Raw genomic sequence first — 70,925 nt, 5'->3', positions numbered from 1 at the left:
GGTCTTAGGCGACCCCTGTGAAAGGGTCGTTCGACCGCCAAAGGGGTCGCGACACACAGTTTGAGAACCGCTGGCTTAGAGTCTTCCAGAGGCTCTGTGTCAGTAGTTTGCTTTTCTTTTTTCTTTCTTTCTTTTTTTTTTTTTTTTTTTTTTTTTTTTATGGCACTTAGGACATTCAAGATTTGGTCTTTCCCTGTCTTTCCTCTCTTGCTTTAACTCCTGCCCTCCTGCTGGTCTTGCACATGCTTCCTAGGTCCAGCCACATTGAACCAGACAGTACCATGTTCTTTGGCACCTGAATGCCTTTGCACATATTGTCCCTTCTTCCTTCCTTGTCTGCCTATTTTTTTAAATTACAGGGGTCAGTTCCCCTTCCATGACCCACCCTGGAAGACAGTTGCCCTCCTCTGCCCTCACAGTTGCTTACGTATGTACCTCTCCATGTCGCCTTCTTTTGTGTCGCATTATAAGTGTACATACGTGCATGCTTGTGGGACATAGTTGTAAAAACTAAAGTGCATTGGGTTCTATGAATATTCAGTGAATTTGTTTAATGAATGATGGGAACCAGAATGTATTCACATGTGTAGTCCTAGACCCCTGGCCCTGTGAGAGGGGTTTAAAAGGTGCTCATTAAGTATTTGGCAGAGTAGAGCAGAAGAACAGGGGAGGGGGAGGAAAGGATAAAGAGCATCAGGTGTGGAAGTATTCCTGCCTCATATGTGGGCAGGAGGATCACTAGTACCCAAGCTTGGTCTATACCCAGGCTGCTTTGCCTTTCTCTGTTGGGATTTAGTCACATCACTGTTGTGATGGCTCAGGGAAAAACAGGATTTTAGATAGTTGTGTGTGTTCCTGACATGGTACCATAGGACCTAAGCCACCATGACATCTTCAGGCACTCACCTCCTGTCCCAAGTCACCAAAGATCCGAGCTCTCTCTAATGTGGGAGTTTCTTAACCTCAGAGGGTGTCTCTGAAGCCCCCAAAGTATGCAGCATACTTTGCTTATGCTCATGTACATGTACATTTTCTGTAGAGAGGATCCATAGCATTCGTTAACATTTTGGGGTACTGGGTATTGTTAGCAGGCCTAGCATCTCCCAAGAGGATTGTATAGAATTGGGCCATTCGTTCGGACTTGAAAACCAAGGCAAAACTACCTCTCTCTCTCTCTCTCTCTCTCTCTCTCTCTCTCTCACACACACACACACACACACAACCAAACAGAACAAGCTATGGAAACCTCTGACACACTGGTTTCCATTTCATCTTAGGCAGTTAATCTTACTGTTTTGTAGTCAGACCTTAATATTTATCCTTTGAAAGGTTAATAGGTTTCTGTTCCATCAAAAAGCAGAGGTTGGCTTCATGATTCCATGTAGGCAGCATCCTAAGATGGGCCCTTGGTTAGGTAATCTAAGAGCAAAATGAGACGTGCTGATTTGAGAAAAGCTTTTCAGAATCAATACAACCATATCAGGCAAGTGTGAGCCCTTTAGTGTTAATAACCACTGAGTTAGGTGTGGTAGGAGAGAGGGAAGGCAACCAGCTGCCTGCTCAGATGCTTAGATGTACACGCACAGCTGGTCAGTAGCCTTTGAGAGGTGGTAAGCTTCACTCATTTATCAGTCTTCTTGTACATGAGGAGATCAGGAAATGGAGCATTGTTAACAGACACCTTTTGAAAAGTGTCTGTAGTGGGGTGTGCCACAAATCACCATGACCAGTACTCTCATTTTTCCTTGATATCCTCACCAGAAAACTGAGAGAAGACCAGGCCAGGAGCAAAGTGCCCAAATATGAGAGATTGTGTGTGTGTGTGTGTGTGTGTGTGTGTGTGTGTGTAGAGGTATGTAGGTGGAGAAAGAGCTTTGAGGGCAAAGAGAGGAAAAATTTGCTATTTGAAGTAGTTTTATGGATTAACAGAGTTTATATTGGTGTTTTAAAAATTTTAATTAAAAGCATTTTAAAGGTATTTCACATGGTCCCATTTGTAATAATAGTCATTAAAGAAAATGTGGAAAATGTTGACTTCTCATGGTAGATTAAAGATGGCCAAGGTTCTTTGACATAAGAGGATCCTCTCCCTTGAATCTGAGCAGGCTCTGTGATGGCATGCCCAGTGCTGTGCTCGTTACCAGGCCAAGCATTACGAAACTTGCAGGTTCTACTTCCTTTCTCTCGGAACACTGGTCTGGTAGGAAGCCCAAATAGCCCCATGGACAGGTCTACCTGAAGGAGAACTGAGGCCCCTGGCCAGCAACCCCAACTGAACTCCCAGGTAACAGCCGGCACCGGCATGTTATTGAGCTACCGGGGAAAGCAGATTCTTCGGGGCCAGTTGAGTCACATCAGCTGCTGTGGCATGAAGCAGAGATGAGCCAACCCCTACTGAGCCCTGCCCAAATTGCAGATTAGTGAGAAAAAGAAATGATCATTGCCATTGTAAGAAGTTGCGTTGTTTGTTATGTGAAATATATCATTGGAACAACCTGAAAGACAAAAAGAAATCATTCATTCATCCATATGCAGACAGTGCTAATACTTTACTTCCCAATTTTTTTTAAATGTGTGATTTTGAGATTTGTTTACTGTTCTTTTTAAAACAATTATATCTATTAAAATTGTATGTTTTTCACTTGTTACATAAACACGTAAATTTTCTACATTATCAGAAGCTTCATATAGTTTTAGAGACTACTCAGTATAGAAGTAGCCCCCATAGTAACCGTTCTCTTAGACTTGGTTACCAAGATGGAATTATGGAGGAGCAAAAAGAATGATTCGTATTTGCTTTGATAATAGACTCGTTATAATCTTCTAGTTACCTTATCAGTGGATGTGCAACTGGAGAGGACAGAGATGATTTCGGGAAATATTCCTGGTATGCTGGGTTGAGTAGTAGCCCCTCAAAATTCCTGCCCACTCAGAACCTCAGAATGTGATCTTATTTGAGCTTTTGTACATGTAATTAGTTAAGTTATGATGAAGTCATAGTGGAGTAGGGTGGGCTCTAAGGCCAATGGCTGGCATCCTCATAAGAAGGTCATGTGAAGACCTAGAGAGACACACACACCGAGGGAGAAAGACCAGGTGACGATGGAGGCAGATACTGGAGTGATGAAGCTTCTAAGTCAAGGACCTCCAAGGATTGTTGACAACTACCAGAGGCTAGGAAGGATTCTTCCCAAGAGCCTGCAGGGGGAGCATGGCCTTGTTCCCCCTGGTTGCAGACTTCTAGCCTCCAGAATATGGAGAGACTAAATTTCTGTTGTTTAAGCTCCCCAGTGTGCGGTGAATTGTGAGGGAGTACTGGGAACTCTTGGATACAGATGCGGGCTTCACATGGCTGCATATCACAGTTCATTAAGGGCTCAGGATAAGAATAAATCCACAAGAAGACTTTCAAGATCCAGCATCGAAATTTAGAATCCTGTTCTCTTCTCCCACCCCACCCCAGGCCTCAACAGTCAGTATGGACTTGACTTACTATGGTTGTTATTTTAAGCCACTAAGTTTTGGGGTAATCTGTTACACGGCAATAGACAGATAATACAGCTTATACTTTGAGTATCTAGGGTGGACTCATTAAGATTTTGTCTTAAGACAGTGAGGTCACTTGGCTTTTCTTGATGGCATGAGGGGATAGATTTTATTCTACAGGATGGACAGACTGTCAGGAACCACTTGGGACAAGCTCAGAGATCATAGCTAAAGGACATAATTGCAATAGTCTTCCTTTCAATTGAGTCAGCACAGTTGCTGTCCCTTTTTCATTTTCCCCTCAGTTGACTTGGTTGTACGTGATTCCCTGAGCTGCTTGGTCTTAGCCCCCATCCTCGGGACAGATGGATGTCCAGCATTGCAGCCTCCTAGTCTAATGTATCCATGAGGTTGGAATCCCACAGGTAAGTTTTCCTCACCACTTGTTTTATTCTGAGACACCTCTGGCTGACTTGTGAAGGTTTTGCTATTACAGGTCACTTTCAAGTGTGGTGGCTGACAACTGGACTCTCCCCTCAGGTCTGCCTGGCAGAGCTGGCATGACCAGATGTCTGGTGCTACTCCTCAGATCTCTGAATTTGATCAACCATGGCAAAAGATAAACATATGATAGAAGGGTGCTTACTGCATTAATCAAGGAGCTTAATCATTGCTATGGCTGGTATCTTGGAAGCAGCATGAAATATGAAGTCAGACGTTTTGGGTTTATGTTTATCCTTTGCTATTTACTAATTGTGTGAGTTTAGAGAAGTCATATGAACTGTGAGCCTCAGTTTCTTCATCAGTAGAATGGGGACAATATTAATCACCCAACCTACATCCAGATGGATGTGATGAGAGAGAGACAGAAAGAGAGAGAGATTGAGAATAAGAGAGAGAGAGAGAGAGGAGAGAGAGAGAGAGGAAAAACTTTAAAAGCTATGAAATGTTAATATAGTTGTTGGCTTTTGTAGTTATTTATTACTGGTATCTCAGGGAATGTTCACGAAAAACATATTCTTAGAAAACAAGCCCAAATTCATATCAGCCCCATAAATAAGAACCATAGGACACTGCCCACAGGGAGAATTTGATTCTGTGAGTTGAGAGGTTCTGCCTACTGGGGAAGTTACTCGGGCTTTGGTTAAGGTTTTCTTAGGTGGACTCTGGCCTGGTTGATTCAGCTTCTCACGGACCCAGCTGGGACCCTGGTCTACCTCCTGCTGGCCTCGCTGTTGGCCATGTGGACCCAGTGACCCTCCTGGTGCCGGTGGTGACAGCATCGAAACCTATCCAAATTTAGAAAAATGGGAAAGTTATCCTCTGCATTTCTCATAGGCTATTTTGATACTGCTTTTTTCTTCTTTGCCCTCTTTCTCCCCAGCATTTAAAAGTATCGTGTTCACTTCATTGGGTGCCATGTGGTCTTTCCTTTGACTCTGCTGCCTCTTGTTTATGAAACACAGTGAGTCAACCGTGACAAATGGCCAGCAGCCATCTGCCTCCAAAGAACAGAGATTTTTTTCTTCCCTTTATTTTGTTTTAAAAATAATAAGGTATTTTTCCTTGCGGGGGAAATTTTCTATTATTCAGAGATACATAGCATTGAGAAAAGCTCTGAAGCCAGGAGACCTGGGTTCCAGCCCCAGATCGGGCAATTCCATGAGCTCTCCGGAGCCTCGGCGACTTGGGGGACGTCATGAGTGCAAAAGCCCTTTGCAAACAACGGAATGCGACGCCGATGTTCTTATCACGGCTTCTCCTTCCCAGGCACCCTCGCAGGGTAGCAGGCTTTTCAGAGACTCCTGGAAATGCTGTGTCAGGGAGTGTGTGTATTTGATCTGCAACAAGAAGGTCCTGAAGACCACGTGGCGCATTGATTTCTCACCTCAAAGATGTGCAACCCTGTTTGTGAGATCCAGCCCCTGCCTGCTCAATGCCCTCCAGCTGTTGTGGCCCCACCTGCAAGTTTAAGACTAGACTGGACTGTGGCCCCGAGTCTCCTGTGGATCCACCCCAGTGGCCACGGGCGTTATTCCATCCAGCTCCGAGGCTTGCTGGACCCCACAGGGGGACTCTCTCTTCTGCCAGACAGTGTGGGCTCTGGGCCAGCTGTGTGCTTGCATTCACTTGCATCTTCCAGGACCTTTGTCATATGAACAGTCCGAAGCAATGAGTGTTATTCTCTTAATTTGTGTGTAGTTGGCTTTCCACGTTTCCCCTTCTCTGAGGGTCACAGGAGTGTAAACAATAGGAAGACAGAACAGCACATGGAGATGTCACTGCTTTTATCTCTGAAGGTGTGGGCAAGCTGTCCCACACCTTTGCCTCCGTGTGCCTGGACGCTGTGGCCTGTGGCAAAGCAGACACTTATCAAGCGGACTGTATTTGACCCATAAGAACAGTGAAGTAATTGGGAGGCCAAGGAGGTCAGTTATCGTTAAGACCAATCGTGTGTCATAAAACCCAGAGAAGGTGCAGAAGGCGGCCAGAATAATGGGAAGAGCGAAGCTGTAATTAGAGATTGGTGGGCTCGGAAGGGACATTAGAGACCCTCCCCTCTGGACCCTATGTTTGAGCAAATGGAGCCCTGAGGGGCAGCCACCTGTGACAGGGCACACTGTTAGTTAATGGCAGGGCTGGGACTGTAATAAGGATCTTGGATAACAGCCTGCGTTTCCTCAGCTCCACTCTCCTTGGGGGTCATTGATTGGAAGGAGTCCCAGCGGTGCCATGTACTGTGTGACCTTGGGCAAGGTTATTTCACTTCTTTAATTCTCAGTGTCCCCATTTACAAAACTGAGAAATTAATATTTCACTCATGGGTTGTTGTCAAGAGTAAATGAGATCATTAATATAAGAAAAAGACTTAACTAGTGGCCAAGACAACACTAAATGCTCAGTAAGTGACAGTTATGGTTATACGAAGGGCCAGTATACCATAAAGAATACATCAGTCGCTCTATTGCGACATAGATTTGGCCTAAGTAAAATGGGTTTCCCCACAATTCTAGACTAACCTTCCCTCGGCCTGGTTTGCCTCTGGTCGGCCTTGGAGTGGCTTTCAGAGGTGGGCCTGGATTCTGTCTTTCTATGGACCGAAATCACTCTCTCCATGTTATCTTGCCAACTTCCTCAGCCGTAATTAGTCATATGGGAGTCTTTTCGTTAATGTGAGGCTTGTGCTTACAATTCAGATGGTTCTTAAAAAAAAAAAAAAAAAAAAAAAAGCCAATGGAACCCGGCTGCAGTGGCTCAATTGGTTGAACATTGTCCTGTGCACTGGAGGTTGCAGGTTTGGTTTCTGGTTAGGGCGCATTCCTGGGTTGCAGGTTTGATCCCCAGTCTAAATAAGTAAAAACAAAGACATTGGGAATCCATAAATGAAAGACTAGATTTTTTTTGTACTATTCTTTTAAAAAATATATTTTTATTGATTTTAGAGAGGAAGGAAGAGGGAGAGAGAGATAGAAACATCAATGATGAGAGAATCATTGAATGGCTGCCTCCTGCACTCCCCTCACTGGGGACCAAGCCCGCAACCCAGGCATGCACTCTTGACCGGAATCGAACCTAGCACCCTTCAGTCTGCAGGCTGATGCTCTTATCCACCGAGCCAAACTGGCTAGGGCTGAAAGACTAGATTTTGAGTGTTGGTCACTCTTGATCTTTGGTCTCCCTGATATCTTTCCCTTTTTCTCTCAATCTCTGCTTTTTAAAAAAAAAATTTTTTTAAGCCACCAACAATTTCAGGGCTGCTCTGAAAGGAGGAAGGGAAGAGGGCACACAGCTCCTGGCCTTGAAGGCGGCATACAAAGGCTCCGGGGCTCAGCCATGTGGGCCGTGGCCCACGGGCGCAGGCACTGAGTGGGAGGAACAGGCTGATGGGCCTGAATGTGAGGAAGGAGCGGAGTGACACCGGAAGGCCTTGCGTAGGATTAGAAGGGGCAGCTGGCTTCCCGTTGGTTCTGCCCCTCGGCTCTGCTGCTTGGCAAGGCCCAGTGTGTGAGCTGCGGCAGGTGGAATCCATTTTGATTTTCCAACGAGGCTGCAAATCCCAGAGCATGTTCGCACGGGGGTGTGTGAGGGTGGACCGAGGTTTCTGCAAAGCCCGAGTTTTCCTCCTGGCCATGCCCCTTAGAGGCTGGGCAGAGAAAGAGTTTCTGTTTTGTTTCTAAAGAAACCGAGGGACGGGGACTTAACCCGACTTAAACCAGCAGGTGTGGCTAAACCCTGGCATGGAGAGTCTGTGTCCCCCCACGGTAGCGTGTTATGGGCAGTGTTCATAAACATCCTGTTAACCCCCAGAGAGAGGAAAAATGATCTGGTCTTAGGAAATGTCAGACCAGAGAGCCCGCAGAAGTCAGAGCCGTGCCTGGGGTGTAAGTCATGCCCATGGGCAGCGTCTGTCCGGGGAGGATGTGAGTGTGGCCGCAGCTGCATTGCTAACCTCTGGCTCAGCCACTTGCTGAAGCCATCATTCTTTGGAAAGGGGGAGCTGGACCCTGCTCCCTCCTGAAATCCAAATGCCATCAATGCCGTCCTTCTCCGGGCCGCCCCGCTGACAGCTTGCGGTGTCTTACCAATCGCTGAAGGAATGTCGCCTGGAGGGAGGCTCTCTGGGTAGAGACCGCTGTGGATTCAGGCTTCCCCTGTACAGTCTCGACATAAAAGGGCGATCCAGTGTCAGGAGAAACCGATTCTAGAACATTAGACTGCGTCAGCGTCCCTGGGATAATGATTAGAAACGCCAGGCCCCAGGCCCACCCCGTCGTGTCTGTCCTTGGGGCAGAGCCCAGGCACTGCATTAGTCCCAGGGGCCCCGGGGGTCCCGAGAGACTCTGACAAGGAGGTCATGGATGTGCTCCAAGACAGTGTGCAGGTTCAGTTCTGTCTGATGGGAACCAGAGAAAATCCAGGACACGCAGCACCTTCATTTACCTTGTGGCAAGGCCGCTGGGCTGCTGGCTGGGCCCCCAGTGGGGGCAGCAGGAGGCAACGGATCAATGTTTCTCTCTCATCAGTGTCTGTCTGTCTGTCTGTCTCTCTCTCTCTCCCTCCCTCCCTCCCCCTTCCCCTCTCTCTGAAAATCAATGAAAACATATTTTTAAAAAATTTGTTTAATGTCAAATCAAATTAGAAATAAGTTAGAAGTAAAGTGCGTTCTTTTCAGAACTGCTTCCATTTCTGCAGTGTGGTGCTGAATGTGCTTTTTATAACTGAGGGAGACAGGAAAGGGTTTTTTATCTTTGCAGTCCCCACAAGTTAAGATAATGGGATTTTTTTTAACTATTGAGTTTTATTCCAGAGACATGTTTAAATCCTTTGTAGTCCGTGTCAGGTAGCAGTACAGCTAAAACAATCCTAACACTAGTAATGCATCATAGTGTGACATCTGTCTGTGCTTTCTGCCACCAGCCTGTCTGCCTCTCCTTCACAAACCGCCCGTCTGGGTGAGACCTGGCGGCTGACCTGAGAGGGACCTGTGGCGTCCCCTCCAGGAGGTGGCTGTGCCTCCAGGGAGACACCTGTTGATTTTGTTGGGAACAGGCAGGGCGGCCGCCACGGCTCCTCCGTGCCGCGCTGTAAGCCAGAGGGTGAGGGCAGGCGGGGAATCGGAGCTTGTCTCCAGGTGAGCTAGTGGTTACACAGGGATGGGAGTGGAGTGCCAGTCCTCCCATCTGGGGAACACTTCTGGTGGCAGGAGCTAAGGATAGGGTGAAGGAAAGTGATACACCCCGGAGAGCGAGCGGGGTGAGGCGAGGAGAAGAGGCTGGGCCCGGCTGGCCGGGGCAGCCGCCAGGGCCCGCATCACCTCTGCCCTGCTCCGTCCAAAAGGGAGCTCAGTGGGACTGCATCGGTGTGGGGCTCAGTGGGTGCCCTGCCCATTGGTCCATGGCTCTTCCTCCTCACGATCACCCAGATGCACCCCTTTCTCCCCGCACATGTTGGCTCCTCCCGCTGGGTTTCCTGAGAGGGTGGAAGGAAGAAGGCAGGCTCTTTGCAAACTCCCCTCCCTTCCCTGCACAGGTGGGATTCACAGCCTCCCCCCTCATCCAAGGGGACATGTCCCAAGACCCAGGGTGGACGCCTGAAACCACAGACAGTGCCGAACCCTATACAGCCGATGCTTTTCCCTACACACACACCTTCTCCCCTGCAGGAGGCCTTACGGCCTCTGGGGCCTCCCCGAATTGCCAGCATCACTGCTCCGGTGCCCTGGAGCCATTAGTAAGGAAAAGAAGGGTGACTTGGACACGAGACTGCGACCCCAGACGGCTACTCAGTGACTAATGGGCAGGAGCATATGCGTCGTGGGGACGCTGGACAAAGGCGTGAGTTATGTCCCAGGTGGGATGGGGGGCAGAGCAGGACGGCACCAGGTTTCATCCCGCTCCTCAGAACAGCGTGAAATTTAAAACACGAATTGTTTTCCTCTGGAATTTTCCATTTAATAATTTTGGACCCAGGTTGACTGCAAGTCATTGAGAGTGGAAGGCAAACCACGGCTAAGGGGGCACTGCTGTCCTGCTTCCATCGCATCCTAACGGCCTCTCTCCCCAGGAGAACGGGAACCACGGGGTGCCCTTGACCAGACCCTCTACTCCCGTGTACAGCCAGGACCCAGCCCCGTGTCTGACACAAACCCAGTCAGTTCGGTGAGTGCCGCTGCAGGAGGCAGCATCCCGGCTGGGCTGGAAGCGGCGGTGCCAGTGCCGCGGGCCTTCCCACCACCGCGCTGCCTTTCGGACCCAGAGCCCAGCAAGGCCGCGAGGTCCCCGGGGAAGGTGCGCAGGAATGAGGGGTCCGGGGAGCAGAGGGAGGAAACACGACCGTAAAACTGTTGTCACTGAGGGGCTTCCGAGCCTGGAGAGTGTGGTCCTCAGATAGGTGTGTGACTCTCCACGCCAGCCTCAGACGTGCCGGGCACATCAGAGCGTACCATTCATGTCAGCGATGGTCAGCGATACCCCATTTTGGATTTTGCACGTACCCTGTTGCCACTGTCGGAATTCCTTGCGATGGTGGTGAGTTCTCACCATGACCTAGCTCCGTGCGAGGGGCTCCAGGCCCCCGCATCGCCCCGGCGTCGCCGCCGGGAGGGCAGACGACTCTGTGCCCCCAGAGGTTCGGTTTCCACACTCGGCCCCTTACAGTTAGGGGGCGTTGGGGACATTCTTTAACCACAGTCGTGAAGACCAGAATACCAGGCAAGAAAGCAGCATTCTCCTGGCCAGCCCACGCGGGGCGGCAGGTAGGAGGGCGGGTGTGAGCGCCTCCCCACGTGTGGGGCGCACCTGTTCCGTGAACTGCGTGACCTCTCTGTCCCCGCTCTTTGGGGCGTGAGGGGAGAAGCCTCCAGGGTCAGGCATGCTTTTCACTGCTGGTTCCGGAGTTTCACACGCTGGACAGGCCTCGCTTGGGGACACGGAAGATTTATGACCTCATTAAGCTCCTTCCACATTATCTTCCAGATATCGGCTCAGATTCAAAGGCCCGAGGCCTGGGCCGGTCCGCGCTGGCTTCCGCACAGTTGCTATTGTGCCGCTTCCTCGTGACTATAATTAGGTGCTGGTGTAAGGCGTCCGCGGCGCACGCTGGAAGAGCGACTGTATTTGGCCATGATGTCACTCGCACCAGCCCCTTCTCATCAGGTGGCCTTCGCCGGTGCGGTTGGGATTCCGCGGGGATGAAATCAGACTGTCACCGAGCTCTCCCTGGAGTGAGATAGCACTTGGGATGAGCTCTCGGGACAAGTGCCTTTACGTGCCTGAGATAATTGTGACATAAGAGCTGAGAGTTCTGGGAAGTCCCGCTCTAGCTCTCCAATCTCGACAAGTCCCCGAGCCTCTTGGAGACTTCGTTCGTCTGGAAATTGGGGCTCATTGTACCAGCAACCCCAGGAGATAAAATGTCTGGTGTATACCCTGGCTCCCTCTCTGTCCCCTTTCACACCCAGTCAGTGACCACATTCTAAACGGTCCACGTCTTAACTATCTCTCAACTCTTCCCACGTTTCCCTCTCTCCACGGCCACCGTCCGGCCCCAGCCACTGTCCTCTCTCGCCTTGGACCATGACCCTTGTCTGTTGACCGGTGTCACTGCACTCACGCCTCTACCCCTCTGTGCCATAGGCGTGTGGCTTCCACAGTGGTCTTTCTGGACAGTCACTTGGAACATATCCTCTAGCTTAAAACTTTCCAGGGCATCTCTGCGCTCTTAGGGTGAAACCCAGATTTCTCACCTTGACCTACAAGACCCCGCAGGATCTGGGCCTGTCTGTATCTCCAACCTCAGGTCATGTCACTCTCTCCCCAGCAACCGGCATTCCAGCCCAATCAGCACCTCAGATACATCCAGATGCTCCTCCCTAAAGACTGTGGATGCTCCTTTCGCTTAAGCAGCAGTTCTCAACCTGTGGGTCGCGAACAATGAAAATACATCCTGCATATCAGATATTTACATGACGATTCATAACAGTAGCAAAATTACAGGTATGAAGTAGCCACGAAAATAATTTTATGGTTGGGGGTCACCACAACATGAGGAACTGTATAAAGGGTCGTGGCATTAGGAAGGTTGAGAACCACTGGCTTAGAGCTTCCTGTCCTGGATCTGGCTTTTCCAGAAGCCAGCCTACCCCAGGATTTGAGACAATCAATTCTCTTCCATTGTGTACAGCCGGTGAAGTTCAGTTTCTGTTACTTGGAACCCAAAGTCCTGGCAGATACAGCTGCTTTTTGAGCATCTGCTACAGGTGAAGGCACTTCTTGGGGCTCTCCAGGATTCAGAGGAGCCAGACATGGCCTGCACTCAAGAGCCCCTGCACCCCTCAGAACACACAGACCAGTGTGTGATCACCACAGGCAAAGCGCCAGATCCCCAGCCGAGGAGCACGGCTGGCTGCAGGACCACAGTGAAGAGGGATGGGTACCCACTGGGGAGGACGCGGAGCGCTCCTGAGAGGAGGGGCCTCATTCCCCACAGAGAGACAAGCTTGGGCCAGGGTCAGCCATGGGAGGTACAAAAACCGCACTGTGCTCTTTGAGGTTCTGTAGGTCATCCCTAGCGACTGAGGGCAGAGGTTGGGTTAACAGGAAAGATTTGGGGGACAAAAAGAGAACGAGAGAAAAGATTTGTTTGAAACAAACTGCGGAGGCTCTGATGGGCAGCGTGAGGGATCTGCCTGGGGTCGGGATGGTAGAGGGGATCTGAGGGGGTGGGGAGGATGAGGAAGATTGCTGTGGCAGCAGTGAGCAGAGCTGGGGATGGAGGTGTGGGAGGGGGACAGTGGGGGCAGGGGAGTGCTGCTTGACCTCGGCGCAGGGCTGGGAAGGGCCAGACGGAAAAAGAGGGCTGGAGGCGGTGGAATCCCAGCCTCGCCAGCATTCTGCAGAGAGGCTTTGGCCATATTTGCGCAAGAATCTTCCTCGTGGTCTCATCTGAAAGCCATACTTTTTATTTCATGCTAAACATTGTCAGAGGGAGCACTGGCAGAACGTCCTGAGCGGGAGCCAGCCGGCCTGGCATGCACACTTTTAATGGCATTCTAGCCGTGGGGCCTGGCACACTCCCTCGATCCCTGTCTGCACGGGCTCCTGTCTGATCCAGAGCTGGGGTGTCAGGAGGGAGCGGCTCTCCCCCTCGGTGAGCTTCCCCGCAGAAAAGCCCCAGGACAAGACTCCAGTCCTCCCCCACACGAGACACATACAGTTTGGTCTTTGAGGGATGCCACGGCTGTAGCTTCAGACTCGGTGCTATTCTGGTCACCCTCGGTCCTCTCACACTCTCTCCCTCATCACGTCCAGTCCTGGAGCACGACCTGCCCCTGCTAACTCTGGTCCAGGTGACCATCACCACTCACGTGGACCTCGGCCATGGCCTCGCTGGTCTCCCTGCTTCTCTGTCTGCCCCTCTGTCGTCTGGACTCAACAAGACATCTAGAACAGTCCTTTAAAATCACAAGCCAGATCCTGTCACTGCTCTTCTTAAAACCTCCTGATGGCTTTCTGCCTGATTCCGAATAAAGCCTGAAATCCCTAATGTGGCCCCGAAGACTCGATCGGACTTGCCATGGTCTGACCAGTAGCTGCCTCTGCTGCCACTGCCCCATCCCGTGAGCCTTTATGCCACTACTCTCCTGGCCACCGCGGGCTGGTCTCATTCTCCTCGTGGCCCATGACATGCTTCATCCTAATAAAAGCTTGTATCTGTCAGGATAGGCTCAGCTCTGCTGCAGTAACACACTGCTCCAGGTCTCAGTGGCTCCGGTCACAAAGGGCGATTTCTCACTCAATGTGCCATGTTGTCGGTGGGGAGAGGGGCTCTGTCCATCACAGTCATAGCCACCCTCTGGAATATCGCAGGTTTCGGTCCCACAGGAAAAGAAAGAGATTCTCAGAGGCTTGTCATGGCCATGGAATGTTAGGCTCAGAAGAAACACCTGTCATTTCTGCACATTCTTTGTCCAGCCACTGGCGCTCTCAACCACAAGGAACTCCAACGTGTAATCTTACCACGAGGCTGGGAATGGAAGGGGTCGGCCACTATGATAAACAGCACTGATGATGACCATGATGTCTGATGTTTCTGTGAGTGTGGCATCGATAAAATGCCTTGGAGTGTCTTCCAACCCGCGGATTGCCAACTGTGGCAGGTCAGCCCGGTGGGGTTAGGGTACAGAAGGTGGGTGGAGAATGAGGACTGTGGGGGAGGGTTGGTTACCGCAGCTCAAGCTCGGGGAGAAAGAGGAACAAGGCTGAGTTTGGCTGCTCACTGGACCAGTCCAGTTGTTGCATGGAAGCAAACGCGGTGGCCATTGATCAGGTCCTTCAGGCCAAGGGCGCCTGGTACTTAGCTTCTGATGTCTGCGATTCTTCCATGAGAGATTCATTCCTTTGCTGCTAAATGCCATTTTCCGAGTTGTGTCTCACAGAACTCTTCTATTAGAGGCTAACAGGTGCTCCTTGGTCAAGCAGAATATGAGAGGCGAGGCTGAACAAAATCCAACTGGCGCTTCCTCCGCAGGCCTTCCCAGGGCCTTGTCGAATATGCTGCTGTGTGTTCTCTCCCAGCGAAGGGACCCGTGTGTGCATTTCCTCAGTTCCTCCCTGTGGTCAGCTAGGTGGCTTGGAAAATGCTGGTCTGGAGGCCTGTTCAGTCCTAGTGAGTCCCCTGTGGAAAGTAGGTGTCCCGGGAGCGGGGGCGGCTTTTCACAGGAGAAGGAAAGCGGTGCGGGCAGGGCCTTGATGGAGTGGGACTAGAGGCGGTGGTCCGGGAGGCGCAGGTCCAAAAGGGAGAGGAGGCCTGATACTTTCCCTGCCCCGACACCATGCCCTGCCCCCAGACTCAGCTGGACTTCTTGTCTGGACTCAAACCTCCCATAACAGACTGAATCTTACTACTGCCCTCATCACAGGTATTTTAACGACTATGTCTGTCCCTCTAATCTGGGAGCCCCTCAGATTAGGGCTTTATCTCTTCCCGTGGCAGGAGATAGATGCCCAATAATTAGTTGAATGAATGGGGCGCAGGCATGGAGCAGGAGGTGGGTTAAAATCCCCCACATACACCATGTTAAAGGATTTCCCAAATTGAAATAATCTACTCCGCCCATTGAAACACCTCATCTTTGTTAGTCACCTGCTGGTTCTCTGGTTTCTGGAGCCTGCGGCCTCTTCTGACCTGTCCCTCCCTCCTTGACATCTCCTGCCAGGCTGCTGGGCCCCCCGGGCCACCGGTCCTCTGGGACAGTGAATGGGTTTGGATTGTGAATGGCCTGCCTGAGGCTGTTTCCTTAAGTAGGAAGTGCATGCATGTGTCTCCAGATGACAATCTGGAAGGGTGGGGAGGTGTTTGCTGTTGTTTTTAAGAGGAGGTTGGCTTTGGCGTGAGAAAGGGAAAACTAGAAGGAAACCGTGAGCAGTGACACACAAAGTTTACCAGCAGCGCTAAGATGTCTGTGTGTCCTTTCTTTTCTTTTTAAAATATTTTTATTGCTTTCAGAGAAGAAGGGAGAGGGAGAGAGATAGAAACATCAACAATGAGAGAGAACCATTGATCGGCTGCCTCCTGCACGCCCCACACTGGGCCCTCTGGTCTTTTTGGGTCGCACTGTTCTTTCCACCTGGAACGCGTCCCTCATCCCAGCTGCACCCTTTGCCCCGTCCACCTGACAGATGCCTGCTCGGACTCAAGGTCCAGCTCGAATGTCACTGTCTCTTGCCAGATTTAGCAAATTAAAACACAGGATGCCCAGCTGAATTTCAGATAAACAGTGAGTAATCATTTTAGCCTAAGTCTGTCCCAAATATCTCATATCCCAGAGCTTGCACGAGACAGAGTTAGAGGAAGACATGGTGCGCGTTTATCTGCGATTCCAATGATCTGGCTCCCTGGCTCGCTGCCCTGACTCCTTTTCCGCTCAGGTTTTCTTCCCACCTGCTGCTCCCAGAGGCGTTCCAGCACTTCCCATGCACCTGTCACCACACTCCCTGCGCCCGTCTGTGTCCTCGTCCCCTCACCTGCCACGGGCGGGATGTGGCAATGCCGTAGCTGTCACACATGAGTAAATGGTGCTTTCCCTTGATTTCCTCCGATCCAGTTACTCTCAGGGATGACGTGGCGGCATCATCGCAGCGGGTTTATTTTCATTCAGGATGTTTGTGATGAGACGGGGGAGTTAACTCTTGCGTGGAATCACAGCAACACTTCTGGTAACAGACACGTGTCCCAAGCAGCCACTCTGGGCTCAGACATTTCATTACCTGGTAGACAAAGGCCTGCGCCCGAGCCCAGCCCGTGGCCGACACCTCCACCCTCCCTGCCGCTGTCCTGAGAAGTGGACAGTGTGGGCTCTCGGGCTCCGTCCCCCTGCCAGTCTGGGGTCAAACAGCAAATCAACAGTGGCCCAAGCAGGAGCCTGCGGTGATGGGGAGGGCTTTCTGTTTTGGGGACGTAGGCTAAGCAGCTTCTGATTGCCCACCTTTCCCTTAGGAGTGGATTGATTCTTTGAGAAGTTCTTTTAAACCTTTGCTTGGCTCAGCGCCGGCTGCACTGGAGAAGGCCGGCTTGAGATGAGCTCATGGGCGCGAGCCACCTGAGACTGACAGCCCCAGTGTCCGGGCTCCAGGGTCAGTGCTCCGAAGCGATTCCCAGTAGCAGGGGGTTGGGAGCTAAGGCCCAGGGAAGGCACTCCTTCTGGGGACCCTGCGAGGGGCCCATTCCTCGGGCTGCAGACCAGCCAAAGCGCCTGCGGTTCAAAACCTGGAGCCTGGCCAGGGTCTCCAGGACGCGGGGCCCAAGTCCCCTTATGCTTGCTAGAAATGTCCCTCTTGCACCACATCCTCCCCTCCCAGAGCAATTCATCCTCCAGTCTCCCTGTGGAATTGAAATTTCCCAAGTTGACTGCTGGTTAATCATGCTGAGCAAGAAACCACGGTGCCCCAGTGTCCTGTGTGTGTGTGTGTGTGTGTGTGTGCGCGCGCGCTCATGCATTTGGGGGTGGTGGCTTTTCCGTTGGAGCTGCCCAGTAGTGTCACCTCTTTTTAAAAATATATATATTTTTATTAATTTCAGAGAGGAAGGGAGAGGGAGAGAGATAGAAACCTCAATGATGAGAGAGAATCATTGTTCGGCTGCCTCCTGCACACCCTGACTGGGGATTGGGCCCACAACCCTGGCATATCTGGATGATGCTCTAACCAACTGAGCTACCTGGCCAGGGCCTACACTCCTCTTTTTAATTAAAAAACAAAGCAAGCAACAACAACTGTTTGATCTTATTGAACTCAATGTTTTCTAAACTTATTTGATTGAGAACCACCCTCCCATCCTCCTTTTTCTGAGGGGCATCCTGCTCAGTCTGTCATCCTGGGAGCACACTTGGGGGAAGTGGAAGTAAGCAAGTGCTTTACAATCCCCGCATTCCCTCTGCAAGTCACTAACTTCATTCCAGAATTTGGCGAGAGAGCCTGGCAGGCCTTTATGGTCGGGAGTCGGGAAGCGTGGGGAGGGAAGGTGGCTCAGGCAAGCCCTGCTATGTGCTGGGAGCCTGGGCTGCTGGCCACTCTGGCCACTCGGAGAGAGTTAAGGGCACCCGGTTTTGTTTGGGATTGAAAACACCACCCAAGGCCATCTTTTGACAGTCACAAGGCCGCCTGGGCCATCGGGGAGTGCCATCTGAGGAGCAGGTGTGCTCTCCTCCCCAACCCTGGGCCTCAGCATTTCCTCTTTCCAGCATGTTTTTCTTGCCCCCAGAACACACTAAGCTCAGGGCCCCCATTTGCATGATTCCGGGGGTGCTGCTGCCTTGCACAGAGAACTGGTGTGAGCGGCGTCACTCAAGTTTGTGCAAGGCGGTGGCTTTGTCCCAGGGTTTGCCCTGTAGGGTTGGCCAGGATGCTCATTGTTGGCATGATCTACTCCTCAAGTACTGCCTCAGTGTCACCTCTAAAGCAGGTGCCGTGTTATCTATAATAATAATAAAAGGGTAATATGCTAATTAGATCAGACGTCTTCTGGACGTCATTCCAGACATTCTCCTGACGAAGCCAGGGCCGGAGGGAAGCCAGCCCAGGTCCCGGGTGCCTGTGGGTGGCTGGAGGAGGGAAGCCCGGATCCCAGGTACCAGAGGGAAGCTGGTGCCAGCAGCTGGGGGAAGGAAGGCCTACTCTTGCACGAATTTTCGTGCATCGGGCCTCTAGTCTTCTACTATAATATCCTAACTGGATTCCTCATAGCATTTATCACCACCTGGATCACTACATATTCTTACTTTTTTGCATATTGTTCTTCTCCACTCAAATAAAACATCAACTCCACAAGGCAGCGGCTTATGCGTTGGCCACTTTGGGAGGGCTGGTGCCTTGAACAGTGCCTGACACAGTGTAGACACCCGCCAACTACCAGTTGAGTGAACAAAGGATGTTTTTCCTACTTGGGTGGTGATTGGCTGTGGAGTTGATAGGCAAGGCCATGGACCAACCAACAGGCTCTGTGGTGGTGATGGGGACAGAGTGCTTGTGGCCGGCTGCCTGGCCCAGCCGTGGTCCCAGGCACGTGAGGAAGTACAGAAGTACAGAGAGCAATAGAAATGAGTTTTTATTTGTAAAAAGTTACAAAATGATATTGTACAAAAATAAAGTTTGTAGAGAACTTTGGTTGAATAACACAAACGACCGAGACAGATCAGAGAAGTCAGAACTTCCAAAGAAGGGCCCTCCTTACTGGACCAGGTGGTGATCGCAACGACAGAGAAAAATCACAGACTTTACCCTTTTGTGTATTTAGGGGAGGATTCGCTTCCGTGAAAACCGGCTATGGTGTGTAGGTAAGGACACCCACGGAGTCCTACAGCCCCTCTGGGCAGGGACTCCCCACGGGGAGGGGGGGCCGACTGCGTGGACCCCTGGGACACCAGCCACCAAGCCTGCCAGGACTCTGAATGGGACAGATGCCCCTGGGTGGGGCGACATCTAACTGCTTCCTGAATGACCAAGGGCTGGCTGGGTCAGCAGCTCCCCTCTCTCCACTTCTCGCAGCCCCCCCGCCCCCCCCCCCCGCTCTGGCCCCAGGGGGGATTTAGGGAGAGGAAGTGCTTTCCCTCCATTTCCAAGTCCTACAAGGGAAGCAGAGGGATGGAGAGGGGCAGAAGGATGGCGAGCTTGGGTGTTTGGGGTTAGGGGGAGGGATGTCTGGTAACTGCTGCCTCCTGGTTACTTTGTGAAATTAATATGATTTGAGGGAGGCCAGTGGGGTCTTTTAATTGCTAAACCTGTCAGACTTGGGGGCTAATGGCCAAGGTAGTGACAGGTGACCTCCTTGGTAAAAATCCCTTCCATGAAATGTGTCCCACGCTCTGGGGTAGGGCCCAGTGCACTGCGCAGGCATCAGTTGCCAGGCAAACGCAAGGTCTGGGGGGTCTGGACACTAAGAGGTGGCTGTTCCCATCCCGCCTGTCTCCCCTCCATGGCGTTCGTCGGAAAGGTGGCACACTCGGGGAGCGCGTCCACCCTTCTGGCCACCTTCTTCCACGGGAGGGGGCCGTGTACAGGGACAGCCACTGTCACCTGAGAGGACATCCAAGGGGCTTTGATGGCGACCCGCAGACCCCCGTCTGGAAGGCCAGCAGTGTGCTCTTTGGCCACGCCGGGCACCTGCACACTCTCAGAACAGTGGGAAGGAAGGATGGAGGAAGAGTTTCCGTTCAGAGTGGAACCCTGGCGACCCGGCAGGATTTTACTTTTAGGTCAACGTTGGAGCCAGAATTGCCACTAAAAGGGACTTAACCTTTCATATACAGGGTTATGCATGTCATAGGTAGGTATATGTGGGGGGAATAAGAGCTTAAATCCATGGAGCACATGGCATTCTGCTCAGAGCTGGAGCAACGAAGACATAAAACCAAGTGCCAAGGGTCTCTGCACGCGCTTCTCCGGGAGCCTGCCAGACACGCTCCTTCGGACACATTTCTTTTGTTAAAAAAAAAGGAAAGAAAAGAAAGAGAGAAAAACAGGGAAGATGCTGAAATCTGGGGAAGTGAATGAGGGCTTTTCTTAAAAAGGTAAAGTAAGTGATTTTTGCCTAGCGACAAATGTGTTAATACTTTGAAAAGCATGGACCCTTTGTTCCCAATTAAACTTTTCTTTGTCACCCTTCTTTGCATTTTGCGAGCACATATACTTTGGCACCTTTGAAAAGAAACTTTAATAAATAAGGGACGAAAGAGAAACTCATTAGTGAACGGTAATAAATAACAATAACTTAAATCTCAATAAATATCTTCTATTTCCGTATCTGAAACAGATGCATTGCATCGAGTAGCTTCTCTGGTCACTGGTGACCACGCACAGCCGGAGCTGGGGTGTATGTAACGCGTCTCTCTGTAAACCGACAGCCGCCGGGTCTCCCTGCCCCTGGGAGGCCGGGGCCTCCCCGCTCGCTCTCCTGCAAGAATGCTGCCGAGAACCGCAACCGGTTTCCTGTTTCCAAGGCCTTAAAGGAAACACCTTCAGGTTGGTTTTTAGTCTTGAGGACAGCCTTTTTGGTTCCTAGCCAACTTCTTCCCACCCCACACACCAAGTTCAAAATGAATCACCAGCCAGCCGTTCCCTACACGCTGGTGGTAGTAAACCTCAGGCCTCAACTTTCAGATGCAAAGGTTACTGTCTCTGTGTCTTTGCTCCCCCCCACCCGCCTCCTTTCTGGGGTATGTCTCCACTGAATGACAGAAAAATAAACCTTCCTTGCTTTCAGCAGTAAAACGTAATGACAAGGAATGACACCAGGATTCCGTTTCCCCGGTGTCTCCAGATGTGTGAAAACAAACCACAGGAGACACACTGGTTTAGTTTCAAGTGCATCCGCAACTGTGCCCGTGACTGGTGGACTGGTGGGCTGGTGCCAGCGGGCTGCATCAGATGAAACCATGGCAACCCCTCCCCCAGGGACACCAGCCCTGGGCTTCTGGTGGCATCGGCTGTTGTCCGGGAGAATCCAGACGCTGTTTCCTCTCTCCTGTCCAGGTCTGTGTAGCTGGATCTCTCTGCCCCAGGCTCCCACATGGCTCTCCTCCTCCTCCTCCTCCTCCTCCTCCTCCTCCTCCTCCTCCTCCTCCTCTAGCTTGGTCCTCATCTTCCATTCCGGGCAAACATTTCCTGGGAACCTTGGTCCCTTTCTTTGCACCGCAGCAGGAATGCAATACACAGCGGTCTCTGGAGCCGGAGTCAGATACATCCACACCTTTTCGCGGAATGCTTCCTTAGAATATGGTAAACCAGGTTATCATCTAGAAACGACAGGTCGTCATCGAAGGCGATGGGCCTGCAGCAGGCCTGCCCTACCTTGTCACTCACCAGCCTCCTGCTTCTGGACAAGTTCTTTAATATTTTGTCGTACATCGTCTCGGCGGCCTCACAGGAGCCGCTGCAGTACCGGAAGATCAGTTCCTCCTTGGTTTCGTAGCCCAGACCCAAGTCCGTGACATTCAGGTGGATGGAGGTTAGGACACAACCCCGGTTTTTGCCCCTCGGGCCCCGCCGGCCCTTCCCTCTGGGGTTCTCTGGGTGGGTGGCGGCGGCCTGCCGATTACGCTCCCTTCTAGGCAGCACGGCCATTTGTTTGTCCGGGGACCTTTTCAGTCTTTTAATGGTGGCCTGAATAAAATCCATGACGTCGTCAAACTGGTCGGGATAATCCTCTGGCATACTGGCTGTTCAACGAGAAAAGAGAAAAGAGAAAACGTGAGACAACGACAATGATCATGGCCAGCCGTCTTCTAGGCCAAAGGGCCACCTAAACTCGGCCAGGACGGGACGCACAGCAAAGCCAGCAGCCCAGCCAGCGAAGCGACCCCTGTTCCCCCCGGAACAGAGCTGACGGGCACCCGCCAACAGTCCGCAAGAGGAAACAGTTCTGTTGCGAGAGACCGAGCCGTGGGTGACACACTTCCTCGTGGAAAACACATCCTTAGAGGCATGGTTTTCATTGGAGTAACATGTCCATTTCCAACATGGTGCTGTGAGCAGGCAGGTCCTCAGAGCCGGCTTTCTTGACTGAAAACAGCCTAGAGCAGTGGATCACACACACTGAGAACCAAAACGCTCACCCGAAAGGCAGGTTCCTACCCTTGGGGGGGGGGTGGGTGGGAGGGGGCCAAGGAGTCTGCAGCTTTTCCAAGCCCTGGAGGGATTCTGATGTAGGCGATCCATGGAAATCCTGAACAAAGGATTTTTTGGATGGGAAGTCTCCCAACATGGCTAGTACCCAGTGCTCCTCCCTGAAATCTCCCCGACTTAACACCTCTGCACGGTGGAGGGGCCAGAATCTTTCTGATGGAACAACTGAAAAGCTCATGAAGGCAAGTCTATTTTAAAACTTCCTGAAAAAAACACTAAGAGATTGCAGAACAGATTACTTTTCACTAAGAGGCTAATTTACCACTTTCTTGCAGCAGCATGAGATAAAAAAAAAATATGGTAATTCTGCAAGATGACAATGAACTGTGTTGGCCATAAGTAGAAGGAGAAGCGGTGTGTGCACAGGTGGCGGGTGACCCCCGGGTGGGTCCAGCCGCTGCTGCAGGCTGTCACGTGACTCCCACTGTCTTTGGTTAAAACAGGACAAGGCCTGTGCGACTTAGGGACGTCCATCGCATGGAGGAACGAGGGGCCCTGCTACAATGTCTGAGACCTTAGGGTAGAAGCAGGAATTCGCTCTCTCTTGGTGTTTTCTGCTGTGCTTCGGCATGTGCTTTCCCTGGTCAAGTGAGAGGGGATGAACCATTTAAACAACTTAGTGCATTTCTGAAAGAGAAGAGTAATTCGAAAGCCTGTTTACTAGGTACCAGACCTTTTGTGCTCCCCTCATCTCATTTTCAGGCGATTTCGTCTGTTTAGGGTTATACGTGCCTGAACGAAATATACCACAAAGGAGTTGTTAGCAAGAGCGAACGTTTTTTTCCAAGACTGTGTTAGAGCAGGGAAGGGTTACACTGCGCCTACCCGACGTCCAATGGTTCTGTCATGAACTGATTGTTAAGACAGGTATCGGGTATCCTATTGTGTAAAACAAAATCCAGCTGACAGGACTTAACCACAGCCATTTATCTAGCTATCCATCTGTCTATCCATCTGTCTGTCTATCCATCTATAGACTATATATATACATTATATAATATATGAACTATAGTAATGAACAGAGTGGGATCGTGTGACATCCCCAGATGCCCAATGTCTAAAATTTGGCACGGGACGGTTCTGCTGCCCAGAAGTCCCGAAGCTACTCTGCCCTGGCCTATGTCCCATCTCATCTGCCAGGATGACTCCCTCATCCCAACCTTACCCTCCTCCCGTCCATTTTCCACCCACAGCCCGAGCAGCACCCTTAAAACTGTCCATGCTGCTCACACTCTGCTCTGCTCCACACCCTCCAATGGCTCCCCATTACTCTTGGGGGAAAAGCCAAAGTCCACAAGGGCCTGAGGCCTTACCTGACCCAGCACTGCCCCCTCCCCCCCCCCCCCCGCTCCCTCCGACCTCACCTTCTCCTCCCAGCCTCCCTCCAGCATCCCTGGCCTCCTCACTGTTCCTTGAACACAGGGTTTCTCAGCCTCAGTACTACTGGCATTTTGGGCCAGATCATTCATTCTTGGCTGTTGGGGGCTGTCCGGTGCATAGTAGGATATTTAACTGCATCTCTGGTCTCTATCCACTAGATGCCAGTAGCATGCCCCCCTCCCCCCCTTCAGTGTCAGATAAAAGTGCCTCCAGACACGGCCAAATGTCTCCTGGTGAGAAAATCGTGTGGGTTGAGAACCATAAACCAGACACGAACAGGGACTCGGGCTGCTTCCTCTCTGCCTGGAACACTGTTCTCAGAGCACCTGTGGCTCCCTTCCCATGTCCCCTTCAACTCCTTTCTCAAATGGCCCCCCACCAAGTCCCACCCTGACCTCCTGTTTAGAATGCCATCTCCCCCAAGCTCCGATCCAGACCCTCCTGCCCTCCTAACCCCACTGCTCGCCATCACCCGGGACGACTCACCCCATGTCTGTTCTGACAGATGCGAACCCCAGCAGGCAGGGGCCTCTGCTTGCTGGCTCACCAACGGGCCCCAAGGCCTGAAACAGCATCTGGTCCCTGGAGGCCCTCAATACTTTGGGAGTGAACTTGTTCACATGAAGCGGGGGACAGAAAGAGCCCATCTTTCCAGGGGGTACTCAGGCTCCTGCTGCGAACCACACCGCCATGAAATGAAAGGCTCCAACACCAACAGCCCATCTCACAGTCATTTTCCACCTGAGAGCCAAGCTGAATAACCATCTCCAAGCGGACCTCTCTCTCTCTCTCTCTCTCTTTTTTTTTTTTTTTTTTAGTAATAAGCTATAAAAGGGGAAATTAGGTGTGCTCAGTTTCAGGCATCCGTGCTTGAACTTCTAAAACTGCTGTATTCGGGGCGATTAATCAAGAAAAGTCTCCAAATTGCAAAACAGACTCTTTGTTGAATTCCTGAATAGATCATTAACTTAAAAACCTGGGAACACAGGAAGTTAAAATCGGTTCAGAATCAACTGAAGATTAATTATAAATGAGGATGAAACATTACTAAATTTTTAACATAAACTAATAGAGAAACATTGGATTTACTAAAGTTCAACTTACACTGGTTTAGAGACTCATTACTTTATATAACAGGAAAATTACAATTTTATGTGACTAGGGTTATAATAATGATTTGAATCTGCATTTATAATGTTCTTATTTATTACCAGATACTTTCAAAGTTCCTGAAAAACATGTTCCCGACAAACATGTTCCCTCCTTTTTAAGACATTTTGACCGCATGCCTTTTTCCATCGGCTTTGCTCGTCAGACAAAGCACAGAACACTTAGTTAAACGTGAGCTTCAGATAAATAGGGGATAGGTTTTTAGTATAAGCATTCTTCCATAATGTTTGGGACATACTTATACTTCATTATGAGGTTGTTTAGTCCTTTTATCTTTTAAAAAATATGTTTTTATTGATTTTAGAGAGAGAGGAAGGGAGAGGGAGAGAGATAAACATCAATCAGCCGCCTCCTGCATGCCCCCCAACTGGAGATTAAGCCTGAAACTGGGCATGTGCCCTGCCTGGGGACAAATCAGTGACCGCTAGGTGCATGGACAACACTCAACCCACTGAGCTGCCCTGGCCAGGGCCCTTTTCCCTATTTCAAGTGCCACTTGGCCTTTTGGGGATGATGTAAGTGGCAGGGTAAATGCACCAACCATGCAGGCTTTTGGGTGAGGGGTACCCGGAATTCAGAGGCCTCCTGGCACTGGGAAGCAGTTGAGAAATGTTCGATGTGTTCAACCGAGGGGTGTAGTTAATAAAAACTTCTCCTTTCTGTGGGAAAACCTCCCTCATACTTGTCATTGTGGAAATATTTAAGTCCCAAGTTCAGGCCATAGGTGACTCTTATTGAGCTGAAGAGTTCTCCTCCTCCCCTTTCTTCTTATTGAAAAATAGAGCGGAGGGTTGGGGGGCAGGAGGGATGGGGGTAAGAGATCAACCGAAGGACTTGTATGCATGCATATAAGCATAACCAATGGACATAAGACACTGGAGGGTGGGGGCGGCCAGGGGATTGTTAAGGGCGGGGGGGAAAAAAAGGACACATATGTAATACCCTTCGTAATACTTTTAGCAATAAAAAAAAAATGCAAAAAAAAAAAATAGAGCAAAAATAAATAAATAAATATTTATGCTGAAAGTTTTATAAGGATATATATTTTGGAAACCAGAAAAGGGCAACATTCTATTTTCTAAACCACAGAGCAAATAATCCTGTCCCTTCCACTAAATTCCCAATTCCGGGCCCTTTGATGCTGACTGAGTTCATTCATAGAGCGGCCTCAGCGCTAGGTATCTGGGGGTGCCAGGAGCCATGCACCTCACTGAGCCTGTCCTCGAACATCCTGCCGAGGCCTTAAACCTGGCCTGGGCAGGCGAGTGCCAGAAGCCCAAAGCTGCCTCAGTGTTCCAGGAATTTACCCAGCCGAGGGGAGGAAAGGCCCTGGGGTTTGGATTGGTTCCCTACATTAAGACTTAATGTCATATCTTTTTGTTCTTTATGCTATAAAGGGCTTGGCAGACTGTCAGCTACACGAATGGCCCTCATTAGTATTAACTTTGATAGTAAAATACCTGCAAACCGCAAAAGAGGACAATCTTTAAAAAAAAAAAAAAAAACAACCACAAAAAACAACAAAACACTTGCTCACTTCCCAGACCAACTTGGGGGAGAGATCTTGGTTGGAAAACAAGTCCATCTAAAAGCTCAAGTTTTTGCTCTGGCTGGTTTGGCTCAGTGGATAGAGCGTCAGCCTGTGGACTGAAGGGTCCCAAGTTTGATTCCGGTCAAGGGCACATGCCCGGGTTATGGGCTCCATCCCCAGTGAGGGTCGTGCAGCCAATCAATGATCCTCTCTCATCATTGATGTTTCTATCTCTCCCTCTCCTTCTCCCTTCCTCTCTGAAATCAATACAAAATATTTAAAATAAATAAAAGCTCAAGCTGTTGAAAAAAATCAAAATACCCAAATGCATTTAAATCATTTTTCAGTTTGCAACCGAATATCCTGGCATCGTCCTGTTTAAAATATTTCCCCGTGGACGTGCCCTTTGTATACACAGTTATTTAAACACACGAGACTTGTGCGGGGCACGACTCCCAGAACAAGCCGCTCAGAGCACACTCCGCCTCCTTGATCGTGGAGGAAAATACGTCCCCTCAGGAACCAGGGCTGGGAGAGTGACTATTAGTTAAAGTTAATCGAGTTTTTGCAGGAACAACGGTGAGGCCTCAGAGTCTGCGCTGCAGCAGCCACGCTGAAAGTGCAGAACTCAAACGCTGCCTTGCGGAGGCCGGCCTCGGCTGGACAGAGTGCCTCCTGAGTGCCAGATGGCTCTTAACAACAGGACAGGCGAGCTGGGTTCCAATCACAGGGGTCACTTCATGTTCGCACAGCTGTCCCCCTCACCCCGCCAGGCTGGGGCTAGGCCGGCCTTCAGCCTGTCTTCAAGCCGTGGGCCCAGGAGAGAGGCTGCACAAAGCTGTCTACAGCGCGAGGGGATGACCCCTGGCCAGGTGGAAGGGACTCGGGGGACCCAGGAAGGTCCCCGAGGGTCCCAGGAAGCAGGAGCCATCTTCTGAGCCAGCTCGGCTGCGGGGGCTCAGGGCCTCAGGCCCGGGTGTGGCTTGCTCCAGGGAGGACCGGCCTCTGTACTTGCAAAGCGCCCGACATCCATGTTGTGCCCGGACAAGGGCTAGCGCCCCGAGGACCACAGGGCGAGCTACTGCCCACGCGAGGCCACGGAGGTGAGAGGGTCTGGAACCAGCGCCGGATGCCCGCACGCCAGGTAGTGCCCGGCGCTGGGTGGGCCAGCCCCTGGGTGTGCTGTGCGGGGCTGTGGAGGTGCTGGGCAGCCCCTGCTCATGTGAGAGGCTCCCCTAGAGGCTGCCCGCAGACAGGAGGCAAGGGGGGGACATTTAACCTAACCTTCTCTGCCTACCTGTACCCAGGTAAAGTCTATGTTGCTCTGTAGACCAAGTATATGGAAAATAGTTCTCTCTACATATACATATACATATGCATATACATTTACATATACACATATATACTATATGTATGTATATATACACTATATATATGTAAACTATATATGTAGTTATATAGATACAATCATACACATATGTATATATAAACACATGCATGCTTATATGAAAAGATCAGTATAAGATTCCTTTAACCTCTCAAGAAAATTCCCAACTAATGTCATTCATTTAAAAAAAATACTTTTTTATTGATTTCGGAGAGGAAGGGAGAGGGAGAGACAGAAACATCCATGATAAGAATCACTGATCAGCTGCCTCCTGCATGCCCCACACTGGGGATCGAGCCTGCCACCTGGGCCTGTGCCCTGTGCCCTTCAGGTCGATAGGTCAGTGCTCAACCATTGAGCCACACCAGCCGGGCTCATGCCATTTTTTAGATTAGCTATTTTTTTCCATCAGGTACAAACATGAGCTTCTTTCACTATTGAGATATTATCAGAACTACCTAGTGGGGTCTTTTATAATTCCTCACATGACAACATTTCATTCTATATTTTAAAAAACAGCTTCCTTGATGCACTTAAAAAAACACCTTACCAATATAAAGGTGGATGGATGCCGACTTTCACACAGAGCTAACATTAAACCCAGCCACACCTCTGCAAGGCTAAAGTAGGGGCTGAATATTCTCTCCACTTTACAGACCAGGAAAGTGTGGCTCAGCGAAGATCAGCATTTGCCCAGGGCCACAGGCCTCTTAAATGTGGACCCAGTTGATTTGGTTTCAAAGCTCAAACTCGTTGCAGTTCTGCATGACGCCTGTTTGTTCCTAGGTAAAGCTCTGACTACCCCGAAGCTTTCGAACGGAGAGGGCATCTATGCCACCGTCCTTCGGTCTCCAGCATCCAAAAGCCAAGCAGTTGGCTCCACCTGCGCATGGTCAGCCACCACATTCGGAGCAGGAAATGAGAAATGCACCTTCTGCTGAAGATTCAGCATGAATTCTAATATTAGGCTGCCTCGCCCGCGGAGCTCAGCACCCTGTCCCCACGGAGGGAGAGCGTGGCCTCAGGGGCCTCTCTCCCAGGTCCTGGCTCCTGCGCCTCGGTCGCAGGCAGAGCTGGCGGCGGCCCAGGTGAAACCGGAAAGCCGGCAGCCAAGGGCAGCGGCCGAATCAGACACAGCGGCCCCGTCTCCGGAAGCTCCTCAAACGCACCCTGGCACCAAGTGTGGGCTCTTGCGGCAGAGCCGGAGAGGACGGAGCCCGGGATGCCAGTCTGGGTCGGCCCTGCCCAGCCTCGTGACCTTGGACTAGTCACTCAAGCCCGGTGAGGTCAACCAGACCCTCTGGGCCCCTCCCAGGCCTAAAAGCCGAAGATGTGGACAGAGTCTTGGTGGACAGTGCTGCCCAACCCTGGTTTTTGGTCACCTCTGTCAGGGAGGGGCCACCTCGGGGATGTCCCCAGCATTCCACTAGCGAGGGGCCGGGAAACCGCACAGGAAGTATTACAGGTTCTAATTCTCAGCCTTTTCAGTTTACCTCTGGGCTCTACAGTTACATTTGAAATAATCACCACCAAGCGCCTGTCAACACACAAAGCCCTCTTCCTGTGCCCTGTTCAGGCGAGGTGAGGAAATGTGTAGAACGGGTCCTGTATTTGAGCCTCAAAACCCCCAGATTCTAGTGGGAGACACCCCTCCACCTCAGTCTCCATCTGACCCCGAGAGGACAGCCTATGCTGCCATCCTTCAGTCTCCAGCATCCAAAAGCCAAACAGGAGACTTGCCACTTTCTTAACGTCTCCTCTCGTATTCATCTCTGATTTTGCTACCTGAGGCATGTGTGGGTCAGACTCAGCTCCTGTCCCCGAGGCCGGAGCCACCGAATGGATCGCCAGGGCCCCACAGCTTGTCCTGGACATGGCCGACCCTAGTCCTCATCTGACCTTCATCGACCTCTGAAAGGTGTCCTGTTAGTCCCTGAGAACGTCCCAGTTTCCTGAAAAATCCCACCAAGTTCTGTCATCTGTTATATTTAAAAGTGTTCATTTGGCCATTTATTTGAATTAATTTAAAAAAGTAGTCCATCAGTCACTAAGCCCTGGAGTGTAACGAGCGTCCGCGCGCTCCTGTTTTGGATGGAGCACCATCCTCTTGGGTTAACTTCACGAGGGTCCCCCCAGCACCTACTTGCTAAGAACAGTCACCCCCAGAGCAGTCTACGAAGCCACTGTGGCCACTGCCAGAGCTACCAGTGCAGCTCTCCACAACCCATGGTTTGTTGACAATAAGGCATAATGACATGGGTTTATTTGAAAAGTATTTGCGTTGTAAAAACACCCGTGTTTTGTTGTTTTAAAACTGCATTTCTGGATCCTCTTAAGGCAGAAGAAAAAGATCCACTAGATTGCAAACCGTTTCAGAAATAGAAATCGGGGCCCGGGGTACACTTTTAACAGCCACTTTGCCCACCAAAACGTCATTTTCTTTCCCATCTCCACCTCCTTGGACCAATAGTGCACACACTTATTTGTTAGACTGTATCTTGAATTTTTTTAATCCTACCACTTAACTAAGAAAACTTGTCCGAATTATAATGGAAATTGCTGCATGAATACCAATAGCCAAAAAACAACCCCCGCCCCCCACAAAAAACAAACACACAAAACCAACCCTCACTCAGGCAGACAGACTATATCCATTTTGTTCCTCAGATTCTAATTACCCTGCTCTGATTTCCACCTGTGTCCATACTTTGATTTTAGCGGTGCTAATAATTTTACAGTAATAGAGCCTGGCTCCCCTGGGGGGAAGACGTCCTTTCTCCTGCTTTTAAATCAGGAAAACAGCCAACAGGGTGTCCATTTGTTAGCTAATCCACGCACACCTGGTGTGAGCAAAAAGCACTCGCAGTCAGCAATGAACGCCGCATGCTAACGAGTGCGCACCACGGCTCGGCTGCTGCCCTTGGAATAACCTTCGGGGAAGGGCGAGAAAGTGACCCGATGAGAGGAAGTGCACAGCAAGCCGCTGGGGAAAATAACCCCTGTGGGGTCACCAGAGGGAAACCCCAATGGAACCCAAAGCAATGGCACCCGAGCCTGCCTGTGGCCGAGAGGCCCAGGATTCCCGGGGACCCCCAGCCCTGCCCAGGGCCAGCTGAGCTGTGGGGAAGAGGCCTGGGGGACCTGGGCAAGAAGAGGAGGGATGAAGAGAAGAAGAAAGAAAAGGCAAGGCCGGGAGAGAAAAGTGTTCTCCATCATCTGAGCCTATTGTTAGATATACCCTGTGGTCAGGCGTGGGGAAGGACTTCCTCCCCTCCCCCCAGTGAACACATTTACTGGAATGAATCTCTGGACCCTTCATGTAATCAGGTCTAAGTTTCATTCAGAAACGTCCCCCTTCACAAAACCCCAGCGCCTGGCTTTTCTCCTTGCTGACTTTCTGTCGTAGCCAGAGTTCCGTCGCGACGCGGTGACGCTGTGTTGCCGTGTCCTGGGCTGGCGGGATGCGATTGTGACATGGTTGCAAGAGCCAGTGCTGGGCTCGGGCTGCCCTGGGTCCGGAGTCGGGCTAAGCTGCTTAACCACACAGAGTCCCAGTCGCCCCTTAACACGGGGACAGCCACCCCTTTCCCCGAACGGAAGAAAAGGTTTCAGCTCAGTGCCTGAAAGCACGGGACACACGGTGTAAGGTAAGTGCACGTGGCCGTCATGTCTGTGGTTATTCCTCAGTGATGTCTACACAGGGGCAACGGCGCGAAGATCCGCTCCACCGGCTGCAGACGAGGCACGATTTCCCCGAAGGGGATGAGACACTGGTCCCGCTGCTCCCGGGAGAGGCCTGGGCCCCGGCATGGTGGTCTGTGTTCTGTGGGCAGAGGAGCCGGCCTGTCTTGGGAGTCTGTGCCGTGTCTTCTGCGTTTCTAGAAATGCCCAAACATGAACCTTACAGGCATCAGCTGATTGCTCGGCCCACAGAGAATAATGGTGTGCCCTCTGGCTCGGATCTGTACCTTGGGACTGAGGCTGGCCCCCCTCTGGGGACACAGGAACACTTTCCAGAGTGCCCGTCGGTCGTTTTAAGAGCGTCAGTGTCCAGATCCTCAAACTTGCACACGTGCTGTCTCTCCCAGAACTGGCCTGCCTGCGAGCACCCCTGCAGCCGGCCCCCCGTTCTCCATTGCCCTCCTGCTCACTGGGAGAGCTGTGCTTCTCCCCCACCTCACTCCTACTGGGAGGCACGGCCCAGGGTAACACTGAAGGTGCAGGGAAGGGCAATCAGGCTCTCGTGGCTCCTGGGGACAAGCCGAGGCTGGAGGTTGGCATCCTGGGGTTGACTCACTCTAATCACCTGCAACCTTCACAGATCCAAACGGAAGGGAAGTCTGCAGGGCAGCAGGCAAGACAGCTGGACTTTTAAAAAATGTCAGTGTCATGAGAAAAAAAGGCTTGGGGGCTCTTCTAGAATAAAGGAGAATAAGGAGACACGGCGATCAAATGTGATCCCCGATTAAGAAAACAACTACAAAAGACACGGTTGGCAGAAGTGGGGAAATTCACTGTGGACCGTCTGTTAGGTAACAGTATCGGATCGATGCTAAATCCCCCGAGACCGGAAACTGGACTGTGGTTCCGTAAGATAATCTCCCTATTCTTAGGAGGTACCCGCTGAGCTCCTGGAGGGTTTGCTTGGAACTAATTCTCAAATGGTTCAGAAAGTAAAAATGAAGCAGAATGCTAACAAGAGACTTGGTGAAGGCACATGAGGGCTCATGGGGGAAGGTCCCAGATGAATAACCCAAGAAATACTGAAGCAGGTGGCGCTGTCTTCATTCTGCCGAGGCTTGGGGCTTTATCTGCCTGTCTGGCCATCCGCACATCCCTCTATTCATCCCATAATTAAGATCTACAAGTATGATGGTTTTCATGGATGTATGTTAACATGTGTATTTGACTTGGAAATGAACTTGGCCCTTTTCTGACCAATTGATTTGGGCCGAGCAGTTTAATATTTCTTTAGGAATTGAATAAGATAAATTTGCAGGGTCAAGGTGTTTCCAAGAATATATGTGAAGCCCAGATACAGTTCCCAAACGGGCTGGACATTACATCGGGTACAAGTAACTGAACTTACGCTAAAAAGCTACAGAAGTCATCGTCGACGTATCAGTAGTTTACAACATCCTGGGTGCAAGTTCACAAAGCAAAAAAAGGCTGACACCTTAAAAACCACGACTCCCCACTTCAGTTATTAAAGTCGTACAAAAGTGGGTTCTGTCTCCACCGAGCTCACTAGTTGTTTTCCATGGCAACCCTCACTGCCCATGCACACCCACTCCTGCTCCCCCTGTGGTAGTCATTGGCGCATGTTCCCATGTGAACTCCCCATTCCCTGGGCAGAGGAGGAGGGATCTGAGAAGAAGCACCTTCCAGAAGCTTCCCGAAGGCGTAAGCCTAGCAAGCATTTTGAGGAGACCTCGCTATGTCCAGAACAGTTAGGGAGCCTTCTCTCATTGCCAAAGGCATTTGTGTTACTGGAGGACACAGAGAAATTCATGTTTCTCTCCTTAAAACACGCTGACCTGGTCTGTGAAGTGTAGCCATTAATAATATGAGCCCAGGCCCACTGTAGCCCAAACAAAATCATGGAAAGGGCCTAACAGAGATTTATTAGCTTGCTTGCTTGATTTTCCTGGGAATCTGTGCTTCAGTGTTGGTCAATGTATTTTTTTAAAGGGTAGAGATTTAAAAAAAATTATGTTTTTATTGATTTTTAGGGAGAGAAGAAGGAAGAGGGAGAAAGAGATAGAAATGGAATCGAGTCTGAAACCCGGGCATGTGCCCTGACCGAGAATTAAACCGGTGACCTCTTGGTGCATGGGTCGACGCTCAAAAAACTGAGCCACACCGGCGGGGCAGTGGATGTAATTTTAACAAACCAGTGTTTGTGTTATCTTAGTTTTCTGATATGGGAGCACAGTCTATGTGAAGGCAAAATTACCGGCTTTGGCGGTAGAAGTTGGAGGGTTGAATTCTGGCTTCACCATTCCTGATTTTGTGACCTTGAACAACTTTCTAGGTCTCATTTCTTCATCTGCAAAATGGGGATACTAATCTCCTCTCGTCTGCTGGGGCTCAAACATCTCAATTTTAGGACAAGACATAAAACCTACTTGTTAAAAGCAGGGTTAGCATGTGGGCCACTAAGAGGCACTAGTCCCTTACTTGAGGACTGATAGGTGGGCCCAACTGTGCTTATACCTAGAAGCTTTCGAAACACAAGGCACCATATTTCAGTGAAGACTGTGCCTGTGCTGTAGACCCCACTCTCGAGCAGCCGGCCACCTGTGTAACTTCCCCAGGGTGACATGCGTTACAGCCACATCCCACTCGCTGCCGCCTGCCTGCGCCAGGAGCTCCAGGGGCGGCCACGGCCATCAAAGAACAGAGCAAGCACCTTCTTTTCCTGGATTTCACAGCATCTCATAATCTGGGTATCACCTACGGAGATATCCTAAATTTCACACCACTTCCCGCCACCTGTTCCCAGTACTTGGCAACGGGTCTGGCCTCTTCCTGTACCCACCACCCACCCCCTGCCCATATGGTGGCCACAAATTTGCCCATGCTTCTCCTTGGTCTGGAATGTGCTCTTTTCCTTCTTCCTCCCCTTCCTAATACCCGTCTTTCAAGGGCAGCTCAAATCCTCCCTCTCCCCCAATCCTTTCCTGCTATGATCTCCAAACTCCAGTGACCTCGTTGCTAGGAATTCTTACCGTGACCGCAGCTAATGTAAACCTCTGGCAGACAAAGGTATCTGTCAGACTGACAACCGCCTGCCCACCCACCCACCCACCCACCCATCTGGCCATCCATAGTTTATAACTAGATCATAAGCTATTTAAGTTCACAGTTTTGCCTTTAGATACCACATAGGGCCTGGTGCAAAAGATACTTAATACTTGCTTCTTGATGGAGCTCAAGTGATTAATTAAAGAGCAAGTGTTTTAACTGAATAAAGGTTGGTACTACATAAACAAAGATGAAAGGGATGTTGGAAGGGGAACATGCCAGATAGCTTTTATTTTCATATCAGCAAAAGTAGAACCTTTGAGCAGAATTCTTTGGCTGTTGGATCAGCCGAAGGTCCTAAGACGGGCCAATTCAAATTAAGCCTGAAATAGATTTCTCTAAACAGCCACAGTTTGAAATAGGTCTTGAGCCTGGGGCCAGAGTGAGATGTTGGACTCAGATCTCAAGTGAGGAATCAGTGACTCCTAAAAGTCTGACATGCAATTTCTTCCCCCAGCCCCTGTTTTTATTAAAAAAAATTTTTTTTTCTCATTCTGACATGTAATTTCTTGATCCCAAGAGCCCCTCTCTAGCTCAGATAGTCACCTTATTACAGTATCGCTCATTCATATAGTCCCCAGAGCTATACGAAGCAATAGATGGATGGTGTATTTATTCTGTATCCCATCACATTCCATTTGAAAGCTTACCATTTAACCAGCTGGTTATCCTTAGCTGGATAACCAAGGGCGGAACGTTTACTCAAGTTCACTAAAGTGTTTTGCTGGGTTTATGAAACATCTTAAATTAAATATCCAGCTGGAATCATTCAGAACAGAAACACAGTCTCTTAATACAGGTGGCTTCCAACTCACAGCCCCATGACCGCTTGCATATAAAGCTCTTAGCTTGCCCTGGCTCCTTTCTCCCAGTAGGGGAGGAGGGTCTCCCCAACATGACTATGGGGATCTGATGGGAAAAATTCCATAGGAACTATGTGAGCTTAGAAGATGGGGGAAGGGAAACCTGGGAAGAGCCGGGGGGGAGCTGACCCAGGGGCAGACTCCCAGGCAAGGCTGACCTGCCTACGTGCTGACCAACCCCATGACGGTGGGGCCCAAAATAGCCTCCCCCCAAGGCCTGCACTGCTTTCACTCTGCGAATTATGCTGCGCTGCTTGAAATTCCGCTGTTTGGAGTGGCGTCTTGGCTGAGGCCGGTGGGAGGGAAGGCGCTCCTTGAGGGCACAGCGATGGGCCATTGGAAACAGGAGGGTGACCAACAGCAACTACAATCCTCATCTCTGGGGCCTTACGCAGCATTACCTCATTTAACCTTCACAGCCACCCCAGGAGGCAGGCTTAATATTACCCCGATTGTACCGATGAGGATGCTGAAGTTTAAGAGATGTGAAGTAACAGCTGAGTAAGTGGCAAGGCTGGGATCCAAGCCATAGTCTGAACTGAATGGGGAGACTTGAGCTTGTGCGGTTGAAATGCCCTGATTTCTTGCTCTGCCCTCCTACAGATGAAGGCAGAGACTCTAGCCTAATAATATTGTGAATTACATTTCAGTTGTGTCGTGGTTTACTTGCCAGCTTGATTTAGAAGATGGTTCCTATAGGCAATTTTGTGACTTGCTACCAAGCAGGGCGAGCATAATCCCACGATATTACAACAAACTGTGGATGGCCTGTAATGACAGTGTAACAATGCTCAATGTTCCTCTAGCGGCTTCCAGGCCCACAAAAAAAGCCCACTTTGCCAGTCCAGGGTTTTTCCCGTTTACTCTCAGTTTACAATGCTACCCCAATCGGACCGCACGTCCTACATACTGGATAGTATGTTCCATGAGGGCAGGGACTCTGTCTTTTATGGGTACCAAGGGTCCCCCAGCACCGAGGACAGTGCCTGGCACATTCAGCCACACACGAACTCTTTGTTAAACGCATCATGCTATTAGATCACAGCTTTTTAAAACCACATGCACTTTATGCCTTTTCTGTGAAACACCTTTAGGTCTCGCCCGCAGCGGAGACCTGCTATGTGACTGTGATTAACTACTAAATTCACGCAAGCTGTGCAAGATGGTTTTCAGTCGATAGTTGAAGTCCTTCCTCCCACATAAAGGGTTTCCCCCAAATAGCAAAACCAAACGCTCTCTGTGCATGTCCGTGGTTTGGGGACACTCTGCCCCAGCTTCAGCGGACCTCCTCCTGCCATCTGGAACTCTTGGACAATCTGCCTTTTTGGGCTTCCTTGTAGCTCTAAAGTGCTATGCCGCCTTCTAGATTCCTCATGCCTGCCTTAGTGACCTTTGGAGAAGATAGTGGCAAAAAGCAAAATAAAAGAACAAAGATAGCTAAAGGAAGAGTCTTGGATGCCCCACAAGGAAAACCACAAATCCTTGAATTTCAGTAAGTTCCAGTTGCTACAGGGGGTGGCCACAGCCCATTTACTTTGTAGCCAACCTCTAGGGAAGCAAGGGAGCCACTTATCATTTCTACTTGGGTAGTTCATCCTCGGAATAGGATCCTGACTGCTTCACCAACACTGGGACCAGCAGGACACAGGCAACCCGGGGTGAGTAGATGGACGGGATGCAGCCCGGTCCCCTCTGAGCAGCACAGAATGAGTGCGGCGGGTCAAAGAGCCCTTGCTCCATCACTAAGTAACCGCATTTGAAAGGAAGAGGGGCCAGGGTTTATGGCACGTTATATTTTCAAATGGAACAAGTGACTTAATGCTTTTCTGCATAAGCCTTAACCAGTGGCACTACAGCGCAGGATATAAATGTCAGCGCCGTGACAGGGGCGCGCTGACACGGTCGAGTGCGCAGAGCCTGCACACTGTCAGGGCCCCGCTTTCCCTGCGCTGACAGCCGGCTACCGGATTGAACATACCTGGAAGGAAGTCAGTTTGGCTTAGAAGGCGGCCCAGTTTCTCTGCAAGTTTCCTCTAGGGCCTACTGGGTCTTCCCACAGAGACAGCAGCCCTGGGTGGGCTCTGCTGGTTCGGATGTAAGTGGAGTAGTCAGAATCCTGTCCACCGTGACTCAACATCCGTTTTGGAAAAGGAAAGGCATCTCCCTGCCCCCACAGCAGGCGCCCCTCCACCCTGGTCAGCAGGAACAGTGCTACCTGGCTTTGTGACCCGTGGTATCTGGGCGGCACAGATTTCCTCAGGGCATTAGCAGGTCATAGTGATCCTAACCCTGACTGCACATCAGACTCACCTGGGGAAGATCTAATCCCCAGATGCCCAGGCCACGCCCCAAACCCATTAAGTCAGAACCTCTCAGGTGAGGTGCAATGTCAACAGTCATTCAAGTCCCCCCCCTGGTGATGCTAATGAGCAGGGGTCTTTTATGAGAATTTTCCCAAAGGAGGCCAGGGCAGGGGCATGAGGGCCAGGGGGCAAAACTCATAACCACTGGCATTTGGGGGTGGAAAGGCCTCCCTTTACTGTACAGTTTTAAATCGTTCATTGAGTTCTCAAGCAAGTAAGTAAGGTGTCCTAAGTCACAGAGTCCGTCGGAAGCAGAGCCAGAACCAGGCGCCGGCACTAACTAAGCCCAGGTAGTCAGGACACGGATATGCCACCGAGGGCTCCAGGAGTCAATGGGCTTCATCACCTGGCAGCCACGGTTCCCGCCTGCACGTCCCGGTTAGAGAGCAATCGTCTACCACTGTGTCTCTGGTCCTCTGGCCGAAGCGATGCGAATGAATGAAAAGCCGCGTAGCTCGCACGGGCACTGTTGGAAAGACACTGGTACTGAGGGGCATTTTACATTTAAGGTTCTATTGCAGAATCATTTATACAGACTAAGACGGAAATTCGCGCTTGAGACCAAAGCCTTTAAGGATAGGTTTCTACAGCACAACTAAGTGATGGAAACTCTCGGAGCAGCTACTTTAATTTCAAGGAATCAAGCATGTCCTCTTTCTAACCTAAGTCACTCTTGAAGTCTTAATTTGCCTTGAAAAATGAGCTTCTTGGGGACATCTGGCAGAATATGCTTTTATTGTTGTAAAGAAGCATAAAATAAAGACACCACATTTCCTAGGCTGTTCTTAGCCCAAGGCTGCAGGGTTTGGGGGACTCTTACCACACAGCTGACTTGTGGAGCCACTTCTGCTGTGCCTGTGACCACAGAATATTCCAAGTGCAAACTAGCTGGGGGCTCATGGGAGGGGGAGTAGCCAGGGTGACTTCCTGGCTAGAGCTCACTATTGCTTTATTTGGGGATTGTGTCGAATGTTATGCCTTGTTACCTACATACACCCCCCCCCCCCATGACCTCTGCTGTAATGTAGCACGCCTGGCTTCAGGCAGCAGACACACTTCTGACGAGTGGAGGGTAAATTAAACCACGCTGACGCCCTAATAAAGTGCCCTCTAAAACATCTGTGAGGGGCGCCATTGCAGGTGTGCCTTCTAATTTGCATAGCCTGGTTTCTTGTCTTAAGAGTTAACGTTGTCATGTGTGGGGTGAGCTCCAGCGCTCCCGCCAGTCCCAGCCAGCACGTTACCCTGTCCTTCCGGAACAGGCCCTTTCCCCCCCCGGCAGATCTGACCCTGCCCAGATCTGGCTCTGGGAATCCCTTCCCTCCTGTGTTTCCTCTGATGCGGGTTTGGCTTGTGAAACCTCAGCCTCTTCCCTGACCAGGGCGGTTTAGGATGGAGACGCAATTGCTTTCAGGCCAGGGCTTTGGAAGAAAGGAAAAACAAAACAAAACACGTGTGTGTGTGTGTGTGTGTGTGTGTGTGTGTGTGTGAGAGAGAGAGAGAGAGAGAGAGAGAGAGAGAGAGAGAGAGGAGAGGACTGCGTTTTCGGTGGTTGGCGGTGGTCTAGAAGATACTGCTCATCGGAATGCTAAATGCACAGCATAAAATGTGACACCCTCTGTCCTGGGCAAACCAGCAGCACGTGTCATCTACAGACTAGGCCTGTGGGCAGCAGCCTGAAGCGCCTGCGCGAGTCGGGAGGTAATGCTGCCCCCCGACTGGCCTGGGGTGCGTGCGGGCGGGGGGTGGGGTGCGTGAGGGTCCGCTGGTGGGCCCCCGCGGGGAGGGAACGGTTCTTACAGTCACTGCTCAGCGCGAAGGGCGCGCGGCGGCCGGGGGAGCGGTCTTCGGCGGGCGCCTCGGGAGGCCTCTTACCGGCGGGCAGCGGGAAGGCGGACGCGGTGTGGAGCAGCGCCAGGCAGACAGCCATGACATCCCATAACTTCATCCTGGAGTCCCGGCCGGCGGCGGCACCTGCGCCCGCGGGCGAGAGAACCGAGAGCGCGGTTAGGCCCGGGCGCCCCTCCACCGCGGCCCCCGCCCCTCCGGGGCTCTCTGGGCATCTCCGACTCGCGCCCCGTCCCAGGGGCGACCCGAGCGACTCTCTCGGGTGCGCACGCAACCGCCTTTCTCTTCCGACACCCTGTCCCGGGGTCTGATTGTGGCCCAGGGCCGCTGCCACCCCCCCCCCCCCAGTCCCGATACGACGACACCAGGACCCCGTCACCTCGCGGGCGCCAGGTCTCCCGATCAGTCCCTATTTCTGGCGCGCCCGCCCCCCACTCTCTGGGGGCGACCAGGAAGCCCCACGCTGTTTTGCGCCGCCCCAGCCCATCTCTCCAGACAGCTGCGGGCAAACCGGCTCTCAGCCCAAATAAGCGGCCAGATCTTTCATTTTAGAATAAAATCCAGCGCCCCTGGGCCGGGGGTCCGGGTCCCGCGCCCACATGAGCGGCGGCAGGCTCGGGGGCACCTCTGCCCCCACCGGCCGCCCACACTTCATCGCACCTGTTTGGTGGTGGGAACCAGGAGTTAGTACAGACTTGGAGACTGTGGGCCGGGGTGGGACTGTCTGTGTTAAGTTACGTAACTCCCCGCAGCATCCACTGGTTTAAAATACTAGTTCCCCCTCTTAAAGGTATGCACATCCACCAGCGTACATGAAAGCCCAGGGGAGCGCAAAGCGCGCAGCCCATGCTGCAGCTTGCACAGGGAGGGAGGGCGTTGGTCTTGAAAATGTTAATCCTTCGTGGTATATGTATATACCCGGACACTTTCAATTGTGCAGTTTTGCGCGACTTCGAGTCTACAATCCCTTCCCTTCCCAAATGAGTGTCAGCTCCCCGCGCCCCCCATCACAGTCACTCCTGGACGATTGTACCCAAGTCCTGGCCTCTGGGGCGAGGGGGGTGGGGGTGGGGGGAGGAATGCACCGGCCTCGGAAGGCCTAGGCCACCAGCGCCCACGAGTTGGGGGGCTTAGCTCAGCTCTGGGAGGGGGCTCCTTTAGGCTTCACAGTCCTCACAGCCCTGGAGAGTAGGGCCACGCAACGCCAGACGGGCCAGGAAAAGGCTTGGTCAACTCTGGGCCAAACTCCACCCAATCAGGAGGTGGGGAGGGAACGCCTGGCACCTCGGGGTGGTGTTACCCAGCGCCTTCCCAAAGCCGGTGTTCCAGTTTCTAAGGGAATTCTCAAGTCGAATATCCCCTCTCCTCCAAATAAAACGGATTCGAGGGAAACCTCCGAACTTTTTCCAGGGGAGAGAGGCAGTTTCCAGGTGATGCAAAAACCCGAGCGCCTGTCCTCTCTCTGAATCCCCAGGCTCGCCGCCTCCTCCGGCAGCCGCCCCTTCTTCCTCCCACCCACCCAGCGCTCCCGCCGGGGTTCCGGTGCGGGCCACCCCGGGAAGCGCTGAATTCCGCAGCCGCCTCCCACCGCTGCGGAGCCTAACGCACTTCCCCTCCCGCGGGCGTCTGTTGGGCCGCCACGCAGCTGTCGGTAGGGACCGGGAGTCGGTAGGGACCAGGCACTCGGACAACCTGCAGCTCCGGGCGCCGCGCCGGTTGGTTCCCCACCCGGGGAAAAAGCACAGGCGCACGGCCCCGGCGGCACCGCACCCAGGCCGGGCACCGGGAGCGCAGCGACGCGCGTTCTCAGGGGGGACTGGGGGCGCGAGGCCTGCGGCCCCCTCTCCCGGGGCCAGCTCCCCGGTGCGTGCGAAATGGCTGGCGGCCCCGAGAAGCGGGCAGGCGCGGGGTTAAAGCGCCATCCCACCTCGCGACGCTCGCCAGCAGGAAGCGACAGGGCACCGGAGCTCCCTTCCGCATGAATAGGGGCTTTCCTTTCCTCCGGCTTGGCCGACGGAGGGCTTTTTAAATGGGACGTGGGTGGAGATCCGCCAGTACAAGTGTGGCGAAGCCGGCAGGAGAGGAACCGAGAGACAACTCCCGCCTCGCCGGAGGAGGCTGCCGGCTCCCGTTCCCGCCCTCGGCTGGCGCGGCGCAGGCCCCGAAAGAGCTCTCGCACCAGCCGGACCGGGGAGGGCGAATTCTCCCCTCGGAGCGCCGCGCGGCCCGGCTCCGGCCAGAGCGGCTCTTTAGTTCCCGGAGGGGGTGGGGGTCTGGGATCGGGGCACACACCGCGGCCGACAAAGAGGCATTCTCTGCGTCCTTCTGCCTCCTGCCCCGCCCGCCCGCCCGCGGCTTCCCGGTTTGTCCCGATCACTTTCTCAAAGCACATCTGCCCGACGCTTTTCTGCCACCTTTCCTACGCGCGCGAGTTGCTTAACCAGCTGCCACGTGCGGTCACCAAGCTCTCCTCCCGAGTCGGCCTCGCCGGGTGCCTCCGCACCCCGTCTTGTACCCCTCAGGCCGGTCCCTGCAGGGCACAAGGGGCGCAGCGGGCGCCGGCCCCTGGTGGTCCTTTCCGCCCCGGGAGCTGCAGTGGCTGCAGAAGCAGCCGCGCGCCCGGGGCGCTTCTGAGTTCCCGACACCAGGGGGCACCAGAAACCGCCGGAGGCCCGGCGCCCACGCAGGCGGGGAGGCTGCGCTGTCATTTTCAATAAAAAAAAACAAAACACCGGTAGGCTCCCCCTACCATCCTCCCCAAATCCCCTACGGCTCCCGGAACTTGGGGATGTCCTCACCAGCATCCCCGCTTTCCGGGCTCCCACCTCTCCAGCCTCCCTCCCTAGTTTTTCTCGGTTCACCGCACCAGGGCTGGTTTCCCCGCAACCTACATTTAGAAACCTCCCCGCCAGATTCCCGGAGTCCGGGGACAGCTTCGCCGCCAAAGCCTCCGCGCCTTCTTGCGCCTGGCAGGCGGGGAGGCGTCTTTGGGCTTTGCCTTCAAGATCCAGATCTCAGGGAGAGAAAAGGGAGGCGGCGCGAGGCTTTCCTTTGGGGCAAGGACAGAAGTTGCCGAAATGGATTGATTGCTTTACTGCACTGTGCCTCGTGTCCATCCCAGGCGGTCAGAGGACTTATTCTCCCTGCGTTGGGGCCCAAGACTGGGGGAAGGGAAAGAATGAGGGGCGCTTTCTGGAGCCAGTCTGGAGAGGGGTCTTTCTGTTAAAGAGCCCGAGGCCGGGTTTCAGGTTCGGGGTCACCTGAACCCCTTGCGCGAGTTGGGGGTGAGGACGCTGGGGGCTTCCCGGACACCTAGCACTTGTTGCAGAGGCGACTCCGTCCCTCCCTCCCCGCCAAAGCGAAGGCCTTGCGAAACCGCGGGAGCGAGACCTGCCCGGGCCGGGCGGGCGCGCAGTGGCTCTCGCTTGGAGGGTTTTGCGGGAAGATGTTTGTGCGTGAGTTTGGAAGCGGCGTCGCTCCCTTGGGATGCTTTGAGCGTAGATTCAAACTCTGAGGAGCCGAGCGCGCGCTGACATATCTGCGGCTGAGGCCGGAAGACTGTGCTAGTCCCGCCAATAAGCAGAAAGTAGGGAGCATGGGCGGGTTTTCCACAGCCCAAACTAGGGGGGCGCCAAAAGGCTGGGGGTGGGGGTGGGGGTGGTCCAGAGAAAGGACATTCCCTGCAGGGATGAGGGTTCGTTTTCACCGGGTGAGGCTGGAAATCAAACCGAGAGGAAATCTGCCCCGAGGGGATGCAAGGTAGTGGAGGGCGTGCCGTGGGCAAAGTGGCATAGAGCACGGGGAAAAGGCCATTAAAATAACACTTGGATGGCCCAGCGGAGGCTTTGGGGGAGGTTCAAGTGTGTGTTTGAGGTGGAGGCCCGAGTCCTGACCCGGCCAGGGAGACCCTCTTCTAACCTCGACGGGGTGGTTAGTTGGGGTTGCAAGCATTAGCATCGTTCAAGCCGCCGGTTCCGAAAAGGGCGAGGAATGAAAGCCTGCCCGCAGGAGGGTAACTCCCTGTTTCAGGTCCTCAGCACCTTCAGACCCAACAAGATCATCAGTAAGTTTCACTCCCAGCAATATCTCTGCAGACGCACGTCCCGGGAGGACACTCTCTGATCGCAGCGGGTCCAAAGATGACCCCCAACCGCGCACTTGACAGAAGAGTGCCCCGCCGAGTCGGGGAGGGAAACTGCCCCTCTCGAACATTCCGGGGTCCACAGGCCCCGGGGGCACCAGATCTTTGCTCACGTGGGAGGGCAACTTGCCCCTCCGCAAGGCCGGCCTCTCTCGCGTTCAACTTCTCTCCCTCCTCGTCGCCCTGCGCCTCGGTTCCCTCTAGTCTTTCCTCTTTCCCATCCCGCCGCCTGCCCAGGGGTCCAGCCGCGCCCCCTGCCTCCGGCGCCCCGCTGTCTGCTGTGCCCGCCGGCGACTCGGGCACCACCCGCCCCCTCCACCCGGGCCCGCGCCTCCACTTACCTCGGATCCGGTCTCCGCAGACCCCCGGTTGGACATTAACTCCAGGAGCCCCAAGTCCCAGCCAGTACACCCATCCGGGCCGCGGGCAGGAGCGCGGAGCTCCGCCCCACAGGTCAGGGGCGCGACGAGTTCCCAATCCTGGGGCCGCTCCCGGCTGCGAGGGCGCGCGGGAGGGCGCGCGGGAGGCGGCGGCCAAGGTTCCCGCTGCCGCCGCCGCCGCGAGAAGGGCGAAGGATGCCGACAGCTCCCCCGCCGGCCCCCCGCACCCCCAGAGGCCGAGTCCGAGCAGCCGCCGCTGCCTTGGGTCGGGGGGTGACACCGCTGCGAGCGCGGCGCTCCGGGCTGGGGCTGCGCGGGCCCTGGGCGCGGCGGGCGGCTTAGCGGCGGTGGCCGCGCGCTGCGCCTTCTCGGGGCGCCGCGCCGGGGTGCACAGGGTGGGCCGGGCTGATGCAGCCGCCGCAGCTGAGGTCTGGCCTGGAAATCCGAACGAGACACCACGTCAACCAGCGCAGGGAGTCGGTTGAAGACATGAGGGCGCCAAGAGCGCAAGCTGGTCCTGGAAAGCCCGGGCCCGGGGGCCGGGGGCCGGGTGGGGGAGGGGAGGCGCGGGGCCCCTGGAGGGGAGGGTCGGGAGACGGCGGTGGAAGAGGTAAAAGGAGAGCAGCGAGGAGGCGCCCAAGCTCCCGCGGCCGGGGCTCCGGGTGCGAGTGGGCGATTCGAGGCGCCCCTCCCGGGGTGCAGGGCGAGCGCTCAGCGCCTGGAGACGCTGCCGGGCTCGCGCCGCCTCCTCCCGGGTGGATCCGGAGGCGTGTGCCGAGCGCTGCGAGGTCCCACCGGAGGGGGCAATCCGAACTTGACTGGGGTGTGCGCGCCGGGCTTCGTCCCGGGCGGAAGGAGGGCGCGCTGTCGGGTGGAGGGCTATCCTGAGCGATCCTCCCGCCTGTGAGGCTGTCTGTCCTTCCTCCTCGGAACCTAGCCCTCCGGCTGCTCTGCGGGGCAGAAGAAGGCGGTGGCGAGGAGAGGAGCTGCGGGCCGAGTTCTCCTAGCGCGGCGAGCAGAGGTGTGGAGCAGCCAGCGAAGGGAGCCCAGTGTTTGCCAGGGGACGCTGAGAGCGGGGATGCATTTATAGGGCGCTCACTCCGTGACGTGCCCTCCGGTGGCTCCTCTGATTCGCTTTCCGACCTAAACACACATTAGTTGAGTCCCATACGGGGCCAACACGGTCTCCAAATATCTGCTGGCTGAAGTCAGAGGCTTTGCATATCATGTATTACATGGCAGGCGAGGCAGGAGGCTTCTGAGGCTGGCCGGCTCCTCCGTCCTAGGCTCCATTTCATGCTGTTGAAACCTAACACCAGGCGCGGGGTAGGCACATACATTCAACATCCCAATTCCAGAGGCGTGAGACCACTTGATCAGGAACAGGGCAGGGAGGTTGAACTAAACTTGCTTTTATCCAGATTTTCAAAAAAATGTCGATGGGACCCCTAAGCGGGCACTCCCATGGGGGCTGCGCTCCAGTGTGTGGGGACCAGCTCCCGTCCCCAATCTCCAGGAGACCCTGTAGGCGTGCCCGTTGCTGGTTAATTGCCTCCAGAAGCAGCAAGAGCCTTCTTTAGTAGAGGACGTGAGGAGGGTAAGTCCTTACACCCTGCACACGGCTCTACCCACAAACAGGTTTCATTAACACAGGGCAGGAGGTGAGCTCCACCTGTAAAATAATGGATGCCACCAGGTATGTCTCTGCTAAGCAGAATCTGGCTTTTGGAAGCCACTGGCCCTGGATTCAGAGGGACCTCCTTGACTTTATTGGCTGGAGCCAGAGAAGGCACACACAGGCTCAGTTTACACCCAGGGACCTCTTCTTTGATGGCTCATCCGGTTGTTGGGGAGTAGATGACCCTTAAGTCGCTGATACAGACCATAGGCGAGGGGAAGTATGTGTGTGGGGGGAAGATCACATATTATTAAACGTGAAAGCCCAAGACCAGCTACTCTGGAGGTTTGTCGGTGAGGCTGGTGTGGGAGGGAAATCATTCTTGCCGTCGTTCCTGTGGTTTACAGACTCAGTGGAATGGAAGTCGAGTCCTCCAAACACACCGTGGCTGACAGGAGGATGCTCACTGTGTCCTTGGAGAGATTCATGGCAGAAGTGTAGATGGATTTGGAAATGGGAGGGCGGAATGAGCTTAATCCATTTATCCTAGGGTAGCGTGGTTTTCGGAAGGCGGAGGCCACACTCATGAGTGTTCTAACCCGAATGCTTTCGTTTTCAGGAAGGTTGTCACTGGGGATGGTCATGCCATCCCAGCACCTGCAGGGACTTAGCGCTGCTTCTGTGCCAGGCAAAGTGCTAGCCAGCCCCTGCGCATTGTGCTGTTTGGGGCTGCAAAGAGCAGAGCGCCCCGAGTTTACCCCAAGTAACGGGAGTTTGCTGTGGAAGCAAGGCTGACCGGAATCTCCACCACTCAGCCACGTGTCTCCGAAAAGCCTTCCGGAAAGGCCACCGGGCCAGGCCTCACGAAAACTGGATTGAAGTTCAGGAACTGGAAGGTCATTCAGGATACAGATCTGCGCCTGGGTTATCTCGCTGCCCCTAAGCAGCAGGCACAGTCTGCCTCTGATCCCTCCTAACAGGCTGAGCCGCCAGGTGATCCAGCTCCTCTCTCTCTCCTGCTGTTTTTCTCCGGGTGTCTCTTGGCTTCTGCTCCTGCTACCAACTGCTCAGCTCTCTGTGGATCTCACATTTAAACGCCTGTAGTGGAAGGATCTAATTGGCCCTGCCGGGCACTAACCAGGTGCTAGAGTTGGACTGAGCTTTTGTGTCAGGCCTCCTATGGGTCACGGGACACCCTGTAAGCTCAGCAGACCTTGGTCAGGGCTATCTAATCACCATGTCCACATTGTCCGGTCACCGGGCACAGAGCCTGGCCATCTTTGCTTAAGAAACTTCCTAGGGCTCCTCCTTGCCTTCCTTCCACAGGATTTGTGCCCCCATGGCAGGCACTTGGAGTTTAACACACTTGTGTCTCTTACCACACTCAGGATGAATAAGATACAGCTCCCGGCTCTTCATAAGCCGGCCGTCTGTGAAGAGAGAAAGCCATGTACACAAGTGAGCGCAGGATGAAATGAGAAATACTCTAATAAAAGTCTGTACGAGATGCTCAGGGTTAGTCTCCACATGGTCAGCAAAACCCTGGGGAGAGGACAAAATATACCCACGGCTCAGCCCTGAGCCCCAGGGACTAAATGCGAATCTCTTGGGCAGTGGAGCCCAGGGGCTGGTATGTTTAAAACGTTGAAACGTCCCCCAGGTTGTTCTATGTAGCAGCAGAGTTGAGGTGTCAAGTAACTTGGTTTATTTTCAATGACCATGCTCGCTTTATGATTCTTTTCCAGAGCAAAACGAAAAGATGCACTTATTTTGATAGGTTCTAGGACTGACTGTTCCAAAATAGTAAATTCCTTTGGAAATACTACTAATGATCTTGAAACAGTAATAGAAAGGAAAATGGAAATGCTAATGTAGAGATAAAGCAAATACTGCTAGTTCTGAAAGAACACTTATTTGCATTTTCACAACATTCGGGTGGCTGCAGAAAAGGGAAAAGGGTCTGAAATGTTCAAGCTCTCCGCCTACCGAGCCCAACATTTAAATGACTGTAATCGATATTGACAAACATCTGCTCAGACCCGCCTTTACAGACAATGAAAAGCAAAGTTTCTCCCAAAGTGATGCCAGGAAGGAAGTTTGGATATCGTGGGGACAGGGGACGGCCGGATCACAATCTCAAAGCCCCCAGAAGCTGAAAGTTGGGACCGCTGTAGCCCGTGGCCCTGCCTCCTCTTTTCCTGAAGAGACAAAGGTATGTTTGGTTTGAAAGTGTCCCTCTGCGAAGTCCAGAGAGAACAGCCTGCAGCAGCGTTTCTGTTCTGAAAAGGTAGATGGTCCTGTGATAAAGTAGCAACGCATTTCGTCCCAGGACCACAGCCCTTCATCTGGCAACACTGCCTGAGAACCCGAAAGAGCGAAGCAAGCCTTGTTCACGCATTTCATCTCTTCCTTCAGAAAAAAGGGTCAAAACCTTACTCCTTTCCCCTTTCCCGTTATCTTCGTCTTCCCTGGAATTTGTGTGGGTCTCTAACGGAAGGGTGTTTAAATGTTGGGTGCTCTCTGTGCTTGAGGACCTTTGGGTCCTGGGGAAGAGAAAACACACATTTAAAACGAGAAAAAGTAATACAGGGCTGGGCTGGGAGCCTTGAGTACCTGTTACCATATTACCGCATTTGGAACTCAAATGAGGCCTTGTTTGGGTCGGTAGGCAGAGGGGCGGGTCACGTGGGGGCGTTCCAGGCGAGGTGGAAAGTGTCTCTGCAGCCTGCAGGGAGGTGGGGCGGTGGGTCAGCCTGTGCCATTCACAGAGCCCCTCCCGCCTCCCCGTGGGGCTTTGCAGCTGCTTTGCGGATAAGGGCCAGGACCCGGGTCCCTGGACTCCCTCATCACCTGGGTCATGACGGCTGCAACGGAATCCATCACTTGGGCAGGGCAATTTCCTTTTCAAAGTCACCACTTTATTGGGCAGGGATTTGTTTCATGCTCGCTGGCTCTTTAGCAGTCATTTTCACCAGTCATACTATTACTCACAGGGAAAAGATAAATGCGCTCTCCTAGCACTCTGAGGAAGAGGCAGAAGAGGGGGTGGCTGGTGGTGGACTGCAAGGGCCCCTTTGCAAAGTGGCAGTGAGAGACACATTTTTTTGGAGTCAGTTGTTTTCTCGTGAGAAATCGATCCTGACATTGACATGGTAGGTTTATCAGTGGTTTCCAGCAGTTTCTTTTATGAGGATCAGATTGTCTAATTATCCATTCATTTTGTGTTTGGTTTTTGACATAACTTTATGAGACTCCTTTTCTTTTCTCCCCCCAGAAAGAAAACTTTAATCCAGTAAGGCGGAAACAACACCAGACTCGGTTGCTATGCAGATGTTCTAGAGGCTGAGATCTGGGGTTGGCAAGCTTTCTGTGAAGGGCAAGCATTTTCTGCACAAACAGTACATGCTTTTGGCTTTGCAGGCCATACAGTCTCTGTCATAACCACTGAGCTATACCCTTGCATTGCAAAAGCAGCCATAGATATATAAATGCATGGATGTGGCTGTGAGCCCATAAAACTTTATTTATGGACATGAAATTTTAGTTTTCTTTAATTTTCACCTGTCATGAAGTACTATTCTTTTGGTCCCCCGCCCCCTGCCCCCAACATTAAAAAATGTGAAAACCATTCTTAGCTCGTGGCCCATACCAAGGTAGGCAGGACTTGGCTACGGTTTGCTGGTTCTAGCTTGGGCAAAACTCGCAGCTTACAGGAGTTGTACCAGCTCTAGAATTATGACATTCCAGACCTGGAAGAGACCTGAGGCTTCATGTCCAGTCTCCTCATTCTACCAGAGAGAAAACGGAGGCCCTAAATCCTATCCTGATCCACTAATTAGGAGGTAATCATGTCCATGATCAGGCAACTGGAGTCTCTCTCTCTCTCTCTCTCTCTCTCTCTCATCATATCCTTGCGCCTTGTGATGACATCCTGTCCATTGGCTGTCTAAAAGCCAATCTGTGGCTTTTTAAGAAGGAAAAACATCTATTTAGTGCTCTGGCCCTGACAAGCCATGGGAGCTTGGGAAATTTCTAGCATCCCCAGCCTCACTTATTTTCCCCTTCTTGCTTTTTCTCTCCCGCACTGGGATACCGTGTGAATAGATGAGATAATAAACCAGGTTTTCTGAGTTCATAAATTACTCCCAGGGACTCATTTATATTGCACGTATACTTCCCGGCCACCAGGGTCCTATTTGCTAAATTACTGGCCTCCTGCCGTGCTTTAAGTGGGACCCCAGTGACCTGAAAGAGTTAATGCCTTCCTCCAAGCAATTCACTTACTCCTGGGGCGTAATTTACACTCGGACTGGACCTGGCTGACCATATGTGGAGTGCTTGGGGCTCGAGGAGGGAAAGTCAGCTCTAGAAATGCAAGGCATTAAGATCACAAAGGGCGCACTTGCAGGCCATTCCTCATGGAATCCTTCGTGTACATTTTCCCAGAATAGTTCAGTAAGGTGGGTGTGGTTACCCTTTGCACAGTCGTCCTCTAGCCATGGGATATCAGTGCATGACATACCCAACGCGGGGTTAGAGAGTAACATACTTATAGGATGACTTCACCATTTGAGAATGAATGGGTGAAAGATTAGAAAGTACATTTTAGAAATCTTAGTAAAAAAACCAAAAGGTAAAAGTAAGGTAAATGTAATAAAGTGTCTGCTTTGCAAGGTTGAAAAGTAGGAATGTGACTTAATAGTATGGATCAGTTTTTTTTAAAACAAACACAGGAGCACAGACATATTCAAAAGTATCCAAGTGGCCACCTGAGGAGAGTATCTGAACGCCCTAATATGCAGCTATTGCTCAAAACCCTCTTATGATGTGTGAGTGGACTTGTTCATTCATCCGACAGATGAATCATGTGGGCATCTCCCTTCATAAGGTCCTGTGTTGGCCATTGTCAAGGGCCAGAGAGGCATGAGATAGCATCCCTATTTTCAGTATTGGCAAATGTCTGGATGGGTTTGAATTTGAGTGCAGGAAACCACTGTCTTTACTAGCTGAGTATAGACAGAGACCCCCCAAAAGCTAGTAACCTTTGAAAGTCCTAGAAAAGGTCAGGACTGTACACCACCCAGTTAATTTAGACACCACCCAGTTAATCTAGAGGATGGTAGCTAAAGCATTATCCCCACGTTAGCTCACTGAATTCCTTACATATTTGTGTAGATCCTTGTTGATGATTGTTGATCAGATACTCTGCCCATTCCTGGAAATTGTCTACCAATGAGCTAATCAGATACTCTGTCTATTCCTGGAAACTGTCTGCTGATCTGTGTGTCATTGAAATCTCCTTACCTAAGGCTACTCCAAACTCAATAAAAGATTGGAACGGCCTGAGCATCAGTGGAAGTCCTTCTGGACTTGCCCGCCTGGTCCCCCAATATTTCAAAATTATCTCGTGTCATTTTTCTCTCATTTGTGTGCGGCCCCTCTTTCAGATACCGAACCCTACTCCACAGAGAACGTGGAGGGAAACATACTCGACATTTGAGCAAAGACCAAACCATCTGAAATAAATCTAGTGAAAGAAGTGGGTAAAAACCAAGGTCATTGAGAGACTACCCTTCTGGTATGGCTTGGTAAATTGCAAGGGTGGGCTCAGTTCTCACCCCTTCTCTGCATCCATGCTCTTGGCATGTGACTTTGCATACCCTCTTCCTAAAAAGGTGGTGTCCGTTTCCCCATCCCTCTGATGTGAACGGGCACCGTGACTTGTCTTGGCCAGGTGGAGGCGGTGGCTGTGAGGATGTGCTGCTTTTGAACCTGTGACCCAGGAGGCTAACATGTTTCCATTTTCTCTCTGAAACTCCTGCCATTATGATGAGGATATGCTTGGGCTAGCCTGACCAAGGATGAGAGCCTGACATGGTGCAGAGGAGTGCTCCACTGGTCACAGCCAAGGCCAGCCTCGATCAGCAAAGAGCCAGCTGACCACCCCCGCACCACCATTATCACTTCGGACATGCGGGTGAGTCTAGGTATAGTGGTCGGCAAACTCATCAGTCAACAGAGCCAAATATCAACAGTACAACTACTGAAATTTCTTTTGAGAGCCAAATTTTTTAAACTTAAACTATATAGGTAGGTACATTGTTATTAACTTAATTAGGGTACTCCTAAGGCTTAGGAAGAGCCACACTCAAGGGGCCAAAGAGCCGCCTGTGGCTCGCGAGCCGCAGTTTGCCGACCACGGGTCTAGGAAGACCAGCAGAGTTGCCTTTCTGCCCACCCCTGAGAGATGAGCAGTGTACACGTCTCGTGTGCTGCTGGGATTCTGTGTTACAAGCACAGTGCTGGCGGTAGACAATGGACACAGCTTGTAAACGGATCCTAAAAGAGGAACCCCCAATGTTGAATAAGAACAACGTTCTGGGGACAAGGGGTGTCTCCAGGTGACTGCCGGGGGCTGTGACAATCATCTGGGACTGGATGTTCCAGTGTTTCCTGGGCACCTGCCTCTGTTCCTACTGTACTTTCTGCCATGGTATGCATCCCAAATGCTCTGCAAGGGCAGGAGCCACTTCTCTTATTTCTGCATCGTTAGCATCTAACTCAGTGATGGCGAACCTTTTGAGCTCGGCGCGTCAGCATTTTGAAAAACCCTCACTTAACTCTGGTGCCGTGTCACATATAGAAATTTTTTGATCTTTGCAATCATAGTAAAACAAAGATTTATATTTTTGATATTTATTTTATATATTTAAATGCCATTTAACAAAGAAAAATCAACCAGAAAAATGAGTTCTCCTGTCACCCCTGACACGCGTGTCATAGGTTCGCCATCGCTGATCTAACTCATAAAGGGTATTTGTTAAGTGAGGGAAAGTGAAGAATTTCATTAAAAGCCGTAACTTGAATTGTGTGCTTTTAGCAACGTTGATCTATGTATTTGGTGTGTACTATGTAATCTTGAAAACGTAATGACTAGATTATACATGCATGTGTTTCAAAAGATGCAAAGGTATTTGCAGTGACCAGCGATCCCTTTTCTCTCATGCTATCTTCAAGCCATCCACTTCCCTGGTAACACAGGTAGTAAATTCCTATCAGTTCTTCCAGAGAACGTGCAGTCCTTAAAATAAAGTTTTGGCTAGGAAAGAAAGAACATTTCCAGCCATTATATTTTTAAAGTCTGCACATTTTACAACCCATTTTCTTTTGTATCCAAGAGGTTGGGCCTCTTGCATGTAGCCCTTAGGTTCATTGCTAGAATGTTGGGTAAGCTGTCCCCACCCCCTGACACCCTCCTCACCCTGGAGTTTGTTCCTTTCGGATTCAGGAACTTTCCCTCAGCCTGTGCTAGGTCTGCTCCTGCTGGAATCAACGCAGCTGCTTGTGTTTAATCCTTCGCCTGTGTGCTCCTAACACGGATGTCAGCCCGGCTCCGGGAGATGGTAATGACCGCGGGACCGGGCAGCAGAGGGAGCAGATAACCTCAAAACACTGGGTTCCCTGGTGCCAGGGAGCCTGCAGTTCAGAAGCCCCCAGAAGAACCTGTCATCATGGAGAACGCATGCCTCTAGGCGATGATAGTAAGGTGAGCATAATTTTAATGTAAAGCTCTTAACGGGATCTTTACAAACCAGCATGTGGTTTCTGCTTTAGAGCAACGCAAAGATTTGTAAACGGGCAAAACCATGTTGGCATAACCGTGTTGGCTGCAATAAAGCTGGCATTGTGTCTTTTAAGGCATACTTCTATGAAGTGGTTTAAACCAAAGCCACAAAAATGAGGAAAAAATGCATTTTCAGATGAATTTTAGTACATTGCGGAGGCCTCGCATTTGTGTTAAAGATGCATACTTCTAAAAATCCATTTTAATAATTAAATGGTTTAAAAGTATTCTTCCTCCTGATTCGTGGCATTTCAGGTTCAACAAAGTATGTACTAAGTACTGTTTTAAATGCTCGTCGTATAATTTCTCATCCAGTGAAATATATCGTTCATTAAACAGTATGATGTTACACAGATCAAAACAAGAAGACAGCTAGGACATACAGCGACGTGTTTGTTTTACAGCTGCGCTTTCTGGTTTGCAGAGTCTTGGTTTGCATGACGCGGTTGCCCAGCATCTCATCTTCTGCCCACTTTGCACCAGATTTCGCATGATTCATTCCCACGCATGGGATGGCCACGCTCGGAGATGAAAACCCCTCGCAGCGTGGCAGGCCTGGGATGCCAGCTTTTTCTTTATGATCGAGGGACTGTTTCATCAAAACATGGCTTCCAACAGATGTGTCCTGGTGTTTACTGAGGGAGAATTTCAGCCAGACTGATTAATTAGCAGCTAGTCAAGATGGTGCCCTGCGCCTCTCTGGGCAGTCTGGGTTTATGAAGCTGTCAGTAGGCTCAATCCAGATGATGAAAAAAATGACAGCAAACCCAACCTCAGATCACTCCACTAGCGTGTGAAATATGGTGTCCTAATGACTCTTCCTGGTTTTGATTGGAACAATGGTTTCCTTGAGTGTCCGTGATAGGAATAACACAGGGGTCAGCGTATTTTTTTCTGTAAAAGGCCAGCTAGTAAATATTTTAGGCTTTGTGGGTCACACAGTCGATCACAACGACCCGATTCAGCAATGGTAGACGATACGTAAATGAATACACATGGCTCAATTCCAATTAAACTTTACTTATGGACATTAAAATTCAAATTTCATGTGTCGCAAAATATTATTGTCCTTTCAATTTTTATCCAGCCATTTAAAAATTAAAAAAGAAATTCTCAGTTTGCCAGATGTATATTTGGCTCATGGACCAATAATTTGCCACACTTGACAATGAATCTTGAATCAGTTTCGGTCCTGGTTCTTTTTATAAAATACAAGGCTCATTCTTTTTAAGTCTTAGTTTCTATGCTTGTAAAATAAGGGATAATAGTAGTTGCACCATCTCTTCCCAGGATCATTGGCAGGATTAAATGAAGTAATGGATAGACAAGTATTTTGAAGAGTGAAATGCTATGCTCAGGGAAGATATTGATGAAGTGATTTATATCAAGAATGTGTCCAATTGAAGGAGGCCTAGAACTGGATTAACATTGCCTTAAACTCAGAAAGACATTTAATGTTCACTTACCTGGATGTATAAGGTCCTAGGATTGGGACAGCGGCTCCATGATGTCGTTCAAGACCTGACATTAGCTCACAATACCCCCTTTCACAGTGTGCAATGGGTCCATAACTTCATGTTCTCACACAACAGTGTCCCAAGGGAGGAAGAAGGGAATGGAGCCAACAGGGGCCTTCTCCCAGCCCTCCCTCCTTAAGCCTCTCCTATCCCTCCTCCAGCAGCTTCCCTTCACCTCTCACTGATCAGAACTGGTTCACTTGCCCATCCTGGCCCCACCACTGGCAAAGGGGAAGAGGACCGCTGTGCTCGGCTTGTAGACCAAGCATGACTCAGCTTCTGGAAGTGGGTCAGTGCAGCCTGGACAGTCAGGGTTCTGCTGGCAACAAATGGTGTCCGCCATATTCTTTTTCTCTACTATACGTTGTGTGGCTGGCAGGCCAGGGGAGCAGCTGATGAACTAATCCCCTGAGAATGCCCAGGGCGGAAGTGTTCAGGTGCCATCCAAGCTGTTCCCATAGTTACATAGAGACAAAAGCCATTGTTAGTGAGCGGACAGGGTCTGGCTATGAGTTGAGACAGAAATTCCATACTCACCTGCACTCACCTGAGAAGGAAGCAGGAAAGGGAGGAACCTGAAGGTCACGTCCATAGGGTGTCTGGGACATGCTGGAAAGAACCAGTTTAATCCCCAGCCACAATGATGTATTATAATAAAGTGCTCCACAGTCATTTTTCTGAGGAATCTCTATGGTAAAACCCAGTCCTGGAGGTACCTTTGTAGGTGTGTCTCATTTCCAAAAAGCTCAGTTTAAAAATCTAGTCTCACAAAATACAAATTAGGAGTCAATACCTAAGGTTTGAAATATTCTTCATTTTGTAGAAGAATTTACCTTAAAATCTCTTCTAATAGTGAAATACTTTGGTGTACTTTAAATTATTTCAATGATGAAAATGTGATTTCCACAGAATTAATGTATGGGCTTACACACACACACACACACACACCTTGTTGCATTACACTGAACTAGGTAGAGCTGTAAATTGATTGAAAAAGCATGAGGAAGATAATTCTTTAGAATACACTGTCACTGACGTGAACTAAATTAACGTTGCAGGGTTGTAGGGTGTTAGAATAAATGACATTTCCCAGGGTATTAAATGCCTACTCCAAGAAGAAAACCTTATACAAATTATACCCTCTGTACAAACAAATCTCAGGTCAAATCTCAGTACAAGGCAGAGATTCCTACATTGTGAGTGGGGTTGACCAAAGCTCCCTCAGAACTCCAAGAATATTTCATTCTATGAGGACCTTTTGACTTTGAAGGTCTCTCCTTAATACTGCGCTTCCATGATTAGAAATTCTATATAATAAAGGGCTAATATGCAAATTGATTGAAAGGTGGAACAACCGGTCGCTATGATGCACACTGACCACCAGGGGGCAGACGCTCAATGCAGGAGCTGCCCCCTGGTGATCAGAGCGCTCCCACAGGGGGAGCACCGCTCAGCCAGAAGCCGGGCTCATGGCTGGTGAGTGCAGCGGCAGTGGTGGGAGCTTCTCCTGCCTCCACGGCAGCGCTAAGGATCTCCTGAGGGGTCCGACTGCAAGATGGCACAGGCCGGGCTGAGGGACCCCCTCCCCAGTGCACAAATGTCATGCACCGGGCCTCTAGTGTCTTTATAACCAAGTTCTGAGCTCATAGCTGGCTGTTTGTACATTCACCTTTTCATTCATTTATTTGTTTCTTCTTTGTTTTTTTTTAAAGCTCACACCTGGTTTTTGCTCTCATGGAGTTCACAGCCTAGAATGAGGAGAGCAGTGTAAGCATCTATGCGATTGTACTGACGCATAAGTACACACAGGTTAGTGCTCTGAAGAAAGGCGCACTGCCCCGCGAAAGAAATGAAGGGACCTAACCGTGCTGGGGATCAGGGAAGGCTTCTAGGAGGAAGCAGTGCTTGACCTGAGAACCAATGTGTGGCTAGAGTTAATGGGTGAAGGGCAGAGTGGAATGGAAAGAGCATTTCTAACAGGTACAGTATGTGCATTCACCTGTCTGTCATCCGTCCATCCATCCGTCCGTCCATCCGTCCATCCTGTTTTACAAGACAGTCTAGTACCAAGTGATCACAGACTTGCAAACAAGTGGAAATAGCCTCTGCTTTCTAAGTCTACAAGTCCACTTGGGGAGACTAGGGAAGTGCATGTTTTTAAAAACCCTCAGAAAATGGTAGGAGGTTTAAGTGATAATGGATGGGAGGCAATTCCAGCCCTCCCTCCTGCTCTGCCTGGAGTGGGATTTGCCTGAGTGCACACCCAGTGTTAGCTCTCCCGGTAGCGACCTCGCTTCTTCCCGTGGAGAAGGCACCGAGCACAGAGGATGAGACGGTGTGCCAGCAGACGCACACTGCTTCCATGGGAACTGCAATTTGCAGTTAAAAATTGAAGCAAAATCCTGCATTAACAGGGGAATTTATCTAATTTTAGAATGAATTACTTTTTCTTAGTGCTTTTAGGATCAACCAAAAAGCAAAATTCAATGTTAAAAAAATGGGAGTTAAAGTGGTATCTGTTCTACACAAGAGACTGTGCCGTCTCTGCGACCTCCGCGGCGGTGGCTGCCTGCACGGAAGCCAGGCTCGCTGTCAGTGATTAGCAGATTTCCCCTTATGGCTGCTGTCAGGTTAATGGTAAATGTTCCGCTGAGTTCACATGATCTTGGCATTAAATTTATACCTGGAATGAGTTTAGAGCTCCAATATAATTCTCATTTCACACAAGAAGAAATTGAAAGCCAGATGGGTTAAGTGACTTTTTCAAGCAACTTAAAAAGTTATGCCCCAACGGACTCCACAGGCTTTGCGATGGCCGTGCAAGGAGCATACAAGCTGGCCTGGGGTCTTCTCACTCCCGGTCAGTGCAAGGGGCTTTGGCGTTTGCACTCAAATCCTTGCTATTTACTTGCCTTAGGAACTTGGACAAATGGGTTGACCCCCCTAAGCCTCATTTCCTCACCTGTAAAAGGGGAAATAATTGTAACGACCTCCCTGCATTATTGTGGAGATGGAAACGCACGAGAAGAGGCAGGCCTGCGGTAAATGCTTAGTAAACGCTTTGCCACTGTCTCTGGCCAACAGGAAGAGGACAGAAGTGGCCGCGTGTCAGCTCTGGGTGGGACTTCAAGAGGCACGGACGTGTCCTCTGTTCTCGTGTGCGCCTGGAAGCTGCCGTGAGAAAACAGGTCTTGGGCGTTCACTTATCCCAGAGTCAGGAAAACTGTAATGAACATTCTCGTACCAGTTCTTTTCTGGGCATATGCATTCATTTCTTTTAAGTACATACCTAGGAGTAGACTGACATGACAAGTGGCCAGTTTTGCACAGCGGCCGCACCATCTTCCGCGCTCCCTGGCACCGGGTGAGAGTTCCAGTGGCTCCCGTGGTCACTACATGGGATACGTCAGCCTTTCCCTGAGCCCATCCCGGTGGGCCTGTGCTGGTATCTCAGCGCTGGTAGCCTCCTGAGCTGAAAAAAGTCTCTTGCTTGTTTGAAAATGTCTCACACTAGCTTCTAGGCCCTCTGTTTCACCCTCAAGGATAGAGCACAGAACGTTTGACTGAGTCAGACCCACTTGTCACTCAGCCTTGCTCAGCTGCAGTATCAACTGGGAATTGGCCGGACCAAGCGCCATGTTCCGCAGAAGCACCAGCCGGTTCCCGGGGCGTGGGTGGGCCTTCCCGCGACACACTGCTCAGCTGCCGAAGCTCCTTCCCCTGTGGGCACATGTCTGTGAGGGTGACCTGGACGCAGGGAGGGTCTCCCCTGCCCTTTTCCGTGTATTTAGTAAACAGCAAACAGTCTCGCTGGACTGGCCTCCCTCTGTGTGGAGCTCACAGAGGAGCCTCCTCCGGGCTGTGCCAGGGATGGAGACACAGGCGGTAGCTGCGGTGAGCTTTCTAAGTCATCTTCCTCTCCCTCTGCTGCCCTTCCGACTTCTAGTTCCACTTTCTCCCCCTTTCCTGCTTCCTCTCCCTTTCCTTCTCCTCCCCCCTCCTTGTTTTTCTCCTTTCTGCAGCCGAACAAGAATTGAACAAAACCTATCAATTTGAAATCACCAGAAAAGTTCACACCTCCAAGACCTCTTGTGTTCCTTAGTCCCTTCTGAATTGACGGGAGGCCTGCTTTATCTCCTATGCCAGTGGTCAGCAAACTCATTAGTCAACAGAGCCAAATATCAACAGTACAACGATTGAAATTCCTTCTGAGAGCCAAATTTTTTAAACTTAAACTATATAGGTAGGTACATTGTTATTAACTTAATTAGGGGACTCCTAAGCTGGCCTTTGCTAAAAACGTCCTCAATCTGATTGAGGTACGTTCGCTGAGGTCGACCCTTCCAACTCTCCCATCCACACTCGTCTTGTATACTTGTTTCATCCATCTCCTTTCCGAACACTGACTTCTGCGCATGGGCCACGAAGTTTTAATTGCACTGTACGAGCGCACCCGCACGTGGTGTTTTGTGGAAGAGCCACACTCAAGGGGCCAAAGAGCCGCACGTGGCTCGTGAGCCGCGGTTTGCCGACCACCGTCCTAGACCATCCGAATGTCTGTTGCTAAGAGCTCTGTGTTGTCCTGTGATCATTACTTCACGTGGCTGTTCCCCCTTTCTAGGTAACCGTCCTAATTGTGATCCCTAATGTCGACATAGTAGTCCGTCTATTAACACACCAGCTTGCTGGGCCCTCTCACCAAATGTGATGCTATCCCAGAGCAGGGATGGAGCAGACTTTATTTTTATTTACTTATTTTTAAGTATGTTTTTGCTGATTTCAGAGAGGAAGGGAGAGGTGGCTGGCTCCTATGCTGGAGAGGTGGTGGAGTGAGAAAGATGCCTTTCCCCCATTGAGATGCTGGTCGTGTATGCTCCCACAGCATAAACCAGCTTGTTCTGGAAGCCAGACCTTCTCTCCCCCTCCTCCTGACATGTATGGGTGACTCACCCATATCCATCATGCAGTCACCAGGCCGTTGCCCTGACCCTAATGCTGGGGAGTCAAGAGAAATGGATTCGAATCTCTTATGTTACATCATGGACACAAAAGGCTTGTATACAATTACTAGTTACTTCTTGAAAAACCCTAATTGATGGGAAGTAAACAAAAAATAAGTACCTTTGTTTACTCAGAGAGTTTTGAGAACAAATAGCCTGGGTGCAGGGGAGGGGGACGGCTCTGGGAAGGGAAGGGACAGGAACGGCCGCCAGAGAGATGGAAGTTGGACCGGTGGGCGCGGCCGAAGTGTCGGTCTGGCCTGTAGCTTTCAGCTTCCCCGGGGAGCCCAGAAGGGCCAGGCCCATTATCACTCAAGAACCTGCTGTAAGAGTTTTCTGCCATGTGCACAGATAGGCGGGTGTGTGTGTGTGTGTGTGTGTGTGAATGTGTGTGTATGTGTGTGTGAATGTGTGTGTATGTGTGTGTATGTGTGTGTGTGAGTGTGTGTGTATGTGTGTGTGAATGTGTGTGTATGTGTGTGTGAATGTGTGTGTATGTGTGTGTGTATGTGTGTGTATGTGTGTATGTGTGTGTGAATGTGTGTGAATGTGTGTGTATGTGTGTGTGTGTATGTGTGAGTGTGTGTGTGTGTGTTTAATTGTGAAGAAACCACATGTCCCGTGGAAAATCACACCCCTTTTAAACAAGCTGAGCAGGTCCCCTGTGCTTACAGGGGAGCCTCCTGCCACGTGATGAATCGGGGTTGGCTCCGTCGAGGTCCTTTATGCTAACAGACCGTCTGTCTTGGGTTTTCCAGGAGTCCGGGTTGTCTTCGAGGAGGACACCACCAACCTGCAATCCGCTCATGTGTGGATGGAGGCACTGCAGGTCTCATTATCAGCCGCAGGAACTGGTCATGCCCAGGCTTTAGTGGGGTCCCGCTCTGTCTCCCCTCCCTTCCGTCCTGAGACGTCACTGGGCAAGTTCAGGTCCCGTGTGCTTCTGGGTCTCACAGCTCTGCTCCTCTTCGTTGCTTTTCTTTAGCATCAGTAGTTACTTTCTTTCTGTGTCCGTGATGCATCCGGACCCCGGGTTGGCCCTGAGGGGAAGGTGGGTGTTAGATACGGAGTGGACGGCTTCCCGAATTGTGCTCAAGGCTGTTCTTTCGTTTTCCGTCTTTCCAGGCGCTAAACCACTTTGGTGCTGGGCTGTGTGTGTGTGTGGCCCCTACCACCACAGAAAAGAAAAAATAGGTGCTATATTTTTCTCCTCTTTTTAAACAAATCCTCACTGAGGATATGTTTTTATTGATTTTTAGAGACAGAGGAAGGGAGAGAGAAACATCGTTGGTTGCCTCCCATACGTGCCCCAACTGGGGATCAAACCCAAAACCTTTTGGGGTATGGGACGATGCTCCAACCAACTGAGCCACCCACCAGGGCTATTTTTCTCTTTTAAATTCAAGTAAGTGGAAGTGTTGTTTAGAGAATGTTTGCGGATTCCCCCCATGATGTGTCCCAGGCTGGAAACTGCATGTGTCTCACTGTGGGAAATGGCTTCCCTGGAGGTACTCTGACTGGTTTCTGCTTCTAGAACGCTGTTCCTCCAGCCCAGTGTCCCCAACAGTTTATCATCCGAATCCCAATAACCAGGGCGGTAGTTCCTCTGCAGATTCCTGGTTACTCCCAGACTCACTGAGTCAGAGCCTGTGGGGGCTGGGAGCCAGGAACCCGCATTTCAATGGGAGCCCCAGTTAGGACCCCTGGCTCCTGAGGCATCTCCACCTGACTGGAGAGCACTCCCATCTTCCTCACCTGCAGCAAAGCCTGGGACTCAGAGAGGACCAAGGCCTGGCCTGGGGAGGGAAAACCTTGCCCGCCTCTTCTTCCAACACTCCCGTGTGGCGGGGCCCAGTGTCTGCGAACAGAAGGGCCTGCAGGAAGTTCGGGGAACACGACTAGGAAAGACACACGTTCTGGAGCACAGATGTCGGAGCTTCTCTGGTCAGGGATTGGGCAGCTTTTCATTCATTTGTCCTCAAATATTCCCGAGGTGCTTACTACGTGCCAGGCACCAGGCTCGCTGCACGCCTCACCTTCTTGTCGAATATGAAAGATGAAGCTGAGGTTAAGTCTCAAATAGTGCCTTTGAGTTACACACACAAACGTAGGCGAGGGACTTTAGCTTGTGTTTTCCATACACGTATAATTTATCCCTTTCTTGATTCGTGTGCTTATTCATTCAATAAACATTCATCTGCTCCTTCATCCAGCTGCGTCTCCTGTGGGCCAGTCCAGGTGCCAGGGACACCGTGGTTAGGGACACAAAGCGCTGGCCCTCATGGACCTTTCCTCTCAGCGTGGACAACGCTCCCATATGCGTATTAAACACAGAGACATGCTTTACAGTTTACCCTTCCAGCAGAGATTGGCAACTCAACAGGATGCGAATCAGAGCCCGGAGCCTCGCCCCTTGCTCCCCTCCTCCCGGCTTTACACGTGTTCTTTTCGGCAAAGACGCCTTCCCAGACATTCCATTGCGTGCTGAAGTCTTTGTACACCTACCTGGGGGAAGCGGATTAACACTGCGAATTAACTCTATGGGACACAAGTCAACATAGGAAGTCGGTTGTTCAGCCGTGGATTACGACTGCTTCCCGTCAGGAAACCCCTTTCCAAAAAAACCGTCACGGAGCACACACTTCAAAGAGGCTCCCAGCCACGCTGTGCTTCCAGCGTGTTAATTGGACCCAACTGCAAACAGCTGCCCAGCTCAGCCGCTGTTTGGGTTGGCGTTCACTCCCTCTAGATCTGGGTCATCATTTTTGGTTACATTATATTCATATTGGGATGTTAACGTATTTGTTATCGTTTCAGAATGTCCCGCCATCCAAAGGATTAGGAGATAATAAATAAAACATGAACGACATGCTTGTCAGACCCTGAGGTCACTGCCAAGTACATAAGCACTTGAGGGCAGATACCCTGTTTGATACACTGTGTGGGGTCATGGCCCCTCCCTTCAACATATGGGAAATTGTCCAACAAAAACAAAACAACCCTTGGTGTTTGCTGGTCTCTGGGTGTGGTGGAGGCATTGAATGATCTTTTATTGCCTATTCTCCGCCACTTAACTACTGAATTTTAATGCCACACATTGCAGGAAGAAGGAGGGAAGAATAATACTTGTTTATTAGGTGGCATTGCCGTTGGACCTAGTTTTATAGAATATTGATCTTTCTCAAGAAGCACTTGGGGGAGCAACTTATTGGCTAAATATGAAGGGTGGTTTCTGAAGTATTTATCAATGGCAAGGCATGGACACTGAGAATTAGGAGGAGCAGGCACTGGCCACAGTGACTGGCGTGGCCACGATCCTGCAGACTCGTGTGCAGCCAAAGGGTTCATCACCCAGCAAGTCATCCCTGAGGGTAGCTGGAAGGCAACCTTGCTGGGACTCAGTGTAGAACGTGATCCTGGGAGTCCTCTTGCCCTAGGAGCGAGAGCACTGGCTATTCATACCAACTCCCGTCGGATGCTGGCTGCAGGCTGCTTCCTGGGCATGAATTCTCCGGTGCTCCTGCCCTGCCAGTCAAGGGGCAGAGTCGTCTGGAGGACTGAGGATGCCCTTATGCTAAGAGATGCTGGTTCTTCCAATTGGAGGTCAGGCTGCTGGGTATTGATACCCAGGGGTGTGGGTGGGGGCCTGCAGCACCTGCTAGGGTGGTTAGGGGGACGTTGGAGATGTCAGTGGGCCTGAAATGGGGGTCATGAAGTGTTTCTCTCTCTGCATTGGGCACATCAGCCTTCCTGAGATTGTTTGGAACAAATTTGTCCTCAGAATATGACATCAGTTAAATGGGAGTGAGGGGGTGGAGTATATAATGAAAATGATGATGACCATGAGATTAATGAAATCAGTTATTACTTCCTTTAATTTAAAATATACTTTTATTGATTTCAGAGGGGAAGGGAGAGGGAGAGAGAGAAACATCAATGATGAGAGAGAATCATTGATTGGCTGCCTCCTGCATGTCCCCTACTGGGGATTGAGCCAGCAATCTGGGCATGTGTCCTTGACCGGAATTGAACCCAGGACCTTGCAGTCCACAGGCCGATGCTCTATCCACTGAGCAAACCGGCTAGGGCTATTACTTATTTTTATATCACTGTATGATAGTCATAATGAGGAAACTGAGGATGAGAGGTGTTGAATAACTTTCCCAAGGACACACAGGTGAGGGACGGTAGAGACAGGATTTGATTGGCCTTTCTGACTCCATATCACAGACTCCTGAAAGTACAGAAGGTTTAGCACAGATACTTCCCTTTCTCTTTTCTCCACTCCCTCCTTCCCTCCTTCCTTCCTTCCCTCCCTTCCTCTCTTCCTCCCCCCACTCCCTCAAAAAATATTTGAGCACTTATACAGTATGCGCCAGATGCTGTTTTAAACATCACACAGCAAAGAAACAAGTTGATCCTTTTTGATCCCAAGAGTGCCCCTATCCTCACCTTAAAAACCATTTTCCCTTCCCCAGGCTGTCCCCCGATTTTTGCAGGGCTCTGGCAAGTGTAAAGAGGGAGGCTCATATGCCATGCCTAAATATTTAAAAGTTATAAATCAAGCTAATAAATAAAATATATTTCACTCTCCTGCCTCGACAACTATCCCTGCATGGAAGGCAGGTTTGAGTTAAACATCTGTGGCCTCCTGGGGGGCCATGCAGGAAGGTGGTGGCTCGGGGAGTGTGGACTCCCAGCTCAGGCCGCCTGCCCCCACCTCTTCCTTCCCTGGCAGTCCCCCGTGGGAGGGGCGGTGCACGCACACGTGTGACATCCAGCCTGCACATCCAGCTCCGTCCCTGCACACGGAGAAAGAGTAGGTCGATTGTTAGCCACCCCGTGGCCTCTCTTTGGACTTCGGGGTGTGCATCCTGAGGCTGTGGCCAGCTCTTGAGAGAAGCGGCCGGGGATTGGCTCGGGACCATGCTTGTGGAGAAGGCCTGGGCACACTTCTCCAGGCTCAGCAGCTCTAGTCTACAGAGGGAAGCTATACTCCCCAGGCTCAGTCTTGATTGCTTCATGGACTCGTCCCAGACTTCTGTACATGGATGAGATTTCGGCTCCACTCCCCATTTGCTTCTCTACCCACGATAGCCAAAGTGTTGGGTAAACTCCTGAGACATGTCCAGACACAATGCTTGCCTCACTGGGTCAGATCCTCCTGGGGGAGCCAGAGAGATGGTCTGACCCAAAGAGCACACGTTCATGCCAGTGGCAGATGAAGGCTTAGTATAGGCACATCTTGGAGATGTTGCAGGTTCAGTCCCAGATCACCACAATGGAGAGAATCATAATTTTTGCTGCTGGAGGGTCTTGCCTTCAGTTTACAAAACATACAACATCTCTGAAGCACAATAATATGAAGCACAGTAAAACGAGGTGTGCCCGTATCTGCTAGAACACATGCCACTGTGTTCAGTGGGTGATATTGGTCTATTAATTCAATTAGTACTAGCTGCAGATGCCTAGGTCTGTGTTCCCCTGCAGGTGATTATGGTCTTCTGGGCGCAGGTGTGCCTCTTAGAGAATCACATTAACTTACTTACTAGTAAATGCCCACTTCGGTGCAGTGGCTGGCAGGACACTGACGGGGCGGATTCTGCGGTCACAGCCAGGCTCATTGAGCCGGAGTGCCATGAGCACACCTGGCTGATGAACTCTCCAAGAGGGTGCCGCCGCCATGGGGACTGCCCAGGACAGAGATCGAGTGGGAAACAGCCAGACCTCAGGGTCCGTGGCTCCTGGGAGAGCCAATTGGAGCTCAGACAGCAGGGCCTGGCCATGCCCAGAGAGCTCATGGCGGACCTTGCTCAGTCGCAGGTTCAGCACTGAGGCCTTCAGGGTGGACCCAGCACCTGGGGGATGGCACACGGACCTGCACATAGGAATCCTGTGCATCAAGGACCTCCCGCCCCTTCCAGGCCAGCACCTGACAAAGTGAACTCTTCCCCAGCGGCCATGTTGGAGAGGAATGGGAACGTGGGCGAGGAAAACGGTAAGATGGAACTATCAGGGGAAGTTTAAGTGATTGGATTGGATGGCATTTGATTTTCTGTCTCTACATAGTAAGGTGAAGGGCTCAGGAGAAAGATTAGGTCGATTATAGAAAATAAGGAAGCTGCATTTCCCTTGTGTCTGTTCACCCAGACCTGCATGCATGCACACACGTGCACACGCACACACACACGCACACAAATAGCACTTCTATAAGTTTTCTCCCTCCTCCCCCCAAGAACCTGTACCCACAGATCATTAGTGAGAAATGTAGACTTCGCTGTGGATTTCTCAGGGGAGACGAAGGAGTGTTCATTGTACACTCCGCAGCAAACAGGTTCACAATCCCCCTTCAACACTGTATTTCATCATTTCTAAGATGCACATTTTTCATTTGAATATTTGCTATCTATTTTTGTGTTTCCCCCCCAATTTTTATTGATTTTATTGGGATGGCACTGGTTAACAAAATCATACAGGTTTCAGGTGCACAATTCCACGACACATCCTCTGTACACTGTATTGTGTGTTCACTGCCCCAAGGATATCTGCTACCTCTGAACCAGAATCTGGCTTACTGGGATGGTGTGTCACAGCATATGTATAATTGGCAGCACGTCTGTAGCAGCACATAAAGTAATGGTGTGTCTTACACTGACATCTTCATAGTTGATGAAACCGTTGTAGCCTCTGCTTTGCTGTCCTTCTCAGCTGTGACCAGGGGCTTCCCCACTGAGGTCACGGGGGAGAGTGGTTTGAGGCACAGATTCCAGAGTCAGCCCATTGCTCATTAGCTCTGCCCTTCCCTGGCCAAGCGACCTTGAACAAGCTACTGAACCACTCTGGGCCTTTGTTTCCCCCTTGAAATGGGGATAACTATTACTAACTGCTACATAGGGTTGTTGTAAGAGTTAAATGAGCCGACATATGTAGAGAGATTGGAACAGTGCCAAGTAGAGGTACGCACTAGATAAGTAGTTTGTCTTATAGTTATTACCAGTTTAGTCTCCGCCCCACAGGCCCCACCTCCTGTTGCCTATTGCTTTCTCCTCCTTTCCTTATTTTATGAATAGTGGTTCAGTGACCTCTGTTTGCTATTTGAACAGCACTTGAGGTGTTGCTTCTCCTCCCCGTGTGGCTTTCCTAACTATTTCCTCTAAGCAAATATATTCTTTTTTTGAGTGGAGTTCTGAGAGGTGAAAACTGCTGTGCGTAGTAATGTATCTTTATCATGGCTTCTGAGTACTTATGGCGAATGCAAGAGACAGTGAGGTCGAGTCTGCCTGGAGTGGAGGTATTTGTGAGAAAGCGTTAGGGGAGAGGATGGGGAAAATGGCTTGTAGCCAGATGGTCATTTCAAGGGTCCATAGGCTACTTCTCCGACGCATGTCCTTGGAGCTTTTGTGTTTGACAACAGCCTTCCATGCTGTGGACATGCACTCACACTGGCCAGCCCATAGAGAATAGAGTGGGCTGTCACTCTCTTCAAGTCACTCCATAAAGGTGGCAGCTGCTTCGTGTCCACCCTAGAAGACAAGTTGGTGGATGTGAACTGAGAGATTAATTGGGATTTAGGTGGAAGGTGGAGACTCAGGAACAAATGTTCAGATATAGGGCCTCAGGGAAAGATAGACAAAAACAAAGAGACACCCCAGCACATCTGGGCCTGAGATGTGTCACAGGCCTGCGTGCCCTCGTAAGATTTTCCAGACCCTGGGAGCCAGAGTTTCAATGGCCACATCCCTGGTTCTCCCTCCAGTGAGGCTGGGCAGGGTCAGCAGCCCTAGCAAGTGGAAGGCCTCTGCTGTGGGGGGCTAGCCCTTCCAGCTCCAGACATCAGACACACCAAAGGCAGAGGGTGTGTCGGCACAAGGCGACCAGTACCCCGGTGCTCAGTACTCCACCCTGTTCATTCATGTTGCTGGGAATCGTGTCTACAAGAACAAATAGCTTTCTAGCTGGTCACTTTGGAACAAACCGAGTTTTTGAATGGGGATTAACAAAATATTTTTTGGGTTTGTTTTGGTATTAATGAGTCAGTGCTTTGTTTTGCTAGGAGTGTTTATAACCAAACCTAAATGTGCGTAGGGTCTTGGACCTCCCCCCACAACTATTTCCTATTTGTTTCCGGAAAAATTTCAACACCACATTTTGTCATAGCAACCAGAGGCAAATATCAAGGCAGCATTAGGGAGCCTTGGGCATGGGTTTCCCTGCAATGTGGCTTCAGTTTCTGTAGGGCATCCATGGTCTGTGCAGAGCCCCGGAAGGCGAGAGCTGGCCCTGCGGTTCCTCGTGGGGGAGCCGGGGGAGTCCAGCTTTGCTGACTTCATTCCCATCAGGAAATGCATCTGACAGTTGGCCGTGCCAGGTGCAGAAGGACTGACTAACTTACTCCTCAGGCCTTGCACCTGTTGTGTGTTGATTTTTATTTCTGTATGATTAATTTTCAAAATTAAATGTATTGAATTTAATTATTAAATCACGCTTTCCCTCTGAGGAGTTTAATAAACAAGGCTGTTGCTTGTTTCTTAAATTGTCCCTGCAAATACTCTTTGGAAGAAAGTGGGGCATATAGGAGTAAGCACACAGAATAAGAAGGCATGAGAGTCTTCAAACATCTGCCCACAGTGTCCCTCGTACTGTTCCTTTCCTCTTAGTCACTGTTGTCATGGCGATGCTATGAGGTTGGACTCCTTGCTCATGGCCACAATCATCTCTAGCCCAGCCTCTTGATGAAAGCACGTTTGAGTATTGAATCAGTTTTTCCAGGTGTTGGTTCTGAGTAGTGGTGTGTTGGTAAATGTTTAACACCTGGCTCTCAGAAATAATATTGCCTTCATCTGTAGGTGTGCTAATGTCTGGTGTAAATACTCCCACAGTGGCGAATTTCAAGCCACCGAATCACATTGTGAATGGGGAACTGGAAAGAGAGGAACATGTGGACTTTAAGGGCTGGTGGGAGTTGGCTGACCCCGAACCACTGATTCTGGGGACTAGGGGTTCTCAATCTTGGCACTGGGGGCACTTTGGGCCTCATAAGTCTTTGTTGTCTGTGGCTGTCCTGTGCATTGTAGGATGTCTAGTAGCATCTCTGGCTTCTACCCACTCGATGCCAAGATCATATCCTGATCCCTCCCCACCCAAGTGTGACAAAAGTATTTCCAGACATTGCCAGGTGTGCCCTGAGGAGCAAAATCACTCCCCAGGTCTGGGCCATTCTCCATACATGGTGTTTAGAAGGTACCTTCAGCAGACGGTAGGCCTTTACCAACTGCTCTCCATGAACCATCCTTAACATGCACCTGAAGAGGCGCTCTCTTGGCATTTCAGACTTGGTTGTTTTTTTTTAAAATCACAGTACATTTCCTTGAGGAGTCTCAGGAAGAGTGATGTCACAGAGAATTAAGGCACCGAGACAGCATGAGCACCAGGGGAGAACCAAGGTATGGATTCGAGATTGGGATAGGTTGTGATGGACGGAGAGGTCCCTTAGTTCAGCCTTTTCTTTGTGTGGAAGAGGAGTGATACTCAGAGGCCAGAAGTAACTGGTCCACGTGCGTGTGGGCATCACTGAGGTGGTCCATGCTGTGAAGTGCCTCTGTGTTATACTGGGAATTGGGACTGACTCCACCTTGAAGCTGTCTGAGTTTTGTAGGTTTTACTAGTACAATGTTAGGTTTGATGCCGAGTTTTGACATCTCTCAGTCCTTCCCCTCCACACACTCCCACCCTGGCAATATCAGCTCATGTAAACCACATTCTAATGAAGGCTTCTGTTTCAGACAGAATGATTCCCATCAGCTTCAGGAGTGAGTAGTTCATTCAAATGCTCTATGCAGGAGGGTCAAGCTGCTTGTCATTAAAGAACAAATGCTGACGATTGTCATTGATTTCCACATCTGCTCTGGGCCTTCTCATTGATGAGGCATCTCAGGCCATTCCCAAAATGCTCTAAGAAAAGGACTTCTGGAAGAAACGGACACTCTAGTGGAAAAGTTAAGACAGCGAGATGAATGCGATAAGAATGAAGAGAGCCCTTGCAGGATTGCTCCGGAAGTGTGTTTCCAATGCACTGGTGCCCAGTGGGAAAGGGAATATTAGGGAGGGATTATTTGCATCGGCAGGGTTCCTTGCCTTTGGCAGTTCCACTGTAATTAGGGCGATCAGACACTAGTAAGTCAATACCCTTCAAATGCCAACCACGTGGGCTTGTTGAGGAGAGCAAGTCTGCGTTTTATCGGGCGACTGAATAAAAGTGAAAGCAGTGCTTCAAATCACGGATCTTTAAAAGCACATCAACATGTGAAGAGAATTAAGATGTGGTGATTTCGCATGGAATAATTCATCACTTCACTCCAGATTAGTTTTTTACAACAGGAAGTACTGGCTCTTGAGGAAATTTTCCATAACCAAAGTTTACTGTCATTACCTTGAGCACCTACTATTGTCCTTGGTCACATTGCCACCAGGCCCACAGGGACCATGCAGACCCACCCTATGGCCTCTGTCCATTTCCATGCATCAGGGTCACCTTCCACCAGGCCTGTAAGGCTCCCTGGGCAATGTAGGCCAGTGGGTTTTTGCTTCCCCCACCCCCTGAGGGGTCAATAATACAAAAGGGTATAAGAGGGGGAGATGTTTGGGATTGTGGGGAGCATTTGAGGCAACTCTGTAGAATGTTCCCTACTCATTGATGTTCAGGCCATGCTGCCCCACAAGGAAAGGCCTTATGGGCCACGGAAACAAGCTTTCTTTCTTTGACATGGATTTTGAATTGATCTAATTATCATTTTTTTAAAAAGCAGTTACCCTTTACTGTATAATCTTTTGGAAATGTTTTATGCACATTTCATCATGGACTCTTCAAAAGGCTCATTATAAGTATATCTTGCCAAACTACTGTCCAAGGAATATGCCAATATGCGCTCCTACCTACTGTAAATGAACACCTGGATTATTATTATTGAAAAAGTCAATATGTTGTCATTTTCATTAGGATCTGTATAACTCTAATGAGATTATAATTTTGAATGTTGATTTTTTAAAATGAAGAGTTATTTTTAGAGCAGTTTTAGGTTCACAGCAAAATTGAGGGAAAGGCACAGGATTTTGCATATACCCCCGATTTCAACA

At 50.9% G+C, this 70,925-nt stretch overlaps 1 protein-coding gene across 3 annotated transcripts; it reads right to left on the bottom strand.

The window, feature by feature from the left end:
* Positions 1-18,554: 18,554 nt before the first annotated feature.
* Positions 18,555-44,492, bottom strand: GDNF (glial cell derived neurotrophic factor). Of its 3 annotated transcripts, none has more exons than XM_059694914.1 (3): positions 43,995-44,492; positions 39,465-39,638; positions 18,555-21,697 (listed from the first exon to the last, which is right to left on the bottom strand). In XM_059694914.1, the coding sequence occupies exons 2-3, from the start codon at positions 39,610-39,612 to the stop codon at positions 21,213-21,215; spliced, it is 633 nt and encodes a 210-aa protein (XP_059550897.1). In that variant the 5' UTR covers positions 39,613-39,638; positions 43,995-44,492; the 3' UTR covers positions 18,555-21,212. The 3 variants fall into 3 exon arrangements, with proteins under 3 accessions (XP_059550897.1, XP_059550898.1, XP_059550899.1); XM_059694915.1 differs by having other exon boundaries at positions 39,540-39,638; XM_059694916.1 differs by lacking the exon at positions 39,465-39,638 and having other exon boundaries at positions 43,995-44,112.
* Positions 44,493-70,925: the final 26,433 nt, after the last annotated feature.

Source organism: Myotis daubentonii, chromosome 4, assembly GCF_963259705.1.
Source record: "Myotis daubentonii chromosome 4, mMyoDau2.1, whole genome shotgun sequence".
Classification (NCBI taxonomy): Eukaryota; Metazoa; Chordata; class Mammalia; order Chiroptera; family Vespertilionidae; genus Myotis; species Myotis daubentonii.
This window is presented reverse-complemented; position numbering and strand designations above follow the sequence as displayed.

What these genes read in the sequence shown, in the direction of transcription:
- GDNF (XM_059694914.1), bottom strand. Translation starts at nt 39,612, where the DNA reads ATGAAGTTATGGGATGTCATGGCTGTCTGCCTGGCGCTGCTCCACACC. An exon ending in CTTCGCGCTGAGCAGTGACT is followed by an intron (nt 21,698 to 39,464) that starts GTAAGAACCGTT and finishes CTCGTTGAACAG; the next exon opens with CCAGTATGCCAGAGGATTAT.